General features: G+C 43.3%; 1 protein-coding gene across 2 annotated transcripts; it reads left to right on the top strand.

The window, feature by feature from the left end:
• Positions 1 to 7,316: 7,316 nt before the first annotated feature.
• Positions 7,317 to 40,516, top strand: LOC121271624 (protein Tob2-like). Of its 2 annotated transcripts, XM_041177671.1 has the most exons (3): positions 7,317 to 7,445; positions 20,878 to 20,933; positions 33,321 to 40,516. In XM_041177671.1, exon 3 carries the CDS (start codon positions 33,383 to 33,385, stop codon positions 34,298 to 34,300), a length of 918 nt encoding a protein of 305 aa, XP_041033605.1. In that variant the 5' UTR covers positions 7,317 to 7,445; positions 20,878 to 20,933; positions 33,321 to 33,382; the 3' UTR covers positions 34,301 to 40,516. The 2 variants fall into 2 exon arrangements, with proteins under 2 accessions (XP_041033605.1, XP_041033606.1); XM_041177672.1 differs by lacking the exon at positions 20,878 to 20,933 and having other exon boundaries at positions 7,337 to 7,445.
• The last annotated feature ends 20,432 nt before the right edge of the window (positions 40,517 to 60,948 follow it).

Below are 60,948 nucleotides of genomic sequence, written 5' to 3'. Positions count from 1 at the left end.
AAAGGATTTAATGAAATTCCACCTGGCAGATTTTGTTAGCGAAAATGGAAGTGTTCTGAGGTGGAGGCAGAGCAGCATAATCAGCTTAACTGCAACCTGGTAATATGAGTGATAATAGATGGGGAGGCAGAAAACAGAAGAGGGATCATCGGTGAGATGTGATCTATTTCCTGGGCCTCTGCTTCTTACTGCATATTTGAATAACTTGGATGAAGTTTGCAGATGGTACTAAGTTCGGAGACACAGTAAGCTGCACGGGTGGGAGCAGGAGGATACAAAGGGACATAGTCTAAGTGAGGGGACATAGCTATTGCATACATAGTTCAATGTGGGGAAGTGTGAAGTCATCCACTTTGGATCTGTAAAAAACAAATTGAAATATTTTCTTGATGGTGAGAGGCTGGGAACACTCTGGAGGAGTAAAGGGACTTAGTGTCCATATATGAAAGGAATCAAAACAGCAAGTACAATGCAGGCCTTTTTTTCCTTAAGGAGATTAGAATATGAAAGTGAGGAAATGAAGCTTCAGTTTTACAGAGCCTTGGGCAATCGCCATCTGGAGTACTGCATTCAGTTTTGGGCATCATATTGCAATAAGGATATATATATTCAGTCATTTATTTGTGCTGTGTCTGGAGGCAGGTCCTTGGCTCATTGTCTGCTGATGCTGCATCCTGAGCTGTTTATCTTGGCAGTTTTTGTCACCGGTGGTTTGCTATTGCCTTCCTCTCTCAGGGGCAGGGAGAGAAGGCAGCTCCCAAGTTTACCTCAGCCAGAATAGGAATTGAACCCATGCTGTTGGTGCTATTCTGAATCACACACTGGCCCTCTAGCCAACCATTCCCCTCAAGGAGATAAGTAGCCCATAAGATATTAGGGGTCACTCATAGCAATTTTTTAAAGCTATTGCAAGACCAGGGACATGGGTACACGTTACTAAAAGGCAAGTTCAGGACCGATATCAGGAAGTACCTAATGCAAAGAGTGATCAATATCTAGAAACAGCTCCAAGCTGAGGGTCATGCTGCCACTTAAAAGTTGTTCATATAAGATGGAATGAGGAGAATTTTTTTCTCTCAAAGAGTCATGAGTCTTTGGAACTCTCTTTGTCCTGGGGAGCAGTGGAGGCAGAGTCATTGAATATTTTCAGGCAGAGGTAGATAGATTCTTGACTAACAAGGGAGTCAAAGGTTATTGGGGGTAGGCAGGAATGTGGAGTTAAGGTCACAGTCAGATCAGCCATGATCTTATTGAATGGTGGAGCAGACTCGAGGGGCTGAGTGGCCTACTCCTGCTACTAATTCATATGTCTGTATGCCATGATGGGTACCTGGGTGTCTATGAAAGAAAGAGCTGGTTGAACCAAATGGGCTTCATCATCTGGACTTATACTTGTGATCTTTGCCAAGTGTGTAGCTGGACTTTGTATATGCCCACAGAACCTGAACCATTTTATCAACTAAGCAAACCTCTCTGGTAATGTTTAGTCATTAAAAGAAATTTGCTATAGCAGTCAGCATTTAGCTAATCCTGTTATAATGGGCATTGAAAAAACATTACAATACACAAACCAGGACACATTCAACTAAATTGTTTAGATTGTGTTCAATAAAACACAAAGCCAAGCGAAATGCAAGGTGCTACAAATCACCATGGAGGCTGATCCATTGTATCAAAGACCTGGAAAGACTGGAGAAAAATGTCATTTCAGCCTGCAAAGGAAGCATCTGAGAAGTGATCTTATATAAGGTACTTAACGGAATGGAAAGATAACTATTACCTAATTTATTTCAAACACTCACCAGATACATTCACCAGAAAAAAAAGTTTAAGTAGCTTTCTTCTCTAGAAAAGAGGAGGCTCAAGGGTGACCTAATAGAACAACAACAACTTGCATTTACATAGTGCCTTTGATGTAGTTAAACGTCCCAAAGTGCTTCTTGGGAATATTAATAAACAAAACAATAATAAATAAAATTTGACATTAAGCCACAATAAGGAGATATTAGAACAGGTAATCAAAAACTTGTTCAAAGAGGTGGGCTTTAAGGAGCGTCTAAAAAGAGGGAAAAGATATAGAGAGGTGGAGGGGTTTAGGGGGGGAATTCAGAGCTTAACGCCCAGGCAGCTGAAGGCACAGCCACTAATGGTGGAATGATTAAAATCAGGAAAGTGCCAGGAGTGGAGGAGTGCAGAGATCTTTGGCGGGGACAGGGTGGCTTGTAGGGATGGAGGCAGTTACAGAGATAGGGATTTGAAAACAAGGATGAGGATTTCAAAATCGAGGTGTTACTTAGCCAGAACAAATTTCGGTCAGCAAGCACAGGACTGAAGGGTGAATGAGACTTGATGTGTGTTAGGATACAGATGGCCGAGATTTGGATGAGTTTAGGATTACAGAGGGGGTAAGATGGAAGGTCGGCCGCGAGTCCACTGGAATAATCAGATTCACAGTTAACAAAGGCATGGCTGAGGCGGAAGTGAAGTGGAACAATGTTACGGGGTGGAAATAGGTGGTCTTAGTGATGGCACAAATATGTAGTTGGAAGCTCTTCTCAGGATCAACTATGACACCAAGGATGCAAACATTCTGTTTTAGACTCAGCCAGGGAGAGGGATGAAGTCGATGGTAGGGAGTGGAGTTTGTGGCTGGGACTGAAAGTAATGACTTTGGTCTTTCTGATATTTATCAGTTCGTCTTTAAAATTATAATGATGTTTGAAAGAGTAGACATGGGAAAGATGTTTTCACTTGTAGGGGAGGCCAAAACTAGAGGACACAGGTATAAGATAGTCACCAATAAATCCAAAAAGGAGCTCAGGAGCAACTTGTTCACTCAAAGAATGGAAAGAATGTGGAATTGCCATCACATAGTATGGTTGGGGGAAACAGTATGGATGCAATGGAGGGGAAACTAAATAAGCATATGAGGGAGAAAGGAATAATTTGACATAATTCAATGAAGAGGGGTGGGAGGAGGCTCATATGGACATGGATTAGTTAGGATGGGCTGAATGGCTTTCATCATCCACATCTTGAGATCCTGTTGCTTGTACTCCAACAATTTGTAAAAATTCGTAAAAGATAATTATTGCCATTTTTGGTCTTTATCTCCTTAAGTGCATACTGTTCCTCCAACCCAAATGCATTGATTCACAGGAAAAAGACTGTTATTTTGTAGTAAATTATTATTTTTCACAATCAAGCATCATACAGGCTGTCCAATTCACATGTTGCCACATTATGCCACTGCAACAGATGCTAAATCAAGTTTGATTTAAATTGTCATGTTGAAAATAGATTATATAGATAGTTATATAAAAATGTTATGTCGAACAACTTCTTCTATTATAAACTTATCTGTCTATACTTGTAATGGAAGCTACCCATGCAAACTTGTCACGTTGAATTTGCCCCCTTCTCCTTCAATGGAAGCTCTGCAGCATCATAACTTGGTGGGAGGGTGTAGTTATAAGGTGGTTCAGATTGAGCTCACCTGCAGTCGAATAGGTTGATCATGTTGGGAAGAATGGTGAGGTACTGGAGGAGAGTCAGTGTTCATGAAGCTGTTTCAATTAAGAGAAAGTGCCCACAGGAGAGCAGACGAGTTGACACAACTGAACTCACTTTGGTGTGGAACAAGAAACCTCAGTGCACAATAATCCCCCAGCCACATTCAGTACATATTAAAGGCCTACAGGCTTGGCCTAAATAGCCAAGTGGTTATGGTACTGGGTTTATAACCCCAAGATCAAGAGTTCAACTGTGCCTGATTTATGCCAATTTTGTTGATTTGGTTTTCATTTAAAAGATTATCAAGAGTTCAAATCTCACAATGGCAAACTATGTAACTTCATCTGAAACAGATGGAAATGGGTTTAAAGGGCTACAGTTCACTCAGGGAGTCCAAGTTGAGTGCATCATGTATTTTATACATGCATATTGTAGTCTGGAGCTGTGGATAGTGAAAGTAGAGGCTCCAACATTCTTTCCATCACAATGCTGACCAGGAATCTCTCCCGCTCTTCCTTCCTGCCATTAGTGTGTGTTGCAAGGATTTACAGGTTGATACTCAAACCTGTTCGGCCGTGCTATGAACACACCCTCCTTGGCTGTCAAGTCCTGGGGTTGGTCTTGAACCCAGAGCTTCGAGCTCAAAGGCAGGGACACCACCCACTGTGCCAAAAGACCTCCTCAAAAGTTAACACTGTAGTATAAACGTTAACAGATATCGGGGAGTGATCACATTTCTCAATCCCTGGTTCTGTGATTAGTGATTGTACCAGAAACTAGATTAGTGCACTTCTGTCACTCCCAGGCCATAATTATTCTATAGATCCTCAAAATTCACAATTAGATAAACAGCTTTTTATTTTTTAAGAATATGCGTCATTCTTTCTGTCTATAAATGATTTGACTACCTTTGTTAGACTGTTCTTTGTGACTGACTCCTGGATATTCATTACATTCTATGCATTAATATATAACCCACCTTAACCCCTTCAATAAATTCTAGCCTGTAACTCACTCTCAGGTACCTATCATTCCCTACTAATAAAGGCTTTTCCTGTTTTACTTTGCCCATTCGCAGTGTAGTATAAATTTGCGAGTAATCGATAATTTTGGGATGGATCTGATTTCATTTCATCCATTTTCTCAGCATCATTTTGTTCAAATGGCAGCTTACCTCAATACAGTATCTTTAACGCAGAAAAACATTCCAAAATGGAAAATGACATTACCGAACATGAGTATGAACATCGAAGAAGCAATATTTCAGTAAAACAGAGGCCCGTGTGCTCTCTCAGGTAGGTGTAAAAGATCTCAAGGCACAATTTAAAGAAGACCAAGGGAGTTCTCTGCAGTGTGATGGCCAAGATTTATCCATCAACCGATATCAGTAAAAGAGATCATTCAGTTCTTTATCTCACATCGCTTCATATTTTGTAGTAATTTCTGTGGTTTGAGTGTTTAAGTACCAAAATAAGTGTATTATTATTTAAAATAGCCATCCAGAAGCTGAAAATCAAATGGAAGAGCCCCCTTTTAAAGAAAGGGGCATAATTAATAAATAACTTAATCGCAATACCAAAGGAAACTTATAAACTTAAATAAAAGTATTATTACTATTATCCACTATACAAGTCTCCATCAGAGAGCTACTCCGTGCTGATGATGATGCACTAATATTCCATACTGAGGAACACCTTCAGTGGCAAACGGACGGACTCTCTCACGCCTGCAAAAAGTTTGGTTTGACCATCAGCAAGAGGAAGACAAATATCTGATCCAGAAGTTGCCATACCGCCATTTATCACCGTTGACAATGTGACACTGAGGGTTGATGATAACTTCACATATCTACGCTCCATAATCACCAGCAAACTGTCACTTTGATGCTGAAATCGACACACATTGCCAAAGCTGCATCTGTTATATCCAAGCTGCGTGTGAGAGTGTGGGACAACAGCAACCTGACTGAGAACACCAAACTGCGAGTCTCCCAAAACTGCATCCTCGGTGCACTCCCCTAAAGAGGTGAGACCTGGACAACATATGCCAGGCTGGAGTAAGGGCTGAACAGTTTTCACCTTCGCTGTCTCAGATGTATTCTTAGCAGGACAAGGTCACCAACTCAGAGGTCCTGGTGCATGCTAATTCCATCAGCAGAAATAATTGCAATTCCCAATCCCAATGACAAATGGGGTTCAACTGGTTACCCGCACCTGGGGCATAGGGTAGACACACAATGATCCATTCAGCGTAACTCATGCAGCCCCAGACATCTAAAGGAGTCACAGACCTATCTCATGTGGCTATATGACACTTGTTCCTCTGATAAGTTGTATGTGGATCACTCAGGGGTCACCTAACTATTTAACATGGAGGAGTCTTGTTCATTATCAGAATTGTTATGTCTTTCAAATCTTCAGGATATGATGCACTTGCACTTGTATATCACCTTTCACATCCTCAGGGTGCTGTATAGTGCTTTAAATTCAATGAAGTGGATCCACTATTGTTATGTAAGGAAATGTTGCAACCACTTTGTACACGGCAAGCTCCCACAAACAGCAATGAGGTGTGCTTGAGGCCGTCCCTGGCCCAAGTGGATCTGCTGAGACTGGAGTGCATAGCGGAGACACATTGGCAGCCGTTCCTCTCGTAAGACAATGGTTTACAACTTTGTATTAAGCGTCGCCTGATCTGGCCCAGGAGCCCCACTCTGGCATGGCAGTCTCTGCCGCATTTGTTGCAGAGGAAGACAAGGTGCACGATTTGCTGGTCTCTGTTTTTTTTGGTGCTCTCCTCTCAGCCAGCTGAGTTTTTTGTTTTTGCTCATCAAACATGCCCTTTCAAACTGTCAGCCCGCAGAGGTGACAGACGTCAGCAACTGTCTCCCAGTTATCAGTGTCAATGTCCACCATATTCATTTATGCTTGCAGGTGTCCTTGTAGCAAAGGAATGGACACCCAAGAAATTGTGACCCTGTGGCCAGTTCACTGTACAGAAGTTCTTTGGATATACAGCTGTCATCCATCTATTTGGCCATTGTAAACATCATTGGCTTGGTGCTTTGGTGATATATAAATGCAAGGTGCTTTGGGACACCCTGAGGATGTAAAACTTGCCATATCAATGTTACTCCATTTGGGACATCCTGCGGATGTAAAAGTTGCTATATAAATGAAAGTTAGCTTGGGACATTCCGAGGATGTATAAGTTGCTATATAAATTAAATCAGTTTGGGACATTTTGAGAATGTGAAAGATATCTAACTGCAAGTCACTTAAGAAGAAGTGACAAGAACTTAATGATGTGGTAATATCAGTGCCAGTCACTTTGGGATTCCCTCAGCATGTGAAGACCACTACACCAAATGGAAGCTCCTCACGTAGGGTCCCCAGCTTGCGAAAGGCGATATACAAATGCACGCCCGCCCTTTCCATGACGCGGGCAGTGACGTCAGCGACGCAGTCGCCGATTGGCCCGCCGGGCCCACCAACCAGGCGCGGCCGTTTCCCGGGGCCTGACCAATCAGAGCCGAGTTGCTAGCACGCCGCATTTATTTTTAGTATCGGGGCCGCGTCGCAGCCCCTGACGTCGTGCGTGCCATCCTTCCGCCTGAAGGCCGTGTTTGGTTAGGGGGGGAGGGGAGGGGAGGGGAGGGGGGCGGGGTGATGGTTGGAGAGGGGAAAGTAGATCCCGGACGGGGACCGGGAGGACGGGACTGGAAGTAGTTCCGGGAAGGGGAGAAGGTGGTGGTGGTGGTGGAGGAGGAGGAGAGGGGGAGGAGGTGGGGGGAGACTGTTGACCGTGGGGAGGTGAGCTGATATAAGTGCGCCAGGGAGCAAGGGGCGAAAGTTTGGGCAGAGGCTGCTCGGGGCTGAGAGGCGGCGGCGGCACCAGGAGCCCGGACTCGGGATCGAATCCCAGCGCGGCAAGTAAGCCTTCTCCATCTTAAAAAAAATATATATAAATTAAAATAAAATTTAAAAAAAAAACCCTCCCAACGCTTGATTCCAGCAAAATAATCCATAAAATTAATTCAGCTCCCAGCTTCCCCCCCCCCTCCCTAACCATATATTGTAAAGGGGGTGATATTTATCCTGTTATGTTAAAATTCTGGCGGGGGGGGGGGTTTACACTATAATCCTATTGTCAGTTTAATTTTTCTGTCGCTTGGATCTTGCCAAAAAAAAGGGAGAAAAGCAGGCCTTTTAAACTAGAATTAATATTCGTACGTGAGAGGGTGAGTTTAAAATGCAAAGTGGTCTCTTTCTTCTCTTCCCCACCGCAAAAAAAAGCCTTTAAAATGATCTGATGAGGTATATTTAATGACCTTTAAGTTTTTTTTTAATTAAAAAAAAAGGGGGGTTGTCTGTCTGTCTGTGTGTTTGTGTTATTTTTTTTATATATTAAATAGATAAAAAAAATAACGCGAGGGCTTCTAAATCCTGTTTTGTCAGGGGCTTGTTGATGGGACATAATATATTTTGTATTAGGCTGGACTTTGAGGCTTTTTGAAATTAAAAGAGGAAAAAAAATAGAGAGGGAGAAGAGGGAGGGAGGGAGGAGGAGGAGGGGGGGGGGGAGACAGTTGTTGACGTGTTCAGTCAGTAATTTCACTGCCAAGTCGAGATGTGTCGATTTATTATTTTTCTTTCCCACTTGATTCAATTCTCTCTTAATGTCATGGAGGGGGGGGGTTTGTTTTTTTGGGGGGGGGGGTGGTGGTGTTGGTGGTGGAGAGAGGAGGAGGAGGGAAGAATTGTGTTATTTCTTTCCCCCCCCCCCCACCCACCCCCCACCACCAAAACCCCCTCAAAAAAATTAATGGGGGGCGGGGGGACTGTGGGGGTACATGAGGTGGGGGGGGGGGAGAATCGATCTTTATCTTAAATGGGTTTAATCAAACGATGCACAACCAGCTCTGGATTAAGATCAGGTTTTAGGGGATTTGAAAGGTTAAAGTCCTTGGGTTGGACCCTTTTTTTAAGTTGAGGGATTTTGCTGTATTTTCCCCCTCCCTCCCCCTCCCTCCCCCTCCCTCAGCCAGTTTAATACTTCGCTGATTGGGGAAAGTGTGGATGTTCGTGTCTTGAGAGGTTTTTTTTAAGGTTTTTATTTCTCTCTCTCTTTCCCCTTCCTCCCCAGTCAGGTTTGATTTTTTTAATGGAATTTGTGAGGAGGAGGAGGAGATGGGGAGGGAAGGGGGTGTGAGTGAGAAGGGGGGGGGCGGGTGGGGTGGGGGTGGGAGGGGGGATGGGCTCAGGGACATTTAATATTGAGCAATGGGGGGGGGGAGGGAGGGAGGGAGGAGGGAGCGCGACTGCGCCTGCGCTGCGGGCCGCCCCAAGCCGGCTCAGTTGCGCATGCCTGCCGCCGCGCCGGCACTCCACTGCATTCTGGGGCTTGGAGTCCCTCACCCGGCCTCGGGTCAGCGCCCGGGCGGCGAGACGGACTACAACTCCCATGCTGCAACGCCAGCCAGGCCACTCGCCTTGCAGCGTCGCCTTCAGCCTGTAGGGCCCCTTATTTGGCTTGTTTGGCTGCTTAAGCTAGTTAAAATGTCAAGAAAATAGTGACGCCCAGCACAGCTGGGTTGCAGTGCAGTTTTTTTTTTAAGAGTTAGGAAAAATTATAATGAGCATCTCCATTAACCCTAATTTGCATAGATTTACTTTAGATTTACTGCATTGCTTTATTTATTTCCTCCCACTCCTTGTTCTACAGGTATTTTGAAAATTAGTTGGCAATTGACACTCCAGGTTAATCTGTTCCAAGTTTAACTGCAGGAAGAATCCTCATCCAACTTTATATTTTATTCTTTCATGGGATGTTGTAATTGCTGTCTAGGCTAGTATTTATTGCCTATCCTTAATTGCCATAGAATCGTAGAGGTCTGCAGCACAGAAAAAGGCCCATCGAGTCTGCGTCGGTCAAACAAATACCTATTCTAATCCCATTTTCCAGCACTAGGCCCATAGTCTTGTATGCCATGGCATCGCAAGTGCACATCCAAATACTTCTTAAATGTTGAGGGTTTCTGCCTCTACCACCTTTTCAGGCCAAGAGTTCCAGATTGCCACCACTCTCTGGGTGAAAAAATTCTTCCTTCCACCCCCTCTAAACCTCCTGCCCCTTACCTTAAATCTATGCCCCCTGGTTATTGATCCCTCCAAGGGGAAAAGTTCCTTCCTGTCTACCCTATCTATACCCCTCATAATTTTATACACCTCAATCATGTCCCCCCTCAATCTCTTCTGCTGCAAGGAAAATAACCCCAGTCTATCCAATCTCTCCTTATAACTAAAACTATCCAGCCCAGGCAACATCCTGGTAAATCTCCTCTGCACCTTCTCTACTGCAATCCCATTCTTCCTATAATGCGGTTTCCAGAACTGCACACAATACTCCAGCTGCGGCCTAACCACCGTTTTATACAGTTCCAGCATAACCTCCCTGTTCTTATATTCTATGCCTTAGCTAATAAAGGCAAGTGTCCCATATGCCTTTTTAACCACCTTATCTACCTGTCCTGCTACTTTAACGGACCGGTGGACATGCGCTTCAAGGTCCCTCTGATCCTTGGTACTTCCCAGGGTCCTACCATTCATTGTGTATTCCTGTGCCTTGTTTGTCCTGCCCAAATGCATCACCTCACACTTATCCGGATTAAATTCCATTTGCCACTGACCAGCCCGATTATACCCTCCTGTAATCTAAGGCTATCCTCCTGACTATTTACCACCCCATCAATTTTCATGTCATCCACGAACTTACTGATCAACCCTCCTACACTGAAGTCTAATTCGTTGATATATACCACGAACAGCAAGGGACCCAATACTGATCCCTGTGGAACCCCGCTGGACACAGGCATCCAATCACAAAAACGCCCTTCGACCATCACCCTCTGCCTCCTGCCACTCAGCCAATTCTGGATCCAATTAGCCAAATTGCCTTGGATCCCATGGGTTCTTACCTTCATTATCAGTCTCCCATGCAGGACCTTATCAAAAGCTTTGTTGAAGTCCAAGTTAACTACTTCAAATGCATTACCCTCATCTACCATCTGGTTACCTCTTCAAAAAAATTCAGTCAAATTGGTCAGACATGACCTCCCCTTAACAAAACCATGCTGACTGCCCTTGATTAATCTCTGCCTCTCCATATTAATTCTGTCCCTCAAAATTGTTTCCCCACCACTGAGGCTAGACTGACCGGCCTGTAGTTCCCTGGTTTATCCCTTCCTCCTTTCTTGAATAATGGCACCACGTTGGCTATTCTCCTCCCTTTCCTGTGGCCAGAGAGGTATTGAAAATTATTGCCAGCGCCACTGCTATCTCCTCCCTTGCCTCACTCAATAGCCTGGGATACATTTCATCCGGGCCTGGAGATTTATCTACTTTTAACCTCGCCAGACCACTTAGAACCTCCTCCCTTTCTATGCTAATTTCTTTAATTATATCAAAGTCTTTCTGCCTGATTTCCATATCCACGTCGTCCCTCTCAATTGTGAACATTGACACAAAGTATTCATTTAGAACCCTACCTACGTCTTCTGCCTCCATACACTAATTACCACTATGGTCCTTAATGGGCCCTACTCTTTCCCTCATTATCCTCTTACTCTTAATGTACTTGTAAAATAACTTCCTTTATTTTACCTGACAATGTTTTTTCATGTCCCCTTTTTGCTCTCCTAATTTCCTTTTTAAGTTTCCCCCCTACACATTCTATATTCCTCCAGGGCTTCTGCTGTTTTGAGCACTCAGTATCTGCCATAAGCCTCCCTTTTTCTCTTTATACAATCCTGTATATTCCTTGATATCCAGGGTTCCTTGGATTTATTGGTCCCACCCTTTGTCTTTACTGGAATATGTTGGCCCTGTACTCTCCCTATTTGCTTCTTGAATGAGTCCATTGTTCTGATGCAGATTTACCTAAAAGCAGCTGCTCCCGGTCCACTCTGGCCAAATTATATCTGATCTTATTAAAATCGGTCTTCCCACAATTTAGAACTGATTTTTGGCCCATCCTTGTCCTTCTCCATAACAACCTTGAATCTAACAGAGATATGATCACTACCTGCTCCCCCACTGATACCTCTACCACTTGCCCGGCTTTTCGTTCCCTAAAATTAATTCCAGGACTGCCTCCTCTTTTATAGGATCTTCTACGTACTGGCTTAAAAAGCTCTCCTGAATGCATTTTAAGAATTCCACTCCCTCTAAACCTATCACACTATGACTAACCCAGTTAATGTTGGGGAAGTTGATGCCCCGCTATTACTACTCGGTTATTTTTACACTTCTCTGAAATTTGCCTACATATCTACTCTTCCATTTCTCTGACTGTTTGGGGGCCTATAGTACACTCCCAGCAATGTGATTGCTCCTTTTTTGTTTTTCAGTTCTCACCATATAGCTTCATTTGAGGAGCCTTCTCAGATGTCATTCCTCCTTACTGCTGTAATTGATTCCTTGATCAATATCGCGATACCTCCTCCCCTGTCTTGCCTGAAGACCCTATTGAGCTGCCAACCCTGCCCCCCTCTCAATCGTGTCTCTGTGACAGCAATGACATCATACTTCCATGTGTTAATTTGTGCCCTCAACTCATCTGCCTTATTCGTCAGATTCCTTGCATTAAAATAAATACCATCCAACCTTGCCAAACTCCCTTGTACCTTAACTAGCCTATAATTTCTATACCTTCCAGACTCATTTGCTCTTTCTTCTAAGTGAAGCCCTTGAGAAGGTGGTGGTGAGCTGCCTTCTGAACCGCTGCAGTCCACACGGTGTAAGGACAGTAGGAAGGGAGTTCCAGGATTTTGACCCAGCGGCAGTGAAAGGCAGCAGTGATTCAAGAACTGCAGGTGGTAGTAGCATTGTCTGGTGGATTGAGACCTTGTGTTTCAGAGACCTGAGTAGAACTCACTGTGCCACCAATAAAACAAAAAAGGAGCAATCACATTGCTGGGAGTGTACTATAGGCCCCCAAACAGTCAGAGAAATGGAAGAGTAGATATGTAGGCAAATTTCAGAGAAGTGTAAAAATAACCGAGTAGTAATAGCGGGGCATCAACTTCCTCACCTCTATTCCCTTTTGTCACCAAGGGGAACAGCTGACCATTTCACTGGATTGTAAGGTAATTATGGATGAGGAGGGCTGTTTGGCGCATTTTGATTCATGCATCCTCAAGTACCCTATTTGCATAGATGTAGACAAAACTGTGAAATGGGCAGACCCATGACTGATGAAATTTAATATAGGGAAGTGTGAAGTAATGAATTTTTGAAGGAAAATGAGAGGTTTTATAAATTAAATGGTACAAACTAAAATGAGTGCAGGACCAGAGAGATTTGGGGATTCACATACATCTCAGGGCAAGTTATTAAGGTTGTTTAGTTTTTTTTAAAAAAGAGCATTGCAGCATCATTGGCCTTATAAATAGAGGCATAAAGTACAAAATCAAGGAAGCAATGCTGAACCTTAATAAATCAAAGGCTAGATAGAGTATTGTCCAATTCTGGATGCCACATTTTAGGAAAGCTGTCAAAGCCTTGGTGAGGAGGACTTCTATTAGAACTCTGAAAGGAATGAGGGCCTTCATTTACATGGAGAGCTGAGAGAAGCTGGGGTGTCCTGTTCTCTTTAAAGCAGAGCAAATTGAAAGGAGATTTCTTAATCGGCACTCAGTGATGAGGAATTTTAATAGTATATTTTGGGAGAAACTGTTTTCATTGTCAGGATTTGTAACTAGGGGATGCAGATTTAGGATAATTGGCAAAATTAATTGGTGTGGAGCAGGCAGATGAAACTTTTTGCAGCAAGTTGTGATCTGGATGCACTGCTTGGAAAGGTGGTTGGTGAAGATTCAGGAGTAACTTTAAAAAGGGTTTTGAATAACTATTTGAATAGGAAAAAATTGCAGGGCTATGTTGAAAGAGCAGAAAAAGGACTAACTAGATGGCTCTTTCAAAGAGTTAGTACAGATGTGATGGCCTGTATAGCCTCCTGTGTTGTATGACTCTAATTGGAATTGTTTCTAAAATGATTTCAGGATTTGTACTTTCCACTACTCTATCTGGCAGTCTATTCCATATGTTGATCAGTGTGGGTGAAAAAGAATTTCCTGGGTGGGATTGAGTGACACAGTGGGCTAGCACATTGCCCTTTATGCAGGCTGGTGGGGATGTGACTCCTCCTTATACTGATGGGTTAAAACTTGGTATGTCATTCAAAGACCTAGTGCCAATGTGATCTGCCTTGTGTGCAAAACTTGCCAAAAACTGGGAAACCAACCCTGGGGTAAATGGAAATGTTTTCTGCTTTGTTGTCCAGTGTTAAAGGTCAGGTATATACTGTGGCAAGAAGCCAAGTGAAGCATTAAGTAGCATGCTTCAATCTGTGACCTTTCCTATCCCACTGTCAGTTTCTGTGACAGCCATCCCTGCTGCCTCTCTGATTGGTGATTTGTGGAGCTATGCCACTGAGAGCTGGACAGAGACTGTTCCAAATGTTTGTTTTTTCCTTTTGACCTTCAGGAGATTAGCCCTCCCTTTGACATCCCAATCAGTCTAGACTAGATTCAAACCCTAGGCCGTATACTAAACCACTGCACCACCATCATTTGGAGTGTTCAGTTCAGCTTAAAATCTACTGCACTCAGTTTTGTCAGTGTATTAAAACAAGAGAAGTTATGCTCATTCCAATTTGTTTTCTTTCCAGTCCTGAGTGTGTTGACTTTGGGGTGGATGGTGTAGGCTGGCAGTATCTTACACAGGTGACGAGGCAGTGTGTGTGGTGGCAGGCTCATGACAGCAGAGGGCCTTTCAGTTGAAATGGACCCTGCCCTTGTCTGTTGTCCACGTGCCCACTTTCCAGCAGAAACTGCTGGCTGCTGATCAGGAGCAGGAACGTTCTCCCCCTTCTAGCCTGGCCTGTGTGTAATACCCTTATGGCCACCACAGCTGATATCAGCTAACCGAACGTTGGCCAGGGATCAACTCTGACCAGCTCCTAGTCTGCATGGCTAAGTGCTACACAGGGCAGTGCCTTTACCCAGTAGATCATGGAAAGAAGTTTTAGTCGGGTGTTATTCATCGTGCAGCCTCCCATCTGAGTTGATGGTTCTGTCCTGCAGCATTGGCTTTGGAGATTTGCCTTATCTGAGGATATGGAAGCCTGCAGCCATTAAACCAAATTATGTAAGTCATGTAGTGAATTTTTTGTTTTAACAACGTTACCAATGCTTTGGTGAAATAGGCTGCAGCAATTGTACTGAGTCCCACATTTACATAGTCAAAAACAGATACAGTCCATTCAGCCCAGCTCCTGCATATAGGTGTTTATGCTTCAAATGAGCCTCTTCAAATGTCATCTCATTTCTCCCTATCAGCATATCCTTCTATTCTTTTCTCCCCTCATGCATTTAGCTTCCCCTTAAAAGCTTTGATGCTATTCACCTCAACTGCTCCATGTGTTAGTGAGTTGCAGATTCTAATGTCTCTCCTGAATTTCTTATTAGGCCTATTAGTGACTATATTATATTTATGGCTTCTAGTTTTGGTTTTGGCCATAAATAGAAACATCATCTCTACATCTACCAGTATGTTTTTTTCTTGTTCTCTCCCCTCACAGGGCAACAGTGCAGATCACCTGCAACTACAGGCAGTTTGTTGGTGTAATTACTTAAACCTCATGAGGCCTGTGGTACCAAGAAACTGACCAGATGTCACTCCAATTTTCTAATGTAGATTTTCCCCTTCCTGGGATAAGTTTCATGGGCTGCTTGTGCCTTTCCCGGATGGCCACGTGAGCTATGGCTGTTGAACCATTATATCCGAGCCCTATTCTATAATACTGACATCACTTAAGGATGTGGAAACCTGGGCAAATTGAATCCTTCCTAGCCCAAGGACACTTGGATAAGTTGTGGTGCACATGTTACTTCCATAGCTGTGATGAATTAACTCAGTGTAGCTTGGGAATGAAACCATGGACCTTTTCTAATCTCTGATCTGATTGGATGTGGACAAGTGAGCTAATTGGGTGGATTTTTAAAAAGCATCCAGCAAATTTTTAAAAAAAGGCATGCTCTGGCCATTTATTTTGTAGATGCTGTGTTCAAAATGGTGGAAGTAACCTTGGAGTGGACTTGATATGCACAAAAATAGAACACAAATGAAAGAAAAATCTAAGTGGGGATAGTGTTCATATTAGGAATCCTGCAGCGTATATTTTTCACAGCAGTTTAATTGTGTAATTAAAACAATATTGTGTCAAACCAGTAAAATAACATAGCAGGAGCTCGGTCAAAGCATAGTTGGTCTGTTTCTGAAGCAGCTTTTGTGTTGCATGTAGTGGAGATTTGCACGAACTTTGCTTGTGCTTCTCCGTGTAACAGCTTTTCATGTCGTCGACATTGTCCATATAAAGAAAGCATCAGGCTAAAAGGAGTAGAAATGGTGGAGCTTGAGCTGAGGGCAGTGTGAGAGGAACAGAAATCTAAATTAAAGGGAATGTCAAAGATCTAGTTAAAGAAAAGTATTTTTAGGATGCAGTAAGGCTGAGATTTACAAAGGGAATTTAAACAAATTAAACTGGAAAAGGCTGACTTTCATTAAGCTGTGGTTTCATGGGGAGACAGTAGAGGCTATTTGTGGTCATTGTCATTGTGAGTTAAGTTAAGCCAGTGAGTGTCAGCAGGCAATTTAACTGGTAGATATTATAGACAAGCTCGAAAACACCCCCCCCCCCCCCCCCCCCCCCCCCCCCCCCCCAACACCACCACCACCACCACCACCACCACCACACACACACACACACACACACACACACACACACACACACACACTTCAGTTAGAGGTCATTGGAGTGTATTGAAAAGCAAGGAATCCCTCCAAACCCATCTCTAACTCCAGGTGTTGAGGAAAATTGCAGTGCTTGTACTGAGATCTGCAAGCTCAGCTCAGAAAAGACCAGGGCTCAAACTTGGCCTGTTTGGTTCAATGTTCTAATGTATTCTTGGTAGGACCTTCATTAATGACGTTGTTAATCCACTCATGTGACTTTCACGTCACAGCTAGAGCATTGAGCTCACTGTGTGTTTATAAAACAGAAATTGTGTTTTGCAAGCTGATAGCTCTGCGCTTGTGGTTTTTGAACAATCAGTATAGACTGACCTAGCACTATTCTTGTGGTTTTTTTTATTCATTCATGGGATGTGGGCTTTATTGGCTAGGCCAACATTTTTATTGCCTGACCTGAATTGCCTTTGAGAAGGTGGTGGCTGCATTCTTGAACCACTGCAGTCCATGTGGTGTAGGTACACCCACAGTGCTGCTAGGGAGGGAGTTCCAGGATTTTGCCTCAACAATAGTGAAGGAACGCTGATATATTTCCAAGTCATGATGATGAGTCACCTGAAGGGGAACTTTTCAGGTGGTGGTGTTCCCATGTATCTGCTACCCGTGCCCTTCTAGGTGGTAGTGGGTTTGGAAAGTGCTGCCTTGGTGAGTTCCTGCGCTGCTTCTGAGGAGTTGCAAATGGTGCTGAACATTGTGCAATCATCAGCGAACATCCTCACTTCTGACCTTATGATGGAAGGGAGGTCATTCATGAAGCCGCTGAAGATGGTTGGCCTGAGGACACTACCCTGAGGTACTCCTGCAATGATGTCCTGGAGCTGAGATGACTGACCTCCAACAACCACAACCACCTTCCTTTGTGCTAAATAGACTCCAACCATTGGAGAGTTTTCCCCCTGATTCCCATTAACTTCAGTTTTGCTAGGGCTTCTTGATGCCACACTCGGTCAAATGCTGTGTTAATGTCAAGGGCGGACATTCTTACCTCGCCTCAGGAGTTCAGCTCTTTAGTCCATTTTTGAACCAAGGCTGTAATGAAGTTAGGAGCTGAGTGGACCTGGCAGAGCCTAAACAGGGTGTCAGTGAGCAGGTTATTGCAAAGAAAGTGCTGCTTGATAGCACAGTTGATGACTCCTATTACTTTACTGATGATTTAGAGTAGCCTGATGGTGTGGTAATTGGCAGGGTTGGATTTGTCCTGCTTTCTGTGTACAGGACATACCTGGGCAATTTTCCACATGCTGGGCAGGTGTCAGTGTTGTAACTGTACTGGAATGGCTCAGCTAGGGGTGCAGCAAGTTCTGGAACACAAGTCTTCAGCACTATTGTCAGGCCCCATAGCCTTTGCAGTGTCTAGTCCCTTCAGTTTCTTAATATCATGTGGATTGAATCGAATTGGCTGAAGACTGGCATCTGTGATGCTGGAGACCTCTGGAGGAGGCCAAGATGAATCATCCACTCAGCTTAAGATTGTAGCAAATGCTTCAGCCTTATCTTTTGCATTGATGTGCTGGGCTCATGCATCACTAAGGATGGGGATATTTGTGGAGCCTCCTCCTCCAGTAGGTTGCTTAATTGTCCACCTCCATTCATGACTGGATGTTGGAGGACTGCAGAGCTTAGATCTGGTCTTTTAGTTGTGGGATTGCTTAGTTCTGTCTATCACTTGCTGCTTATGCTGTTTGGCATGCACAGTCCTGTGTTGTAGCTTCACCAGGTTGACATCAGATTTGGTGCTGTCCCTGGTATGACCTCCTGCACTCTTCATTGAACCAGGGTTGATCCCCTGGCTTGGTGGTAATGGTAGAGTGGGGGCTATGCTGGGCCATGAGGTTACAGATTGTGTTCGAGTACAGTTCTGCTGCTGGCCCACAGCACCTCATGGATGCCCAGTCTCGAGTTGCTAGATGTGTTCGAAATCTATCCCATTTAGCACAGTGGTAGTGCCACACAACACGATGCAGGGTTTTGTCAATGTGAAGGTGGGACTTCGTCTCCACAATGTGCAGTGGTCACTCCTACCTATACTGTCATTGACAGATGCATCTGTGGCAGGCAGGTTGATGAGGATATGGCCAAGTATGTTTTTCCCTCTTGTTGGTTCCCTCATCACCTGCTGCAGACCCAGTCTAGCAGCTATGTCATTTAGGACTCTACCAGTTCGGTTAATAGTGGTGCTACTGAGCCACTCTTGGTGCTGAACACTGGAGTCCCCCACCCAGAGTACATTCTGTGCCCTTGCCACCCTCCATGCTTCCTCCAAGTGGTGTTCCATGGGGGGGCACTGACTCATCAACTGAGGGAAGGTGGTACATGTTAATCAGCAGGAGGTTTTCTTGCCCATGTTTGACCTGATGCCATGAGACTTCATGTGGTCTGGAGTCGATATTGAGGACCCCCCATGGCAACTCTCTCGTGACTGTGTGCCAATATGCTGCCACTTCTGTTGGGTCTATCCTGCCAATGGGACAGGATATACTCGGGGATGGTGATGGTGGTGCCCAATCAGCATTTTCTGTTCATATAATCCTTTCAATTGTTACAAAGTAGTCACAGCTCGGGGCCTTTTCAGCACCAATAGGTTATTTGATCATCTGATGCATGGTGTAGTTAGAAGCATTTTCCTCATTGCAAAGTTTACAATCAACAGTAGGTTTTAGTAGGATCCGTGATAGAACAGCAGCTTTACCTAGCAGGTCGTTAGTTATGCAGACCAAGATTTTCCAAGCTTTGACCCCTGCTTTGTTCTAAGTTAATTGATGTTTAGTAAGGAAATGTTAGGGCTGCCACAATTGGCACATCAGGACTAGGGAGGATGTCGCTTGCTGATTCTCCACATTGGCTGAAGAACTGATGGTGCAGGACATCACAGCTGAACTAGCAAATAATTTGTTGTTGCGATTCAGGCATGGTTCCACCTCTTGGGCAAAATAGTGAAATCGGGCTGCAGCAAGGAGTCACTGCTTTTCAGAACGGGGTGTGGGTTTGAATTAATTTTAATTTGTTCTCTTTCGCAAAGAAAATCAGCTGATTCACAAATGTAATATCCTGCACCCATTGGAGAATCGGAGCCGTGATATGCTCCGACAGGTACCTTCCCTACATATAGTTGTCACGGGGACAATGTATTTCCCCCAGTGGCTGATCGCAGATGGATTTGGGTGGATCAGGGAGCCACTTAGCACATGTGGCATGGCGGCTTGAGAAAAAGGCACATGCTTTAAATTGGTGCCCATATCATAAATCCCAACACTGACTGCATTTTCACACTTCACCCAAAATGTGTATTAGAAACCTGGAACTCTTTTCTCCACCTTGTTCTCTCTCCTCCCCCCCCACCACCACCACCACCACCACCACCACCACCACCCCTACCCCACACACAAAAGGTCTGTGGATGCTGGGGTTGCTAACCTAGAAGGACTAGGGCAGTAGATGTGTGGGAACACCACCTGCAAGTTCCCCTCCAAGCCCCTCACCATCCTGACTTGGAAATATATCACTGTTCCTTCACTGTTGCTGGCTCAAAATCCTGGAACTCCCTCCCTAACATCACTGTGGATGTACCTACACCACATGGACTGCAGCAGTTCAAGAAGGCAGCTCACCACAACCTTCTCAAGGGCCACTAGGGATGGGCAATAAATGCTCGCCTAGCCAGCGATGCCCATATCCCGTGAAAGAATAATTGGAATAACTCTTTCAAGATTGGGGAAGGTAGACTTTTGTTGTGTGGCTATCAAGGAGCAAAGATGTATAATCAAGGTTGACATACATATCACCTGTGATCTAATTGAATGGTGGACCAGGATAAAGGGGCTGAATGGCCTGTTGTTCAGTGGATGCATTGTTATATAACAGACCAGTCTGGTGTAGCAGCAGAGCTCCAGTTTGGTTCTGCATCCACACAGGCCAGGGAAGAAAATCTCAACCCGGATTCCTGCTTGTAATTATCCACCATCCTTGGCCTGAAGTTTAAATGCTGGATAAACGTAGGGCAGGGCCATCTGTGACAGAGCATCCTATTCACATAGTGGATGACCACACTGTCGACATACCAGTGAACTGCTACTTGTGGAAGCAAATGTTGTGACTCATTAGCTCTGGACAAAGAGGGCAAGTATTTCAATGGGTGTATCCATTTTTGGGTGTGGTCTTTTTAGTTAACCAGAAATCTGTAGGGATAGAAAGAAGTAATTGGTAAGTATGTTGATGAAATGTTCTGGAATTAATTGTTCAGTTTGTAATGTGGAATAGCTTATCTTGTGAAATGTGCTAACTGACAATATCCAAAATCATTGGAAAAGCCATCACTTCAATTTTGTTTCATAGTTAAATGGTCTGTTAAAGTGCAGTTTATAGTGTTCTCCCTTCTGCAGAAAGGATATACTAATGGAAATCAATCTGTGTGTCTTGAACAGCTAGAATATATCTGAGATGTTGAAAATGTAAGGTAAGCATTAACCTCTGCACTTTGTTTTTATTTGATTTCCAGCATTCATGACTTTGCATAATAAAACGCCAATCTACCTACTGGAGTCGCTTACTGAGGTACAAATTTTATTTAAGTGAGAGCAGCTGAGATGAAATTTGAAATGGTTTTAAAATCAAAATATTTTCTTAATCTATTGAGGTAACTTGATACAATTGCTGAGATATACTGTTAGAGAAGGGAGAATAGGATTTTTTTTGTCCCTGACTTGCTGTGAGGTTTCTGTTTTATTGTAAAATAAGAGGGGAAAGTAGTTCATGCTATTTCAACAAATTGCATGATTTTTGGTTTCATTAATTTTCTCTCATTTCTGAAGGTGCTGTTTTATAGATGCCTGACTTTCTGGCACCTAACCCAAGTGACACATTCTACTGTGGGCCCTGACATTGCAGGTTGGCAGGCTGTTCGCCTACAGATGGCATTTACAATCCAACCAAGTCATTTGCTCTTCATTCACTTTGACCAAGAGTTACTGGCTGTCGTGAATGGGAGTCAGCCCATTCTAGCACCCATGCCTGAAACCAGGGCATTGAGGCCATTTGTAACTTCATAATTCTTGCCTGACTGAGGCCAGCCAACACATTGCAGACAGTGGATTGAAATTGGAGCTTTATCTGCAGAATTAGGATGTACAGAGGGGGACAAATTCCTTCTGATTGTCATCTGGAAACTTGGTGAAAGTGTATAAGTGAATCTTTAAAGTTAGGATTGGGTGTAGCTCTGAAGCTTCATACACTGTATGGCTGAACGGCTTGGCTTGTTGGACCACTTGGGATCTTGGGGGTGGGTGGGAGGATGGAGCAATTTTATTTTCACACTTGAAGATGTAGAATCTAAGGGATGAGTGATACAGTAGACCAAAGACCAGATGTTAAGAGTAGGGATATAGCACTAGAGGAGGTTATAGAAGCCAAGTGGAATCTGGCCGTTGTGGGAATATATAAACTGGGACAAGAATTTTGAAGTTTAGCCAGTGAGGGATAGGAATCTAGTGAAGATTAGATGCATGTGTGGGAATTTATGAACTAAGTTGTGATTGTGCTTCTGTGCCTTAGGATGTTTTCCTTCCTTCATCATGTGTCCTTGGCTCATAGTCTTTCCATGTCTCTCTATCCTGTGCCAGTCTTTTCATTTGACAACCTACTTCAGTTTTCAAGCCATCCAGCATTGATATTCTCTCCCTTCCTCTTCCCCTCTTTCCTTGTAATCTTCCCTCCATAACATCTCTTACAGTTCTGTTTCCTCTTCAGATGTGCCCTGCCCAGACACTCTGTTCTTAATTACATTCAGAAAATTGTTGTTCTGTCACTCTCCTCAGCACGTCATCATTTGTTACTTTTTCTGTACAGTTGATCCCTTCCATTCTCCTCCAAACTCAAACTTCAAAGCTATTTAGCAAGTTGGTCTCGTCTTTCCGTAAGGTCCGAGAATCTCACCCAGATGAAACAACACCCCAATTCAAGCTCTTCACAAGTTGCTTCTCGAATTGTTTATTCAGCTTTCTGATTAACAGCAGCCTCCTCTTACCAAATGATGGCCTTTCTCATTGCTCCCCTTGTTCTTATTTCTTTTTGTTACGTTACAGATCCTATCAAAATACAACTTGCATGCAATGAAGTTCATGGATTCTAATTCTAACAGGTTTTAAATCTTAGGTTTTTAGATTCTAACAGGTTTTGGAATCGTAATCTACTAAATAAGTGAATACAAATTCCTGGTTGGCAGTGACCCACCCTGCTCCTCTTCTGGACAGCACTTGCTTTAGAAATCCATGCCATTTTTAACATTGTGACAGAGCTTAGTGAATCAAATTACTTCTCTTTCACTTTCCCAGAATCAAGTGTAGTGTTGGAGAAGTTGAGCTGTAGTTAACATGATGTGGATACGGTTTTCAGTGTTGGTAAAGTAAGACTAGAAATGGGAAATGTTTCTAGAAATGGAAACGAGTCATATTTGTGATGTATGGGGTGTGGACTAGTTGACCATATGGCTGAACAGGAAAGCTCCTTCAACTTTGGATGCAGCCTGAATCAATGAGCAGCTGGCATGGAGTAGGGTAGAGGAGGCTAATGTATGAACTGCACGGTGGAAGATGGGTTGCATTTTTCCAATATTAAATTTAAGAAGCTATTGTGAAACCGATGTGTTGGAGAAAATCTGTTCCTGACTGGGGTTAAAATTGACCTTGATTTTGTTGAAAATGTCACCCCTCTGTGTGGATGCTTGCATAACACTGTAACTGAGCAGAAAGAAACTGATCACCCTCAGTCCCCATTAACAAAACTGCTTTGCTACAACAAATTGCAATATAAAAATGCCCTTTAACGGGTAAAATATCCCAAGGAGCCTTGGCAAACAAATTTAATAAACAAGCCACATAAGGTGATATACTAGGATAGATGACCAAAAGCTTGGCTGAAGAGATGGGTTTTAAGCAGTTTTTAGAGGAGGAGGGAGGTGGGCCAGTGAAGGTTAGGGAGAGAATTCCAGAGTGAAGATGGAGGCAGTTGAAGGCACGGCTGCCAATGATGGAGTGATGGAATCGAGGATGTGCAAGAGGCTAGAATTGGAGTGTTGCTGGGCTGGAGGAGTTGTTGAAGTAGAGACACGAGACCGTGGAGTGATTTGATATCCAGGATGAGAATTTTAAAATTGAGGTGTTGTCAGACTGGGAGCCAGTGTAGGTCAGCAAGCACAGGGGTGAGGGGTGAACAGGACTCATTTGCCTCTGATTCTTGTGGCTGAGATCAGGAATTCATTGGCAGGGCCTGTTGCAAACAATGTGAAAAGACTGTTCTGCATTCTTTATTGATTTTTTTTTTTTTACTGGCTTCTTTCTTCCCAACGCTTCTCCTCCCACCCCCCAACCTTCCCCCCTCCCTGCCAATCCCTAGAGTACCTCAGTTAAATAGCCATTATTCATGGGAAAGCTGAGTGATCTGGAATGGGAACCATGCTGACATTTCTTTCCCTGCCCCTTTCTCCCCTCCCAACTCCAATTTGAAGCCATTTAGACAGAACAGTGCAGGGAAGCTACAATTTGGAATGTTGTACAGTTTCTCAAGCTGCCTCTGGAAAGCATGAATTGTAATTTGGAATGGGGTATGTGATGTTTCTGCACCAGCCATTAACGTTGAACAAGGGAGGCAGTTTTGTATAGTGACCTTCTGGCCTGGTGACTGGATAGTAGCTCTGAGTTTGTCTCTAACATCCTTGCAGCTGTTAGGCTGGATTCCAGAGGTGGTGAGCACTTGTGCACCACATGACCCAGGTGCCTTGTTAACAGTTTCAACTAATTCTCTCCAAGCTGTGTTAAATGTACAATGTGAGCTTTTATTCAGATCTTTAAATTCTCCTCCATTCTTAATTTCCAGAGCAGATAGGCTTAGTATGCTAAACTGGTTTACGTTTGAAGTCTTGCCTCATTCTCCCTTGATTATCATATCAATATAATGGCTTGCTATAAATCAGCTGAAAATTTCACCTAATGCTGCCTGGAAATGACAAGTTAATTTGAAACTGCAACTCATTGTGTCTTGTTGATGGGTTATGAGTTTGCACCTGCAAGTTTCTCAGTTGATGATTTTCGTACCTTGTTTGTGAGGGAGGTGAAGCTGCCAGACAAAGAGAAAATAGCAGGTGATGTAATCTGGGTCACTCCCATGCAGCTCTAACAGATGCTTGCAGACCAGAATTGGCAGAGTCATGGGGGCAGCTTAATCGACCATCCTTTTGACAGATTGATGCATGGCATGTGACACATGTAGAAGAGAGAAAAGACAACAGCGTACACATCACGGACAGGTAACTTAAAACCTTCTGTACATAAGCAGCAGAGGTAGTCTTCATCCCAGAGGAGAGGATTATAATCTTGTCATCCTTATTTGAGCTTAGTGTCATTTGATGCCTTGTTTTAATGACAAATGAAAACTGAAGACTGATGCTTGGCTCCTATTTAGAACTGTAAGCCCTTGGACTACTTGCTGCCCTGAAGATACAGTATTAATTCTTGCTGGGATACACTTCCATAAGGACTGCAATATGCTAGTAGTTTACACAAAATGGCCAGTGTTTATCTGTGAAGCTAAATGTGCTGTTTGACTATTGAGTGTTACAGAGGAGTTCCATTGCGTCACCATCCGCTATCTGTAAAGACACCCTGAATAGCTATCAAGATTGGTGCCTTACATGATGAGGTTTCAGAAAGGTGTGATTTTTAAAAAAAATATATATATTCTTTCATGGATGTGTCGCTGGCTAGCCAGAATTTGTTGTGCATCTCTAATTGTCCTTGTGGAGGTGGTGGTGAGCTGCTGCCTGGAATTGGTGCAGTCCATGTGGTGTGGGTACACCCACAGTGCTGTTAGGGAGGGAGTTCCAGGATTTACACCCAGCGATAGTGAAGGAACGGCAATGTAGTTCCAAGCCAGGATGGTGAGAGGCTTGGAAGGGAACTTGTAGGTGATGCTGTTCCCATGCGTCTGCTGCCCTTGCCCTTCTAGGAGGTAGAGGTCATGGGTTTGGAAAGTGTTGTCGAAGGAGGCTTGATGAGTTGTTGTAGTACATAGTGTAAATGGTACACAGTGCTGTCACTGTTCGTGGTGGAGGGAATAAATATTTAAGATGCTGGATGTGGTGCCAGTCAGGTGGGCTGCTTTGTCCTGGACGGTGTCAAGTTTGTTTGTGGGAGTTCCACTCATCCAGGCAAGTGGGGAGTATTCCATCACGCTCCTGACTTGTGCCTTTTAGATGGTGGACAGGCTTAGGCGAGTCAGGAGGTGAGTTACTTGCTACAGAATTCCCAGCCTCTGGCCTACTGTGGCTACAAGAATATTTTTATTCTTTCATGGGCTGTAGACATTGCAGCCAAGGTCAGCATTTGTTGCCCATCCCTAATTTACCAACTGAGTTGGTAAACACCATTTCAGTGGACCGGTAAGAGCCAACTACCTTGGCTGGTCCAGCTCTGTTTTTGGCAAATGGTAACCCCCCAACAATGTTAAGTATTTTTTAGTTGATTATTACTTATTGAAAGTTTTCTTTCTCCCTTGCCTACCCCACAACCTAGGTTCATTGTAGCATTCCAACTGGCTGGCTGAGACCTGAATCAGCATAGATTAGAAACTGTGTGGACTGTGTGCAACTCTGTCCAATACAGATGCTATTTGGTTGCAGAAACTTGTAGCAGCAAGTTAAGGAGAACCAGCCTTCGCTTCCTTTCCCAATTACGCTGCTTCTGCTGTATAACTGTTATAGTGGGACCTGTCTTCAGTTAGGTTTTGGGTAGAGTTTAGAAGTGCAAATCATTAAAAAAAATAATATAATAAGTGCAGAGGAAATAAATTGTTCAAAGCTTGCAATACTGACTTCCTTAGTGATTCATTTGCAAGGAGGAGTAACAGATTCCAGGTGCATGGTGTTAGCTGATCTCTCTATTTGTCAGCGATTGATCTAGTGCAGCTGGACTAGAAGAAATGGAACAATCAGCCATGGTTCCTCTACCCTACTTCTGATTGTAATTCAGTGACATCACCACGTTGCTCCCCCACCCCCCCCCCCCCAAGCCACTAGAAAGTGGATGGGTGTAAATGTGTGCTGTTACCTGCCAACCCCAGTGAGCTGGGTTGAGTTTAGCTGTGCCTCCCTTGCCCCATGCTGTTTAAATACCTGCTGTCCCTTCTGAGAGACATGCTGAGGGCTCTTTGTGCTGTTGGCAAAGTGCCCCAGGATGAGTCAGCACCTTTTCAAGAGGTGAAAATTATGCAGCTTCAAAATAATTTTTCATTTTAAAAATGTGATTCAGCTGCACTGAGGAATATCTCACTCGTGTAGAGAGGGTGTGAGCTGAGCTGGAAGTTGTCCCATTAGCTGCCTTTGTGATGGTGAAGTCATCAGCAATATAAATGTGCTGGCTTCGCCATCCAATCCTGTACAGGATGATGCTGCAAGCTATTCTCAGAATTTGCAATTTGGAAAGGAGCTTTGGGAGTCACAAGATGGTAATAGCATTAAGGAAAGACACAGCTGGTCTTGGGTTGCAGTAAGAGCTTAAATCATGGTGGCTTCTCAGTGCAGGTCCAGCAGAGGGAGGGGCATAACGCTAAACATTTCAATGTGACAAAGTGTAGTTTTAACATAATACACTAAGTAAACCCATCTTCAGAAAGGTGGTAATCATGGCAGTGGCCACAGGCTAGTATTGTATTAAACTGCAGATTCTAAAATAGTATTTCTACTTGCAGCGAGCAAACCATATTGATGAAATTAATACAAAGATAAAAACAAAAAAACTGCAGATGCTGGAAATCCAAAACAAAAACAAAATTACCTGGAAAAACTCAGCAGGTCTGGCAGCATCGACGGAGAAGAAAAGAGTTGACGTTTCGAGTCCTCATGACCCTTCGACAGAACTTGAGTTCGAGTCCAAGAAAGAGTTGAAATATAAGCTGGTTTGAGGTGTGTGTGTGGGGGGCGGAGAGAGAGAGAGAGAGAGGTGGAGTGGGGGTGTGGTTGTAGGGACAAACAAGCAGTGATAGAAGCAGATCATCAAAAGATGTCAACAACAATAGTACAAAAGAACACATAGGTGTTAAAGTACCTATTTCCATTATATAAAAAAACATCTTTTATGCTCTCCCCACCCCCACTAGAGCTATACCTTGAGTGCCCTACCATCCATTCTTAATTAGCACATTCGTTTAGATAATATCACCAACTTTATCTTTAACACCTATGTGTTCTATTGTACTATTGTTGTTGACATCTTTTGATGATCTGCTTCTATCACTGCTTGTTTGTCGCTACAACCACACCAACCCCCTCCACCTCTCTGTCTCTCTATCTCTCCGCCCCCCACACACACACCTTAAACCAGCTTATATTTCAGCTCTTTCCTGGACTCGAACTCAAGTTCTGTCGAAGGGTCATGAGGACTCGAAACGTCAACTCTTTTCTTCTCCGCCGATGCTGCCAGACCTGCTGAGTTTTTCCAGGTAATTCTGTTTTTGTTTTTGTTTTTGATGAAATTAATTTTGTGTTGGGGTAGATTGGCATTTGGTCTTTTTCAGCACAACCAGCAGTAATGCTGAGCTTAAATAGGGAGCTAACCCACTCCAATACTTTTTATATTCAGATAAAATACATTTAATGTAATTTGTCTAAAAGTCAAGGGATTAGCCAACAATTTTGTGAGATCTTCCTCCTAGTTGGGCTAGTAACTTATCTATCCTTTCTCCTGTGTATGTCAGTATTTAGTTATTCTATAAGACAGATGCTAGAATGCTCATCATAACTTTTTAGTGATTAAATGGATTAACAGTGAAAGCTTGTGGGGTGCGTTTGTGCTGTGTTGCAACTCCAGACACCACTCTCTCCAGTGCCTTGTCTAGGAGACTGTTGTCATGTTGAGACACTGGATGGGGCAGGGTGATGGTAACTGTAACTGAAGCATACTGTCCTTACCTCATCCATACTTATATTTTCCAGCAGGATTCACAGGACTGATTATAAACTCTGCCTTTTTCTAATCTCTTCCACACACCACCCCTCCCAAGCCCAGCTCTGGGGTAATGAGGCTTATCGATTTACCCTCCTGCTGGGATCAGCTAAATGAGTAGCCTGGGATGGTAGCTGTGGTAAATATTGTGTAGGAAGTGAGGGGCTGTTGGTGCAGAGTGTTGATCTCTTCATGTGCTTTGGTAACATAGCAGCAAAATCTATGCTGCCCAGCATTCTGGATTGAAGAGCATCTGAGACCCAAGTGCTCTCTTGGCTCCAACACAAGTGATTGCAGTAACTCATTTTGATGTCTGCTCAAATCAGACTTTCTACTGTAATTCTACTAGTAAATTTCCCCAATGAGTTTTTGTGCTACTCTCTGCTAACTGAGGACCTTGATGGTAAGCTTGCTTCCAAATTCAAGTCGTGCTGCTCAGCATATATCCACCCAAAAATATCTGTGTCAAAGAAGCAATGTGATTTTGCTCTGATATTTCCAATTGTATGAGCATAATTGAATGTGGCCAGTGTGTGTGAATGATGCTTAAACAGTAGCTGTTCTTTATATGTAAGCTCATAGCTCAGGATGACTTGGGTGCCAGAAGCAGTAGATTTGCACTGGAACTGAATTCTTGATTATTAATTTTACAAACCTCAGTATATATTTCAAACAATATCCCAACCTGGCCTCTGTTCCTGGCAATGGAAGCAGATGAGAAAGAGTGTTGCTCTTTTTTTTTTGCTGAAAAAAAAAGTACTTTGGCTTGGTAAAGTGTGATATTGAATTCAAAGAAGGCCATTCAGTTAGATCATTGCTGCTCTGTACCTCACTCCACGAACCTGTCTTTGCATAATGTCCCTTGATAACATTACCTCAAATCTAATCACCTGTCTTGAACTTGAAAGTTTCAATTGATCCCCAGAATCTACAGCCTTCTGGGGCATGGAGTTCCAAGTTTCTTCTACCCTTTGGGGGAAATGGTGCTGCTTGATTTTTCTACGAAATGGCTTGGATCTATGCCCCCCTCTTCTGGATTCCTCTGCCAGAGGAAACAGATCAGCTGCATTTGCCCTATTGAATCCCTTTATCACAGTAAGCACCTTAATTGGATCACACCTGATTGAACCTTCTAAACTCACTAGAATATAAGCCAAATTTGTGTGACCTGTCCTAATTTAATCCTTTAAACCCTGGTACCATTTTATTCAGTTGTATGCTGTTTTGTCTGCACAGATGCAGCCTTCAGATTTCTGGAATGGGCTTGGGAGGGAAGAAGGGGAGTATTGTGCTCTACTGTGATGACCTTGTAGTCCAAGAGCCCGTGGCTATGTTCCACATGGTGAACAGGAGTTAAATGTACTGTCAGTGATACATTCCCTTCAGCAATTTCCAGCATGGTGTCAGTATTGATCAAGGCAAGACCTTAGCTGATCTCTCCAGCTGCTCCCCCTCTTTTCTCTTTCTGTCCCCCCCCCCCCCCCAAAATTCCTTTTTAACTTGGGTGCTGAGGCCAATTGTAGCTGCTGTGGCTGAGAAGAACAAACTCAACACAGGGTTCCATTGCCATTTAATAAACATAATGCTGAAAATATTGAGGATGTTGCTGTTGGAATTTTAAACAGTGTATAAATATTAATGCAGCCACCAGCGTGACTATTCTCAATTTAAATGTTTAAAAACAAAGTGGTTCAAATGCCCTTAATCTAAGGAAATTAAAAAGAAACACTAATAAATTTCTAATTTGGGTTGTGTGAACAATGACAGCAGTTAAGCAAAGATGTGGGTCTGCATTTATGATTCCACAGGGTGGTACGTTATATTTCTGGGTGCTTACCCCACATCTGGATTCTATTTTCTACTAAATGAATGCCACATATACTCTGTATGGGTTTGGCTTTCCAAGGTGAGCACTTAAATTGCATTTAACTTGGAACTTACTTGCTCAGTATTGCAGTGCCAGTGGCTTAAATGTATTGTTGTTCTTGGCTTGGTAAATAGCCCAATATCCATTTGCCTCATTGTTCTTCAATGCCTAGTTAGATTGAGTAAGTGTAAAGTAGGAGTGTGACCAGCTGCAAGCTGATCAATATGTAGTCCTGATGTGCCATTGTATCACTCGGCTTATATCTAGTCTATTAATACCCAACTCATTACATGGGGAAATTACACTGGTCTATCAGATCTTCCAGTTTGATGCTTTTAAACACTGGCTCTACAACATGCATTCTGTTGTAGAGCACTGCATTCCAGGTGCTATCTACAAAGCTCTTTTCAGCTTCCATGCTGTGAAACCAGGAGTGCTAACAAGTGCAGGCTGTTAGTAATGGTATTCAATGCAAAGCTGATCTGCAGATTTAGTTCAGTGAAGAACTGATGAGAAGATTGCTTTGTGTTTTCTTGCAATTCATTGGATTGCCAACATTTCAAAGCCCACCTGAAGATTTCTTCCCTGATCCAGTCCTCGGATAGTGATGCTCTAATCAGTTGCCAGTGGCTTGGAGAAGCCCTGGCTCCTGAAAAGTACCTCCTATTATCAGTTATTGTATGGCTTGCTGCAGTATGAGGCAGAAAGGACCACATTTAATATGTTAATTTAAAATTTGTTGGGCTATTGGCCAATTGTTTAATTCCTCCTCCTATCTCATACTCTATTCAGCTTTAATATGCTGCCAAGGTGGCATTTACCTTCATGAATGGTATTCTGCCACCTGACTCTACTGCAAGCTGCTCCCATATCGATTCCATTTTAGTGCAGTGTTCCTTTTACGAGCTGCTCCTGGATGACTCCATGGTGATTTGTATGAAAAATTCACCAAATGGAAAGTTGGGAATCTTGCATCATTGCATAGTCCTCATAACTTGTTTCTGATTTTCTTGTGCTGATTCATGAGTGACCTGGTCCCAGTCTCTGTTTGTACTGCACCAGGATCCAGCTTTATAAACCTGGTGTGCACAACTGGATTTTCTTAGCCTGATCTTTGGCAAGACTGCTAGTTTTTCCTGTGAGTTAGAAACTCGCATGGGGAAGGACAGGAAAGAACCCAGCTTGCACCAATATGCTCCTTGGCTGTGAACATATATTTAATCTAGTTCCTTGGAACTGGATGCTGCTGGCTAAAGGACAGTCCATCAGACAGATGGACTTGCAAGATGCAAGCAGACTTGGCACAAGCTCCTTGTGTAGCAGTAGCATTTTGGAACATTGCAACACACCCGTCATCACTACTTGATATCGCCATCTCCTTGGTACAATGATGCACTGAGCCTTCTGGCACCTATTCACACGCTAGATCTTAATATTTAATATAAGCACTACTTACTGCAAGGCCTGATCCAAGGTTGCAGTCCACACAATTGTCCCTTGCAACATCACATCCCTTTGTCAGGCAGAGGAATTTGCATTAGTTAAACAAGTGTCTCTGTTGGGTTGAGTACAGAATTCCTAAATTACTATATGTGCAGCAGCAGTCAAGCAGCAAAATAACATTAATAATCAAGATTTTTGCAAGTTTACTGCCCAGATTTAAAAACTGCCTACTCCTGTCTATTGCAAGTAGAAAATTCTAATTTCTAAGTTGCTTAAATTAAGAATTTGCTGAGGATAAGTTGGCCACTTTGGGCTTAGAATAGTTTCTGCAAATGGAATTTGAAATCTGATTATATGGGAATACGTTCAGTACAATCTAGAATTTAGAGGGAGGTGCCATGTCATAGCCTCACTTTGTTCCAGCTGGGAAGGAGGCCCTTAACCCATTCCCTGAAATTTTACAACTCCTTCAAAGTACAGTGCTGCAAGATGTACAAACTGCTAATTGACTATTTACCCCAGAGGATTTTTTTTCCCTTGCCCTGCATTAAAGCAGTCAGCCTCTGCTTGGTCCTGTCCTGAAAACTTAAATGTATGTCAAGAATATACCATTGATGCCACTGCCTCCTAATTAGTGCTGTTGCTAGGAGTTTCATGAGGTATAATGCTACAACTTGAGTTTTATTTTGTACTATCTTCACTTGAACACTTGAAAATGACCAGCAGTACAATTTATCTGTCCAAACTGGAGCTGAATCCAGAAAGAACACTTTCAACTATATACAGCAGGAGTGTGAAATACTGGTGATTACAGGTCTATCATGCTGGATTGATGTGGTTAAGTGTGTCGCATAACTTCACCGATTAGTATCTGTAGTGGTACAGTATAGGAGGCCATTCATGATGGTGCCTGTGCTGGGTCTGTGAAAGAACGATCCACTTAGTCCCACTTTCCTACCCTTTTCCAATAGCTCTGCAAATTTTTATTCAAATATTTATCCAATTAGGGAGTGCATTTCAGATTGTAAGAACCTGCTGCATAAAATAATCTCCTCTCGCCTCTGGTTCATTTGCCAATTACCCTAAATCTGTGTCCTTTGGTTACCAATGTTTCTGTCACTGGAAACAATTTTATCATATTTACCCTATCAAACCTTTCATGATTTTGAACACCTTTTATTAAAACTTCCCTTAACCACTTCTGCAAGGAGTAAAATTTTTCCTGTATCATATTAGTGCCAGCCAACCTAAGCTGAGACCAGTACTATTGGTTTGTTTTCTTTGCTGCCCAGTTTTCCTGGTTTTGTTTCCTTCAGCCTTCCAGAAAGTCATGCAGGATGGATTGAATTGGCAGAGGTGGCAGTGACCTGCCTAGATTTTGTCACCCTGTAGCTAATTTAGTGAGTGGAGCTAATTTAGCGATGGAGACGTGCCCTTCTTCGCTAACTAATTGTTGGTGTCCTGACTGGGACTTGAAGCTAGGTGTGAACCTCCAACCTAATCATAAACTCATTGAGTTATAAGGAGCAATGAGAAGCCACCACGCTGTTGTTTATTAAAGCTTAATGGTTGCACACAGAAAATATACAGTACCAATATATGTGAACTAACTGCTGCTTTTCTCTTTTTTTTCCCCCCAAGGGATTGTGTGAAGATTTGAAGTTCTTTCTACACTGCCTTGCCCCAGTCACCATATATCAAGGATGCATTTGGAGATCAAAGTGGCTTTAAATTTCATTATCTCCTACCTGTATAACAAATTACCCCGGCGACGTGCAGACCTCTTTGGGGAGGAGCTGGAGCGGTTGCTAAAACAGAAATATGAGGGCCACTGGTACCCAGAAAAGCCCCTCAAAGGATCTGGTTACAGGTGTGTCCATATTGGAGAAACTGTGGACCCCATAGTTGAGCAGGCCACGAGGAGAAGTGGGTTGGATATTGAAGATATTCGGGCTAATGTTCCTCAAGAATTAAGCCTTTGGATTGATCCATTTGAGGTATCCTATCAGATTGGTGAAAAAGGGGCTGTGAAGGTCCTCTACATGGATGACAATGAAAACAGTGCCGAATTGGACAAGGAGATAAAGAGCAGCTTTAACCCAGAAGCCCAAGTTTTCACACCGATCACTGATCAGGGCAATTCTTTGTCCAATTCCCCATCTCCATCTTTTGGGAATTCAGTAAGTCCCACCTTCATCCCAAGGTCAACCCAGCCAATCACATTCACCACTGCAGCCTTTGCTGCCACCAAATTTGGTTCCACCAAGATGAAAACTGGAGGCCGGAGAATGGCTCGCTCTCCCACTAATGGCTTGATGAAGCAGAAGGGGTTGTCCACATCAATGCATTCGCTGGTCCTTGGAAACAACCAGATGCCGCCATCCTCCCTTTCTCCGAACGCCAAGGAGTTTGTCTACCCCGGTTCATTGAGCTTGTACTTCGGGAATGAAAACCAGTCATCCACTGGCCCAGCTCCGTTCCCTAATGCCTTTGAGGTACCACCAATCTACAATAACAACAACCTGGGTGAGAAAGCCCCATTTGTGGAAGGACTTGACTTCAACTTGAACACCATGCAGTATCCTAACCAGCCATTTCAGCCAGTTGTCTTGGCTAACTAATATATTTAGTGAAGAATCCTTTCTATACATAGAACTCTAAAAGAAGGCCAACACTAAGATACCGTGTTGAAGAGCACTTTGGGAACAGTTTAACATTAAACCTCCAAACCCCACTTACAGTCTCAACAGTGTTCATCATCTCCTAAGTTTTCAAGTTTTTTTTTGAAATTGTTCAAGTCACATTCATGCAATCCATTGGGAAGTTGTGGGTTTTTCAGAGTTAACGTAACTTGTTTTTTTGTTGAGAATTCTATACTCTTCCCTTGGGGGAAGCAGGGCAACAAAAGTCCATCTAAAAAGTGGAATACTGAAATATTGGAATACCCCAAATTTGAGTAAAATAAAGGTCACAATATGTAACTGGCAGTCTTATCAGTTTTTCACAGCAGTTATATTTGGGGCATTACCTCACACTTGTGCCAGTATTTCTGTATTTAATTTTGCACTGTAGTTGTTAAGTAGCAGCTGGATCAGGGTTGCTAGGCGAACACATTTCCCATTTTTTTTTATTGTTGCTATAGTGCTACAGGATGGGAAGCCATGACTGACAGTTAAGTTTGGCAGGTTCACAGTGAAGCAGAATTCTGCCAAAATAGCATTTTAATGCAATGAGAGAGAGAGAGTGTGTGTGTGTGATGCGCGCGCGTCTGTCTGTCTGTCTTAACCAGTTCGAACTGGTTGTCCAGAGTCTTGACATTCATCCTGTTTGCCCTTGCTTTCCCCCTCCCCTCACCCACTACACCCTTAAAACTCCAAGTTTCGTCAACAACACCACCTCGCTCTGAACTGCAACAAAACCTGTCATCTTGGTGTTAAGGGCTTTGAAGTTCTTCGTCCATGCTAATCTCCTAATTCGGATTACTACTGTACTATGGCAACTAGCAAAAAAATACAATCTTGTGAAGCTGTGGCACGTACTGTGGATCCTGCTATATGGACAAATTGCTACATTGCGTTGTGCTAACTGTTTTAAGTTCTACATTGAAGATCTACAGTACTTTGTGTCTAACTGAGACCCTTCAACTATCCCAATATGCTGCAGGTTTGGTGAAGTGAGCACTTAACAGTTGTGCCAGAAGTAGCTGTTTGAGATGTTATGATGGGGTGTTTGTTTGCATCCTAGATATTGGTGTGTTTTTTTTTCTTTGGAGTACTTTTTGTTTTAAAACCCTGGGTCATCTCGAATATTTTCAGGCTCTTTGAGCTGTGCTGTTCGCTCCTCTTCCTACCAAGCAGAGAGGATGATGTTCCTGGCCTAAGGATCGATGCAAAAAAAAAAATGTCAGATGTTTGGGAGGTAGGAGGGAAGGTACCAAACATGGGGAAGCACATCTGCTGTTGTGGATGCTGTGAGACATTCACTCTGACTGCGTCGTGCAATTGAAATGGTGAATGAGAAAAGATCAAAACCATCAGTGGACTTGAGTAACTGTGCACCCAGGGAATGTGTTTTGTGCTCTTACCTGAAGCTGGTCAGGAACCGTGTTATCTGTTAAACCCTGCTGCACATTGGGTCCTTGCTGCTCAAGCTTTGTGTGTTTAGCTATATGGTAATGTACCAGGTTCACACCATGTGTTCATGTCAGGTGTGTGGGTGGGATCTAATCCTGTAGAAAGGATGAAAGTGACCAAATTAGAGTTGAATGATGCTGTATCCCACCAGTTGTCAGCACCGTTAAGTGAATGTTATGTCCTAAATGTTAGGCATTGAGGTGCTGCATCCTACCTTCAGCTTTCAAATCCAGTATTGAGCTTTTGAAAATAAAGTAGCTGTCGTGTCCCCTTTCATTTGCTTAATTGAATGACAATCTGAGGAGCTCTCTTCCTTTGCCCATAAGGAGTAACAGAATATGCCTGAGGTCAGTGTTTGTGTGGACTGAACCTTTTCAAAAAGTGAATTCTAGAAACTGGTTCACAGCCCTTGCTACAAACCATGCCATTGAATGCCATTCAGTCATATCTCCAACTCCTGAGAACACAGCCCTCTTTCAAAAGATTATATTGAATTTACCAAACACAGTTTCAGTTGTGTTTGTTGTGGTGGCTTGCTGCAGTCTGGATTTCAGAAAGCCCTCAGCAACACTTCAATCAGCTTGCACCTAATCCTGTAACTGGAGTGTCATGCAGTATTATGGGTTGGGTGGGGAATGTTGAAGAAACTAGCTACATCTGTCAATTTTGCACTGAACGTTGATTAGAAGGAACTCCAGAGACATCTGTATCTGAATGCGCTCTAAAGAGCGTTCTATCCAGACACTCTGAAGTGATTCCTGTACTACAAAACCATGAAGCTTGATCAGTCACCACTACAACTGGGCATGAGAGAACATGTGCAGCAGTGTTTACTATCTCCTTGCAATTTACAGAAACAAAAAAAACTTAGGAACTTCAAGCATTGCCCTTGAGACAGTCAGCAATATTTAAATCAATATATTTTTTAAACCTGTCCCAGGTGACCAGCTTGGTTTTTCAGTCCCAGAGATGAATAGGGGATGCCAGTGATGAGATTATCAGTTTGCTAAATATTTTATCCCAATGCTTCAGAGCTTTGCTGATTCATTTTTGCTGCAGTTGCAATAAATTAAAAGGTTTGTTATAAGAGTTAATTAGTTCATTCCCACATGGTGAAGATCTAACTGAGTTATATGCAATATGAATATGCTGGAAGACCTCTTGCTTTTTATAATCCACGAGATATTGGGCATCCTCCATTCACCGAGTATCCTTGACCTTGTATACTAGCTCTTTCCTGCTCCCTGCAAGCCCTATTAAATTATTCTGAGAGCATGGCTAGAATAACTACAGCAAATAGGGTGCTTCAGGAGTAATAATGGTGGGCGAAGTTCTGTTTTGGCATTTGGTATTTGCAAGCCAGTTGTGAATTGTCTGTACTGTGCATTCTGATATGTTGCTGATGCAGGAAAGTTGGGAGTGAGACTTCTGGGTTTGAGCCAGGCTTCATCAGCTTGCCGTTCTTTAAATCACTTATTACAAACCACACTGGCAAAGGGGACGATCTACCCCCAGGCTTTTTCCACCATTGTTCTGTTGGAGGCTATTGGAGATAATATTAAGTGGCTTCTCTGACTTGTTTTCCATCTTTCCCCTTTCCCCTGTGAGAATAGTGCAGTTTCCTTTTGTGTCCCATCCAAACAGTGCAGAAATGGGGGAAATAGCTGGGTCCAGCCTTAGTGATTTGCTGAAACTTGAGACTTATAACCTGCAGGAGAGCAGGAAAATCATAGTAACCTGCCTTTGTTACTCTCCAAAACATAGCCAGTAGCTCTTGGACTTCTAGACCTTTGCTAATGGCCCACTTGCACTGACCACTGGAAGATGCCTGTGTGAGTATCCCTAGCTGACTTGCATTTACTACTTTTGAGGAATTGGCTTACTGTCCAGCTTGTCGCTTCTCTTGCTGAGAGCTGGCCAGGTGCTGTTCAACAGCATTCGCCTGTCTCGTTGCAGTTTGCTGCAGTGCTGGTGTGATCTGCACCCACAAATCAATTCAGTATCCATGACCTAAGTTTCTGTAGGGTACCAGCTACCATCCCCATTGGTCAGTTATTTGTAACTCTGGCAAATAAGTCCAATGTTTATATAATGGTCCTAGCATTAAAATGTTTCTGAAATATTGAATTTCTGGGTCATCAATGCTGCTTTTCAGCCTGGCTTAGAATCCTTTTCCCTAAACACTTAAAAATGAAATTAGCCACTTTTAAAAAAAAACTCTTCATTATGATTGTGATTGTGGGTACTATATTTGAAAAACCTGAAAGGACAGGCTAAGCCTTTTTTAAGTTGTTCCACGTTTCGCCTTGAGTTGTAGTGACAGAGTCCTAAATTTATTAAGCCTTTTTTTATGCACTAAAATGAGCAAGAAAGGTCCCATGCTAGAGTAAAGGCATGAGAGATGGTCATACAAGGAATCCAAAGCAGAATGTTTTATAATCCGCTTGATTACTGTCCCAGAAATTCCAGATTAAGCGGAGTACTCTGAGCTGAGCCATTATAGTTAAATGTATCCATATGGGGACTGAGCTCCACAGCTATTGCAACTTCTACCTAGTCATCATGACTGTCTCCAAGGTGTGCAGAACAAGATGTTGCATCAATGGATCTTTGAGCTGATGTGGTAGTACTATGCCTCTTGCTGTAGTGGTCACTGTTTGTCTTCTCTGTGGCCACCCCCCCCCCCCAGCACTCTCCCCAAACACCCCTTCTTCCAATATAAAACACACTAATTGTTAATAATCACAGATGGATGAAACTGGTAATTGCAGAAGGAAGAATTAGAGTTGGTATCCACTTCCCTGTCCCCCTCACCAAATTTCCTTTCCTCTCCCTGCCACCCAAGACCAAAATGGCTTGATAGCCTGTTCCCCACTGAACTGTTGGGAGTGCAGTGTGAGATGTAGATGGTGGTGTGTAAGCAGCAATGTCACCACTGCCTATATTTGTGGCTACAGTGGTTTAGAAATTTGGGATGAGCACCAACTGTGTTTACAAACAAGGGTGCATTTAAACACTAATCTGGTCTAAGTTTAAAAAGAAAATTGTTGCTGTCTTAAGGGAATACAGTTCTCTCAAGTTACTTCTTGAATTGTTAGCTGGAAAATGATGCACTTTTTTGCTTGGGGGGGTGTGTTAGTGGTGAAGACATAGCGAGAATGGTGGCTAAAGGACTATTGTAAGTTTTACACCCTTCATGTTCTCTTCACATTGAACTTGTGACTTTTTAAATTGAAAACAATCTCTACATGGCCTGCTTATGCCTGCTGACCATTTATACTTCACTGGTGTTTCTCCATAGTCCTGTTGGCTTAGTATTCCAGGAGGGGTAGGGAAGGGTGAGCAAAGTTAAGAAATGGTGGACTCTCTGGCTTTGTGCCTCATGAATTACCATTACCATGTAGAAATATTCTGCCCTGATTATCTGGGGTATATGTCTGTTTCAAAGGGGCTACAATTGGGTTAGGATAACAGCACCTCAGTACAGGGCAACCACTTAACCATCCAACAAGAGGCAGATTTGAACTCCAGACTTGAGGGCTCATGAGTGAAGTCATAGCTTAGGACCAACAGCAGCCCTCTTTGATGTTTCTGACCAAACCTTTCTCTCCCCCTCTCTTCCCCCCCAACACACATATACACGCATACTCTTGCAATCTTCAAATGAGTGGTGATCACTTTTTCCAGGAATCTCAGTCATTCCGACATAATTTCCGAGGGCAGAAGAGGACTCGTTTACCAGAAGCGCTCTTAGAATGTGGAGCCTCTGACTCGTCTGGCCGCGATGGTGAGTTAGTAACCATCTGGGGCCATGGGGCCAGTGAAGCTCTATGTAGCCACTCAGGCTGGTGCCAGTGTCAACAGAGATTTCTTTCTCTACTCATTATCTGAAGGATCTGAACAAAATTTAAGGCGGGGGGGGGGGGGTGGTGGGAAAGAATACCAGCTGGGAGGTACATATTTGGTTTTAATTTCTGAATGACTACATGGCATCCCTCTTTCATGAGGTTTCTGAGGTGGGGTGGGGTGGTGAGAGAAGCTGATGATTTGTAATTTTGCTGTTTTGAGTTTTTTTTTTGTTTACCCTTCCCCCACCCCCGCCCCCCACCCCAACACCCTTTTCGCTTCCTCCCCAAGTGTTCTTCATTGAGGTGATGTGATGTATTATGCAGATGTTAGCCTTTCTTTACTTGAACATTAAAAACACTGCTTGGTTTTATTTTTTATTTTTAATGAATTTGGCACTAACCGATCGGAATCTTAAGTTTCCTCTTTTTCTTTTGGTTTCCTTTGCTTGAATGATTTAAGATGTTTGTAAAGGTTAAGAGTATATATTTCTAATGTACATTGTAATTTCATTTCAGATTTCATATGCAACAAATTATTTTTTCAAAAAAAATTGAAAACGCAGAGATATTGACATTGTATGCTTCAGAAAAAAGAAAAACGATGGCAGGATTTTTTCAAATTATGTACATTTTACTTTTTCGAAAGGAATGGTTATTTTCTGTTAAGGAAAGCGGATGCAAATAATTCCTTTATTGTAGACTGAAAAATATCCCAATTTTCTACTTTGGAACATTGTGCAATACTTGCTTGATGCTAAAATGTTTTTTGCAGATTTGTTGTAGGTGAGGTCAGAGCTGTATAGTTTATAATGTTCCGGATCTTTTTTAAGTTTGTATTAAAAGCATGAAAATTGGAGCTTCTTGTGTGTAGTACCTTTTTTAATTAGTTTAAATTGGACAGATTGTTTAAGCAGTTAACCTTCCTGCTAGGCACTAGGTCTGCTTTGCTGCAGTGCAACATTGAGCCAAACCAGAGTTCAAAACTTGATGAGATACTGTTTCATCCCTGGAGCTCTTGGAGCTGTGATGTGCGCCTTCTGCCATGAGCTGGTTCTGACTGACACAGCATGACCATAACATGGCAAATATTGTAGTCTTGGCAACTTATAAAAACATTGCTTTGACTGGTCATAAGTCTTCAGAACAGAATCGATATCTTAATTGATCTGAAAATGGGTATTGTAACTTGAGGTCTATAAGAATGTGACTGATGTGTTGGAAATTAAAGCAAATTCTGTACATTAATTCATGATGTGTTCCCCAAATCCTAGCTGCATTGCTGTTGGAAGGTGTCTGACAGTTGCAGGCACCTCCTTACAAGACAAGAAAGAAAAGAGGTTTTTGTTTATCGTGCATGCACTGGTTGCTTGCAATTGACTGTAATTAGGGGTAACGGAGAAAATACTTGGGTGTGTAACAACTTGCATTTATGGAGGGTATTTAAAGTATTGAAATATCTCAAGGCACTTCACAAGCATTATCAAAGTTTGGACACTGAGCCACCGAAGGAAGTAAGACGACAAATGACCAAAGGCTTGATGAAAGAGGTAGGTGTTTTTAAAGGCACCTTAAAGGAGGAGGGGTGGAAAAGTTTTAGGGAGGGAATTCCAGAGTTTATGGCCAAAGCAGCTAAAAGCGCAGCCAGCAGTGTGGAACGATTAAACTTGGGGATGTGCATGATGTCAGAATTGGAGGAGTGCAGATACATACCCAAAGGCAACATTTGGTGTAACATACCAGCATGTGTTTCTCCAATAACTGCTGAAGAAAACAAATTTATATTGCATTTGCCTCTTGCCATGTTCAGCTCTTAAAACTCCAATGTCCTGCACTGTGGCCCTTTTTTCTATATAAAATTTCAACTCAAAAGAGCAAAGTTATTTCCAGTTTTGATTTGGTTTTCTGTTGAATGCTTGTCATAATGACTTGGGAATAACATGCCTAGGGTTTTAGGTCAGCCTGGTGTCTTACACCTGCAGCAACCAATCGCCAGAACATTTTGAAGTCCATCAAGGCAAATGTTTGCTTGATGAAGAATTCTCATTTCATTCCACTCAGATTTATGACGTAGAGGATTGACTCCGTTCTCTTGTCTCATTGACAGAGACAACTTGCCAATTCAAACCCCAAAGGGACTTGCTGATCTAAAAATAAAAGCAAAAAAAAACTGAAGATATCCTCAAGCTGAAAAATCAGTTCAAAATATAGGCTGTTCAAGGTTGAGAATTTACTGCTAAGTTGCCTCAAACATGTTTAACATTTTTGCTTTGCAACGACTCGGTAGCATTCTGCCAGTGGGACAAAATATACCCAAGCACAGTGATAGTGGCGTCTGGAACTTTGTCTATAACATATGATTTGGTGAGTATAACTGTCAGGCAGTTGCTTGACTAATTTGTGGAACAGCTCTCTCAATTTTGGCACAAGCCTCCAAGGTGGTATTGTTACATTGTGCCATTCATGACCTTATGATGTTCGAAAGCACTCAATGTGCAGTCATTGAAGTACTTCTGAAGTGTAGTTGCTATTGTAATGTAGGAAATGTGGCAGCCAATTTCCCACCAAGACTGTTCCCACTAACAGCAATGTGATTATCTGTGATGTTGGTTCACGAATAAATATTGGCCAGGACACTGGGGAGAACTCACTCTTCAAAATGGTGCCATAGGATCTTTTGCATCCAACAGATGAGGTCTTGGTTTAATGTCTTGTTCAAAAGACAAAGTATTTTACCATGTGTGTTGTCATAGGCAATGATATAAATATGCAGAATTTGCTCTAATTTCCCAACGTGTTAGTCATGTTCTTATAGACCTCGAGTTGCAATGTCCATCTCCAGATAAATTAAGATATAGATTCTGTTTTGAAGACTTATGAAGACCAGTCAAGGCAATGCTTTGGTAAGTTGCCAAGACTACAATATTTGCCGTATGATGGTGTGTGTGTTACTTGAAACTGGTTCATTGCAGGGGTGACCAATAGATCTCTATGATTTCTTTGTGGGTATGGCTAACTATTTCAACCACTTGCAACAGTGTAGCACTCCATAGAAAACAAGGAACATTTAAGTGATGGGAGAGGTTGAAGAGATGTAGGTTCTGACAAAGAAGAGTTTAAGGAGGCCTCTGAACTTTGGTATAACGGTTGAGGTAAAACAGTTTAGGAGGATATTATGGGGACAGTTGAATGTGTGCTCTACCATCAGCAATTAGAGAGAATGGGAACAAATAATGACCTAGATTTGGAAGTGTAGGTTGGAGCAGATGATTTGAAAATAAAGCTTGAAGCTTGCAACGAATTGGGAAGCCAGTGGAGGTTACAAAAGGCAAGGAAGGATGGCAGTGCAGGGGTGGGAGGGGAGGAGTGAAGTCCAAATTAGCTGGAGATTTTGAAAGGTATAAAATTACTCATTTTGAAAACTAGTTCTATACCTGAGCAGACAAAATACCCATATAAAATTGTATCAAGGTTAAAAACAGCTTGCATTTATATAGCACCTTCCATGACTCCAGCATGTCCCAAACGCTTTACAAATGAAACATTTTTGAAGTGTAGTTACTATTGTGAGAGGTCTTGTGGCACAGTGGGTAGCATCCAAACCTCTGGGCCAGAAGCTCTGGGTTCAAGTCCCATTTCAGGACTGGATGACCTCGGAAGGCACCTTCATGATGTGGCCAAACAAGTTGATTTATCAGTCTGTAAATCCTTCCATTATGCCTGATGGCAGGCGGTAAAAGTGGGAGTGTTTCCTGGTCAGCTGCACTGCAGAAGACAAGGGCAAACCACTACAGTACTCTGCCAAGCATAATCATGGACCAACCCATTAGAAGTCCATGGCCACCAATACCCTCTTTGGGCATGGTATCTGGAGAAGTCACTATTGTAATGTAGGCAGAGGTTTTCTCTCCACAATCTCCCACAGCTAAACTGACCAAATCTACTAGTGATATTGATAGAGGGATAAAGATTATTGAACACTTACAGAATAACAATAAACAACACTTGCAACTATGGAGTACATTTCAAAATGTGAGGTTCAAAATGCAAGAATAACAAGGCCCTTATGGGAGTGACGATCAAATCAATTGATAGCTGTCATTGCCTTTGCCTGTCCTGCCAATAACACAGTTCATCTTGTTACACACTTTAGCTTGATCCTCAGGCTCCCAAACATCATTAAAAGGGCCTCTTTTTTTTAGTTGCTTTATCCAAAGTCTCAAATTATTCTGGCCTAATTGGGTTTTCTGTTGTTTCTTCAGCAAACAGAACTTTGTGGTTAATTTACCAGCTGGGTTTTCCATTAGACAAAGAGTCAAAAGTTCATGGCATTTAAATTACCCAAAAGAATTCTGTACCTTGCACAGGGATGTTGGTAATTTGTCCTAACTGGCTCTATGCAATCCTAAGTGGATGATTACGCCACCATGATGGTGTGCAAATCTGGGAGTGGCAGCTGCTGTGTTCTGACTGGAACGTGGCACATCTCGTGGCAATTTCTCTTGGCCCGGAGTCAGTAGGTTGAAAGTTCAAGCTTTGTTGCAGGGATGGACTAATGTGATGTAGGCTGACAGTTCAGTGCAATGAATGCAGTGCAGCTGATGGGATACTGCATTGGCAGAGGGAAGATATTAAACCAAGGCTGCATCTACCTGCCCTGTTGCATATAGATGATCTGTGAGCACTGGCCTGGACTGGCATTTGGTGAAACCTCATGCCTCAATGATCTATGACATACATTATAAAGAAATTGTGAGAGTGACTCAATACATGGACAAAGTTCTTCCTGAGCACTCCACTATGAGTCTCACCAAAATAGGATTCAATTTTCGTACCATCACCCATCCCTATTGCTAAATCAACAGTGACATCTAATCTGTTGGGATTACCACTGAGATATGAGCTGAACCAGGATGGCACTTGGGACCTGACAGCTTGAATTGTTCAATTTGTGATTTACAATGTTGTGTTAAAAATAATTACACAGATCCTTCGACTCCCAAAGGATTTTGAACCTGCCAATTGGGGCGTGAGGGAGCTTTATGGGGTTCAGTGGTTTGCAAGGAGTTTTTTTTTATAAAAAGAGTGCAATGAATGATTTACCCAGGGATTGAGCCTCACCTGGAGTACTGTCCAATTTGGGCACCACACATTAGCGAGAACAACAGGTACTTGCAGAGGGTGTAGAGGAGATTTACTAAAATGGTACCAGGGATGAGAAACTTCAATTACGTGGAGCAATGAACAAAACTGGGATTGTTTTTTAGAGCAGAGATGACTAAAAGGAAATAAATGGAGGTGCTCAAAATTGAGGGATTTTGATGGTTAGGAGCAGGTGTGTTGGTAACCAGAGAACAGCAGACTTGGCAAAGAAGTCAGGGGTGGGAGAGAGAGAGAGAAAAATTTTCCATGTTCAATGTGGAATGCACAGCCTGGAATAATGATGGTGGAAGCAGATGCAACAATAACTTTTCAAAAGAAATTGGATAAATAGTTAAAAAGGACAAAAGGAATGAGTGGTGATTTTATTGAAACATATCAGATTCTGAGGGGACTTGACAGGATGGATGCTGAGAGAATGTTTCCCCTCGTGGGGGAATCTAGAACCGGAGATAGAGTTTAAAAATAAGGGGCCTCCCATTTAAGACAGATGAGAAGAAATTTCTTCTCTTGATTGTTGTCAGTCTTTGGATTTGACATTCCAAATGTAGCTCTGAAGAAGAGTCATATGGACTCAAAGGTCAACTCTTGTTCCTCTCTCCACAGATGCTGTCAGACCTGCTGACTTTTTCCAGCATTTTCTGTTTTTGTTTGGAATTCTCTACCCCAGGGAGCAGTGGAGACTGGGTCATTGAATATATTCAAAGCTGAGTTAGACAGATTTTTTTGATTAACCAGGGAATCAGGGTTTTTTTTTTGAGGGGGTGGAGGTGAGGAGGCAGCAGACAGGAAAGTGGAGTTAAAGCCACAATCAAACCAGGTGTGTTCTTATTGAATGGTGGAGCAAGTTCGAGGGGCTGAATGGCCTACTCCAGCTATTTTTCTTAAGCTCTCATTTATGATTCATTGATAATGGTTGAAGCAATTTATTTCTTGGCTGGGTCAAGCTGATCTTCTAAAAATGCTGCTAACCTGATTGCCTCTTTTGCTGGACAACAGTCTCTGAATCCGAGCTGATTGTAATACCATAAGACATAGGAGCAGAAATTAGGCCTAATTAACTAGTTGGGCAGAACCACTGTTGGGATCTTCATTTCAATGGGATCACGAGAGCAAAGGTCCCCACTATGATGGAGAGATGAGCCTATCCAGAGCTGGCAAAGGGAGTCCATGAGCATTTAACATCAAGGACATATTAAAGCAAGCAATGGTCTGAATATTACTATGTTTTCCCACACTCAGGTAAAATCTGTTCCTGCTGGTTTTATATCTATTTCTCACATTTGCCTTTACAATCTACAGCTAACCGCAGCTGTGAAGGTTTTCACAGTCAAGCATTATTCTGTCAGTAAATCCTCAGAAGAATTTGCAACAGTGGACCAAGGAGTGCAGTGGTTTAACTTGTGTTTGGCACCACTATTGCGATTGCAGTGAATTCTGGGCCACTATTTGAGGATGAGCAGGCGAGTTGTGGGATCCTGGCCAATGTTTTTGTTTCAATCAACAAAGCACAATAACCCCTTCATCTATTTCATTGCTGTTTACTGCATCATGATGAGTGCAAATTGACTGCCATGCCTGACTGCAGTCCAAAATTAATTCATTGGCTGTGATTGTCTTTAACAGGGAGATGAGCCTTTCCAGTGCTCGCACTGGGAGTCCATGGGGTTTTAACATCAAGGAGGTTCGTGACAGCTCTCTGCAAGAGCAATTTAGCTAGTCCAGCTCCCCACTCTTTCCTTGTAGCCCTTCAAACTTTCTCCAGGTGCCTATCCAATTCCCTTTGGAAAGCTGTGATTGAATCTGCCCCCAGCGCACCCTGAGGCAGCGCATTCCTGATCCTAACCACTTTCTGTGTAAAAAATATTTTTCCTCATGTCACCTTTGGTTCTTTTGCCAGCCACCTTATATTGGTGTGTTGTGCTTCTCAGTTTCTCTCTACCTCTGTCCAGTCTGCCTCATGATTTTGAGCACCTCTGTCAAATCTCTCAACCCTTTCTTCTCTAAGGAGGACAAGCTATCTATGTAACTGAAGCAAGTCCCTCATCCCTAGAATCATTCTAATAAATCTTTTCTGCGCCCTCTCTAAATACTTCCACGTCCTTCCTAAAGTGTTGTGCCCAGAATTGGACACAATACCCCAGTTGAGGCTGAAACAGTATTTTAGAAAGGCTAATCCATAACTTGCTTGCTTTTGTACACTCTGCCTCTATTTATAAAGCCCAGGATCCCAGATGCCTTTTGAACTACTTTCTCAACCTGTCATCTTTAATGACTTAAGCACATACATCCGCAGGTCCCTTTGCTCCTGCACCCTCTCTCGAATTGTCATTAGGGTTCGTCCATCTTCTCAGTTCAGGCAGCAACTGCAGCTGGCATTGACACTGGATGGTTAATTCCCATTGGGCCATCTCTGCGATTAAAAACAGAAAGTGGTTGGGAAAACATTCAGCAAGCTAGGCAGCAATTGTGGAGAGAGAAAAACCAAATTAACGTTGATATGACCTTTCATCAGACATGGAAGGAGTTAGAGTTGACAGTTTTTAAGCAAGTGCAGAACCAAGGGAATTTCGTGAGCCAAATGCAAATCCTGCTGGAGAACTAGAGCAGCAGCTGCCTATTTGACAATCTCCGGACGCATGTGTGCCCAGGCAGGTGGAGCATTGGGTTTGGCTGTCACTCTGCCGCCCATAGAAACATTCGAATTAGGAGCAGGAGTAGGCCATTCGGCCCCTCGAGCCTACTTCACCATTCGATAAGATTAATGCTGATCTGAGTGTAGCCTCAACTCCAAATTCCGCCTACCTTTGTTAGATTCTAGACTATCAAGGGAGTCAAAAGCTATCTACCTCTGTCTTAAAAATATTCATTGACCCGGCTTCCATCGCTCTCTGGGGAAGAGAGTTCTGAAGACTCATGACAACTGAGAGCAACAATTTATCCTAATCATCATCATCTTAAATGGGGCCCCTGTATTTTTAATCTGTGTCCCCTAATTCTAGTTTCCCCACAAAGTGACGCTATCTCTGTGTCCACCCTGTTAAGTCCCCTCAGAATCTTATTTGTTTCAATAAGTTCGCCTCTCATTCTTCTAAACTCCAATGGATGCAGGCCAAACCTGTCCAACCTTTCCTCATAAGGTATCAGTACAGTAAACCTTCTCTGAACTGCTCCTAATGCATTTATATCCTTTCTTAAATAAGGAGTCTAAAACTGTACACAGTGTTCCAGCTGTGGTCTCACCAATGCACTTTACAGCTGTCGTAAAACATTCCTATTTTCATATTCCATTCCTCTTGCAATAAATGACAACATCCATTTGCCTTCCTAATCACTTGCTGTACCTGCATACTAACTTTTTATGATTCATGCACTGGGACATCCAGATCCCTCTGTACCACAGAGTTCTGTCAGCATTTAAATTCTTCCTGCCAAAGTGGGCAAGTTCACATTTTCCCATGTTATATTCCATCTGCCAAATGTTTGCCTATCTATGTATAATCCCTTTGCATACCCTTTATGTCCTCTTCACAACTTACTTTTCTACCTACATTTGTGTCATCTGCAAATTTAGCTACCATACGTTAGGTCCCATCATCCAATTCATTGATATAAGTTGTAAATAGTTGAAGCCCCAGCACTGATCCCTATGGCACTCCACTTGTTACATCTTGCCAACCTGAAAATGACCCATTCATGCCTACTCTGTTTCCTGGTAGCTCTATCCATGGTCAAAGCCTAGTTGGGCAGAGACAATGGATTCACCCCAAGAAAAGTCAGTAACTTCAGAAGAGGAAAGGAAATGTAGCAGTGGAAAGAAAGTGAAATGGGGTGGGGGTGGGTTGTGGAGGGAGTGCTGCATAGTCAGACGTACTGTCTTTCTGATGAGAGATGTTAAAACACACAGAAATTACAAGCAACTTGTCCATGTCAAGATTTCCCCTCCACACGAGATAGACCCCTGAGCACAGTTACTCATCCTGTTCCCATATCCCTTCTTCCAAATATCCAGTCTAATCTTCAATTATTTTTTATTCTTTCATGAGATGTAGGCCTTGCTGGCCAGGCCGGCATTTAGTGCCCATCTCTAGAATGTTCAATGTTGCCATAGTTACTGTCTCAAAGCCTGAAAGTAGCATTGCCATCTCTGGGTGGATGTATTCCTGGAGGGTTAATCACATGACCTCCTGCCAACTGCCCTGTCTCTATACTCTCCCCATTGGGCCATCTGACATGTCTATCCTCCTGGTGCCCTACCCTCCTATGACCAATTGGAAAGTGAAGAGGTTCTTCATTTACCAACTGGATGATTCTTGACCGTCAGTCAAACAGCCTTTTCCTTCCCATCACCAACATTTTTGTAACTAATAAAACTGAGATGTTGAAAGAAGATTTTTTTAATCTCCTCCTATGAATGTTCTCCTGGGCAATGCCCTACATATGAACACGAACATACAAACAAGGAGAAGGAGTAGGCCATTCAACCCCTCCACCATTTAATAAGATCATGGCTGATCTGACAGTAACCTGAAATCTCCAACCCATCTATTGCCGATAACCTTTCACCCCCTTGCCTACCAAGAATCTGTCTACCTCTGCCTTAAAAATATTCAAAGACTCTGCTTCCTCTGCCTTTTCAGGAAGAGAGTTCCAAAGACTCACGACCCTCTGAGTGAAAGATTTCGCCTCATTTCTGTTTTAAATGGGCGACTCTTTATTTTTAAACACTGGCCCTGGACATTAATCTTCAATTCCTGGAGACAAGGGGAATCTTGGAAGGTTGGCAACACTATCCAGAAGTGAATTAGACACCTTCACAACCTTAGGTGTAAACACGTTTATCATGCTCTCTGTTCAAAACCTCTTCATTTAATCCAAGACCCCGACCTGCCTGCTCAGGTGGCTGAAAGATCCCATGGTACTATTTGAAGAGGAGTAAGTGGATTTGCCTGGTATTACAACCAGTGTTTATCACAAAACCATTTGGAGTACTTTGCTATATGTAGGTTGATACCGATTTATAGAATATCTATTGAAACCACTGCGTCTGCCAATGACAAAACACAAACAGAAATAAGTGGAAAAACTCAGCAGGTCTGGCAGCATCGGCGGCGAAGAGTACAGTTGACGTTTTGAGTCCTCATGACCCTTCAACAGACCTAAATAAAATTAGGAAAGGGGTGAAATGTAAGCTGGGTTGTAGGGGGGTGGGGTTTGTTGGGACAAGCAGTCAGTGATAGGTGGAGATAACCAAAAGCTGTCACAGACAAAAGAACAAAGAGGTGGTGAAAAAATTGGAGGGATGGAGATTGGAAGCAAAACTAATAAATTTTTCCAGGTCCCGACAAGGTCTATTTCTGACACTTCCCTTCCCTTCCTTGACCTCTCTGTCTCAATTTCTGGTGATAGATTGTCCACCAATATCCATTACAAGCCTATCGATTCCCACAGCTACCTTGACTACAGCTCCTCACACCCCGCTTCCTGTAAGGACTCCATCCCATTCTCTCAGTTCCTTCACCTCCGTCGCATCTGTTCTGATGATGCTACTTTCAAAAGCAGTTCCTATGACATATCCTCCGAGGTTTTCCACCCACGGTAGTTGACAGGGCCCTCAACCGTGTCCAGCCCATCTCCCGCGCATCCGCCCTCACGCCTTCTCCCTCCCAGAAGCATGATAGGGTCCCCCTTGTCCTCACTTATCACCTCACCAGCCTCTGCATTCAAAGGATCATCCTCCGTCATTTCCACCAACTCCAGCATGATGCCACCACCAAACACATCTTCCCTTCACCCCCCCCCCCCGGCGGCATTCTGTAGGGATCGTTCCCTCCGTGACACCCTGGTCCACTCCTCCATCATCCCCTACTCCTCCTCCCACGACACCTCCCCATGCAAACACAGAAGATGCAACACCTGCCCCTTCACTTCCTCTCTCCTCACCATCCAAGAGCCCAAACACTCCTTTCAAGTGAAGCAGCATTTCACTTGCATTTCCCCCAACTTAGTCTACTGCATTCGTTGCTCCCAATGCAGTCTCCTCTGCATTGGAGAGACCAAATGCAGACTGGGTGACCACTTTGCAGAACACCTTCGGTCTGTCCACAAGCATGACCCAAACCTCCCTGTCGCTTGCCATTTCAACACGCCACCCTGCTCTCTTGCCCACATGTCTGTCCTTGGCTTGCTGCAATGTTCCAGTGAAGCTCAACGCAAACTGGAGGAACACCTCATCTTCCGACTAGGCACTTTACAGCCTTCCGGACTGAATATTGAGTTCAACAATTTTAGATCTGAACTCTCTCCTCCATCCCCACCCCCTTCCCGTTTCTTCCCCCTCCTTTTTGTTTTTTCCAATAATTTATATAGATTTTTTCTTTTCCCACCTATTTCAATTATTTTTAAATGTATTTCCACCATTGTTTATTTCTACCTTTTAGTATTCCCCACCCCCACTAGAGCTATCTGTACCTTATCTGTCCTGTCTTATACTCTTAATTAGCACATTCCTTTAGATAATATCACCATCTTCAACACCTCTTTGTTCTTTTGTCTGTGACAGCTTTTGGTTAGCTCCACCTATCACTGGCTGCTTGTCCCAACAAACCCCGCACCCCCCCTTAAACCAGCTTATTTTTCACCCCTTTCCTAAGTTTACTTAGTTCTGTTGAAGGGTCATGGGGACTCGAAACGTCAACTGTGCTCTTCTCCGCCGATGTTGCCAGACCTACTGAGTTTTTCCAGGTATTTCTGTTTCTGTTTTTGTTTTGGATTTCCAGCATCCGCAGTTTTTTGCTTTTATCTCTGTGATACATAAGGCTTTATATACATAAGGTCTCGTCTTGCTTCCAATTGTTAGCACATTAAAAAAACACCTTTGTGTGCAGCTCTATATTCACACACTTACATAATTATATAATCACCTCTTGTTACTCGTAGGCAAGTGAATAATTGAATCCAAAGTCATCTTATCCAGCTTAAAATATAATAGCTTGCCTGCACATAAACAATTCTGAGCTCTTTGTTATTGTTTGTGAATGCTCAATGTTCCAACCGCTGTAAAATCAGCTCTCGTCAACAACCATTAACCATGAATTTTATAAAATGCCCAATATACCAGCTCTGGATAATAACGAAACATTGCCTTTATATAGTGCCTTTTACACCCTCAGGGCTTCGCTAGGCACTTTTTAAAATTCTCTCATGAGATGTGGGCATCGCAGGCAAGGCCAGCATTTTTTGCCCATCCCTAATTGTCCTTGAACTGAGTGGCTTGCTAGGCCATTTCAGACGAGCCAACCACAGTGCTAGAGCCACAATATCCCCATCCTCAATGAGGGGGGAGCCCAACACATCAGTGCAAAAGATAAGGCTGAATCAATTGCTACAATCTTCAGCCAGAAGTGCCAAGTGCATAATCCATCTCAGCCTCCTCCAGATGTGCCCAACATCACAGATGCCAGTCTTCATCCAATTCCATTCACTTTATGTGATGTCAAGAAATGGCTGAAGGCACCAGATACAGCAAAGTCTTTGGGCCCTGACAATATTCCAGCAATAGTACTGAAGACTTGTGCTCTAGAACTGGTTGTGCCCCTAGCCAAGCTGTTCCAGTACAGCTACAACACTGGCATCTACCCGGCTATGTGAAAAATTGCCCAGGTATGTCCTGTACACAAAAATCAGGACAAATCCAACCCAGCCAATTACTGCCCCATCAGTCTCCTCTCCAACATCAGTAAAGTAATGGAAGGGGTCAATAACAGTGCTATCAAGCGGCACTTGCTTAGCAATAACTGCTCACTGACGCAGTTTGGGTTCTGCCAGGGCCACTCAGCTCCTGATCTCATTACAGCCTTGGTTTAAACATGGACAAAAGAGCTGAACTCCTGAGGTGAGGTGAGAGTGACTGTCCTTGACATCAAGAGTGTGGCATCAAGGAGCCCTGGCAAAACTGGAGTCGATGGGAATCAGGGGGAAATCTCTTTGCTGGTTGGAGTCATACCTAGCACAAAGGAAGATGGTTGTGGTTGTTGGAGGTCAGTCATCTCAGCCCCAGGACATCACTGCAGGAGTTCCTCAGGGTAGTGACCTCGGCCCAACCATCTTCAGCTGCTTCATCAATGACCTTCCTTCCATCATAAGGTCAGAAGTGGAGATGTTCGCTGATGATTGCACAATGTTCAGCACCATTTGCAACTCCTCATACTGAAGCAGTCCATGTGCAAATTCACCAAGACCTGGACAATATCCAGGCTTGGGCTGACAAGTAGCAAGTAACATTCACGTCACACAAGTGCCAGGCAATGACCATCTCCAACAAGAGATAATCTAACCATCGCCCCTTGACATTCAATGGCATTACCATCGCTGAATCCCCCACCATCAACATCCTGGGGGTTACCATTGACCAGAAATTGAACTGGACTAGCCATATAAATACTGTGACTACAACAGCAGGTCAGAAGCTGGGAATCTCACAGAGGGTAACTCACCTCCTGACTCCCCCTGGCCTGTCCACCATCTACAAGTCAGGAGTGTGATGCAATACTCCCCACTTGCCTGGATGAGTGCAGCTCCCACAACACTCAAGAAGCTCAACAACATCCAGGACAAAGCAGCCCGCTTAATTGGCAACCCATCCACAAACATTCACTCTGTCCACCACCGACACACAGTGGCAGCAGTGTGTACCATATACAAGAAGCACTGCACAAACTCACCAAGGCTCTTTCGACAGCACCTTCCAAACCCACGACCACCACCATCTAGAAGGACAAGGACAGTACCACCTGGAAGTTCCCCTCCAAGCCACTCACATCCTGACTTGGAAATATATCGCCGTGACTTCACTGTCACTGGGTTAAAATCCTGGAACTCCCTCCCTAACAGTGTTGTGGGTGTACCTACACCACATGGACTGCAGCGGTTCAAGAAGGCAGCTCACCACCACCTTCTCAAGGGCAATTGGGGATGGGCAATAAATGCTGGCCTAGCCAGCGACACCCACATCCCGTGAATGATTGAATATAATAAAAATGGAGGCCAGGCTAGCAGATTTCCTTCCCTTAAAGGTCATTAGTGAGTAGGATGGGTTTTTACAAAAATCAATGATAGTTGTTATAGTTACCATGACTGAGACTAGCTTTCAATTCCAAAGTTACTAATTGAATTTAAATTCCACCAGCTGCCATGGTGGGATTTGAACCCCTGCCCCCAGAGCACAAGCCTGGGCCTCTAGATTAACCCAGTGACATCACCACCACACCACTGTCTCCCTGCTTGACAGCCAATGAAGCACTTTAGAATTGAACACTGTTGTAGTGCAGGAAATGCAGCAGCTAATTTGCACACAGCAAGATCCCAAGCTGTGATAATGATTAGATGTTCTATTTTTTTCAGTGATGTTGTTGAATATTGGCCTCAAGGTATCAGGGAGAACGCCCCTGTCTTCTTCAAAATTGTGCTACGGGAACTTATTACATTCACCTGAGGGCAGGCAGGACTTTGGTTTAACATCTCACCCGAAAGATGGCAAATCCAACACTGCAGCACTCCCTCAGCACTGGTCCCGGAACTTTAGCCTTGGATCTTGCGCTCGAACCTCTGGAGTGGGATGAAACTCATGACCTCTGAAGGAGAAGTGAGAGTGCTACACACCGAGTCAGTGATCTGAAGCAGAAGTCCTAACTTACCCACCCTGGCCCTCATCGTCTCCCTCCAAATTCTCAAGTCAAAATCGTTGCCTCTGCCAGGATCATCTCAGCATGGACTGCAGGTCATTCCTGGTCTTGAGGGACTGAGTACAAAAAGGGGCAGTGCCCTTACCTGCTAGTGGGGAATGTGCGGGCTGTGCCTTTTAATGGGAGCTGGGGGTGCCAAGCAAACTGCAAAAGGCTGAACTTGATGTGTAATAGTGTGGCAGGATTGACTTGCCAACTCTGGCTAGATGTGGCCCTGGAGATTGCATCACATGACCTCCCATCGCCCAAAGCTCTGCCTCATCATTGGTCAACTGACATGTCCATCTTGCTTTTCTGTAGCTAATTGAGAAGCCAGCAAACCCAACTGAATGATTCCCAACTTGAAAATTTGCTGAAAAGAGAACAAAAATAAATTTAAAAAATCACTCATCCGGACAAATGCAAGAACACCAAATTTCAGAGGTCAGGTTCCCAATTTAGTAAGCCGCCCTTTTCTCACCTCCAAAGTCTTTCTACAACTAATAAGTGAACTTGTTCAATGGAGGTTTTTTAAAAAAAATGCACCATTATTTTCATGTTATGATGCATTCTGTCTAGTGATGCAAACAGATGCATTGTTCCTGGTGATCAATCTTCAATTTCTAAACACTTCAGGGCAATGCTGACCTAGGACAGTGTTGACCTAGCCAGCGACACCCACATCCCATGAATGAATAAAACAAGAATCCTGATTGGTTCCGATGTAAGCTTGGGACTGACTGTTCTCAGGGCAGGGGTGTCCCTCCAAGGAGGAAGGGGAAAGAGGGGCTGCCCCTCAAATAGCTGCTAATCGTTCATAGACCAGTGCTCGTGTCTGAATGTTAGCTCCTCTTCTTGCGCCTACAGGCACCGGTCCCAGGAAGAGCAAAAAACAGGATTAAATGCCTCAAAAGGAAGAACATGTAACACCACAACATCCTTCTCCAACCTCAGGACACCCTTTAAAGCTCACAGAGTGCTTTTGAAATGTAGTCACTGCTTTAATATGGGCAAATGCAGTCGCCAAGGAGTGCACAGTGAGATCCCACAAGCACCAAATGGGATAAATGAACAGATAATCTGTTGGCGACACTGTTGGTTGAAAAATGAATGAGGCACCAGGGCCAACTCTTCAAGTAGTGTCACAGGACTTCCTGTGCCCATCTGTGAGGGTGGAAGGAAGCTCGGTTTAATATTTCATCTTTAAAAGGGTGCCTCCTACAATACAATATTCCCAAACTGGGAAGTCAACAACAACCTATATTAAATAGCACCTCTAACATAATAAAACACCCCAATCTAGATTATACGCCTAAGTCTGTTACGTGGGACTTGAACCCATGACCTGCTGACTCAGGGGGTGGGAATACTACTCCCAGCTGGTGAGATACGGAGTCAGGCACATTGGGAAGGTCCTACCTTCAGTCCCTAGTCTGTGCTGACTTCACAAATATTGGAAGGAGAGAAATGTTACAGAGCTATGGGGGAAGGAGCAGAGGAGTGGGACTAATTGGAGAGTTCTTTCAGAGGGCCAGCAAGGGCATGATGGGCTGAGTGGCCTCCTGCTGTGGTGTATCAATCTATGATTCAAACTGACCTCAGCTGTGGTGGCAGTAGAGGCTTCACATTTGACTTAAGGGATTCCTGATTGGTGACCACCAGTCTCCGCTGTGGGTGGATATTGGGTGTGAGCAGACCTGGCTCTGGCCATTGTGTACATGACCGAGGCCACTTGACCAGGTCACAGGAAGAAACTGTAGCCTGATAAAGGTCAAACATTGTTGACAGGCAGTGGAGATAGGGAGGGGAGGGGGGTATCAGTAAGACTGTGTCTCTGCAGTGTTAGACCCACAAATCATATCTTACGGTTTATTGAAAGGAGGAGAGGTTGGGAAATACTAGAACCAGCTGCAGTAATTGGAAAGAATTTTTGATTCCAGCAGTGAAGGAGGAATCTCCTCAGATGCACAGAGCTGCTTTGTGACTGCACTGACTGCTGCATCTATAAATACACGCCTAACAGATTTATAGTCTCCTCCTTTCACAGCTTCCTTGCCTGTGATAGGCTGGAGGTTGATGGTGCTACTATGTATGATAATACTGCCCTGCCTTCCTTATTCACTTCCCTCATTCTCTGTACCCTCCATCCTTTCCTCTCTCTTTACTTCTCGCTCTGCTTTCTCTCCAGCCTCCTCCCTGTCCTGTTGATGTTAAGTTAAATGTTAAACTGTTAAGGTTAAGGATAAACAGGCTGGGGGTTTTGATTGATTAAGTATCTTGAGCACATATAAAGAGGGACTGCTGGGACACTGGGACACTTGGGTGAGTTAGTAGATAAGAGACAGACATATGTATTGCTACATTCTGTTAATAAACAAGATATCAAGACAAGGGTTTGTGCCTAGTTTCACACCATCTGGCTTGGGATTCATTTATCATGCCCCTCTCCTCTCTATGCCAGACTCAACTTGGCTCTCCCTGTCCCCATGTCCACCCTCTCTCCTTCCCTCTCCCACCCTCTTCTCTGCTTTTTCTCAACCCACTCCTCCGCTCCCTCTCTACTCTCCCCCCCTTTACTGTCTCCCCATCTCCCCTCCTCTCTCTACCCTCCTTCTTTCACTCTACTGATGACCTCCTGTCCGTCCTTTCCCACTCCTCCCATATCTTCATCCCTCCTGCTCTCCTTCTTTCCCCTTCTCCCTCACCTCCCTCCTTCACCATTAAAGAGCGCAGAGAGCAGCTGTTTGGTGAGGAGGATTGGTGAGTATTTCTAGTCCTTAAAGTAAAAGTAAGTATTTTTTTTCTCTTTTTCTTAAAAATAGCTTGATATGTATAAGATCAATACTGGTGTGTAAAAAATTACAATAAAGTGTAAAGAGCCAGGGATACTAGATAATTAATTAAGTAATTAAATAAAATACGATAGCAATGGCAGGGCGGGTGATGTGTTGCTGCTGCAGCATGTGGGAGCAGCTGGACACCAAGGTGATCCAGAGTGAACACATCTATAGTAAGTGTTTGCAGCTCGAGGAACTTCACATCTGAGTTAAGGAACTGGAGTCTGAGCTGCAGACTTTGCACCACATCAGGGAGGGGGGAGAGTTACACTTTAGTCCAGGAAGCGGTCATACCCCTCAGATCAGGTAATTCAAATTTGGTCAGCAACAGGAGGGTGTGACTGCAGGTGAAGCAGGTTTGGGGACCCAGGGGTAATGTTCGAGGAGCCTCGGCCCCTGCAACTGTCCAACAGTTACAAGATTCTTGCAGTTTGTGTGGATGAGAGTGGGGTCTGCAAGGAGGACGAGCAAACTGACCATGGCACCATAGTACAGGGAGCCATTCAAATGCAGGGAAGAAATAGGAACATAGGAGTGGTAGGGGACAGTATATTTAGGGGGATAGATATACTGTTCTGTGCAGCCATGAGCGTGAGTCCCGAAGGCTGTGTTGCCTGCCCGGTGCCAGGGTTAAGGACATCTCCTCAGGGCTGGAGAGGAAGTTGGAGTGGGAGGGGAAGGATCCACTTGTCGTTGTTCACGTTGGTATCAATGACATTGACCGGACTAGAAAGGGGATTCTGCTGAAAGAATTTGAACAGTTAGGAGCTAAATTAAAAAGCAGAACCTCCAAGATAATAATCTCAGGATTACTACCTGAGCCACAGGAAAACTGGCATGGGGTAAATAAAGTCAAATATGTGGCTCAAATATTGATGTGGGAGGAATGGGTTTCAGTTCCTGGGACACTGGCACCAGTACTGGGGTAGGAGGGAAATGTCCCAGTGGGACGGGCTTCACTTGAACTATGCTGGGACCAGTGTCCTGCCGAATCGAATAACTAGGGCTCTAGAGAGGGTTTTAAACCAAATGGGGGGGGCAGAGTTCTGGGGAGGGGATTCATAGGCTAACAAAGCTAAAGGATATGGCAGCCTTGCAGGGCAGCTATTTAGGTAATGATACTCAGAGTGTGACAGGAAGGGACAGTGTACAAACATTAAAAAAAAAGCAGCAAATATGAGGGTCAAAGGGGGAAAAATGGTAAAAAGGTAAAATTAATTCTTTCCTTAGTGCAGACTATTTGGAACAAAATAAATGAATTAATGGCACAAATAGAGGTTAATGGGTATGACCTTAAAGCCATTATGGAGACATGGTTACAAGGAGATCAAAGCTGGGAACTAAATATTCAGGGGTATGTGACTTTTTGAAAGGATCGGCTGGAAGGAAAGGGTGGTGGAGTAGCTTTGTTAGTACAAGATAGAATAAGTATGATAGCAAGAAATGATTTTGGATTGGAAGATGTAGAATCCATACGGGTGGAGGTAAGAAATAACAAGGTGAAGAAGACACTGGTAGGAGTAGTCTATAGGCTCCCTGGCAGGAGCTATACTGTAGGACAGAGAATAAATCAGGAGATAATGAGGGCATGTAAAAAAGGCAGTACATTAATCATGGGTGACTTTAATCTTCATGTAGATTGGGAAAATAGCCATGAGCAAGAATTCATAGAATGTATTCGGGACAGTTTGCTAGAACAATATGTGTGAATCCAACCAGGAATCAGGCTTTTTTGGATCTGGTAATGAGGCAGGTTTAATAAATGACCTCAGAGTAAAGGATCCCCAAGGAAACAGTGACCATAACATGGTAGAATTTAGCATTCAGCTTGAGAGTGAGAAACCTGGGTGAGAAACAACTGTGCTACACTTGACTCACAACAAAGATACATCCCAGTGATGAAGAAGGATTCTAGGAAGGGGATAAACCAACCATGGTTAACCAAGGAAGTTAAGTATAGGATCAAATTGAAAGAAAAAACACACAATGTGGCAAAGATTAGTGGTAAGTCAGAGGATTGGGAAAGTTTTAAAAACCAACAAAAGATAATCGAAAAATAATAAAGAGGGAGAAAATAAACTTTGAGTGTAAACTAGCAAGTAATATAAAAATGGAAAATAAGAGCTTCTTTAATTATATAAAAAAGAAGAGAGAGGCCAAAGTGAACATAGGCCCTTTAGTGAATCAGGCTGGGGAAATAATAATGGGGAATCAGGAAATGACAGAGGAGTTGAATAGTTTCTTTGCATTAGTCTTGAATGATAGAAGACACTAATAGCATTCCAAAAACACTAAATAATCAAGGGTCAAAAGTGGGGAGGAAATAAATACAATAACTATCACTAGAGAAAAAATACTAGGGAAATGAATGAGGTGAAAGGCTGATGAGTCCCTTGGACTTAATAGGCTGCATCCTAGGATATTAAAGGGAGTAGCTACAGAGATAGTGGATGCACTGGTAGTAATCTTCCAAGAATCCTTAGATTCTGGAAAAGTCCCAGAAGATTGGAAGACTGCCAATGTAACATCCTTATTCAAAAAGGGACGGAGATAAAAAAACAGGTAACTATAGGCCAGTTAGCTTAACATCTGTCATTGGGAAAATGTGGGAATCTATTATAAAGGATGTAATCGCAGAGCATTTAGAAATGCAGAATATAATCAAGCAGAGTCAGCATGGCTTCATGAAGGGAAAATCGTGCCTGACAAGTTTATTAGAATTCTTTGAGGAGGTAACAAGCAGGATGGATAAAGGGGAACCAGTAGATGTAATATATTTGGATTTCCAAAAGGCCTTTGATAAGGTTCTGCATGTAAGGCTACTTAATAAGACAAGAGCCCATGGTGTTGGGGGTAGTATATTAGCATGGGTAGAGGATTGGTTAACTAATAGAAGACAGAGAGTTGGGATAAGGGAAGCATTTTCAGGATGGCAACCTATAACTAGTGGAGTGCCACAGGAATCAGTGCTGGGGCCTCATATTATTTACAATATATAAATGACTTGGATGAAGGGAGTGAATGTACAATCGCTCAGTTTGCGGATGATACACAAATAGATGGGAAGGCAAGTGGTGAGAATGACAAAGGAGTCTACAGAGGGATATAGACAGGTTAAGTGAGTGGGCAAAAACTTGGCAGATGGAATATAATGTGGGAAAATGTGAGGTTATGCACTTTGGCAGGAAGAATAGAGGAGCTGAATATTATTTAAATGGAGAAAGACTGCAGAAAGCTGCAGCACAGAGGGATTTGGGAGTCCTTGTGCATGAATCACAAAAAGCTAGCATACAAGTTCAACAGGTAATAGGGAAGGCAAATGGAATGTTGGCCTTCATTTCAAAGGGAATGAATAGGGAAGTCTTGCTAAAACTATACAAGGCACGAGTTAGACCACACCTAGAATACTGTGAATAGTTTTGGTCCCCTTATCTAAGGAAAGATATACTGGCATTGGAGGCAGTCCAGAGAAGGTTCACTAGGTTGACCCCAGAGGGATTTTCTTATGAGGAGAGGTTGAGTAGGTTGGGCCTGTACTCACTGGAGTTTAGAAGAATGAGAGGTGACCTTAC

This window comes from Carcharodon carcharias, chromosome 31 (assembly GCF_017639515.1).
Source record: "Carcharodon carcharias isolate sCarCar2 chromosome 31, sCarCar2.pri, whole genome shotgun sequence".
In the NCBI taxonomy this organism is placed as follows: Eukaryota; Metazoa; Chordata; class Chondrichthyes; order Lamniformes; family Lamnidae; genus Carcharodon; species Carcharodon carcharias.
Note: the sequence above shows the minus strand (reverse complement) of the source record. Positions and strands in the feature narration are given on the sequence as shown.

Bases quoted from the DNA above. Each gene is read 5' to 3' on its own strand.
- LOC121271624 (XM_041177671.1), top strand. From the start codon at position 33,383: ATGCATTTGGAGATCAAAGTGGCTTTAAATTTCATTATCTCCTACCTG.